This window comes from Drosophila grimshawi, unplaced genomic scaffold, assembly GCF_018153295.1.
Source record: "Drosophila grimshawi isolate 15287-2541.00 unplaced genomic scaffold, ASM1815329v1 contig_848, whole genome shotgun sequence".
In the NCBI taxonomy this organism is placed as follows: domain Eukaryota; kingdom Metazoa; phylum Arthropoda; class Insecta; order Diptera; family Drosophilidae; genus Drosophila; species Drosophila grimshawi.
Window position 1 is genome coordinate 8,868,297 of NW_025063692.1, and position 64,204 is coordinate 8,932,500.

The window sequence follows — 64,204 nt, forward strand, 5'->3', positions numbered from 1 at the left end:
TGTCTGCCAAAAAAAAAAAAAAAACATATATGTTTAAAATCGGACAACTCTATCATATATAGCTGTCATCGGAAGATCTGTGAAATTTATTTCCTAACTGCAAGGGTATTTTCATCTTCGGCGTGCGAAAGCCAACGCTTTTGACTCCTTTTACGTATTTGTTTTTTTTTTTATTATTTTATATATATTTTTAAAAATTTTTTATTTGTCTGTTTGTTTGTCATTTAGCGTGAAAATTCTTTTGTTGATTGAATTTTCTGCTTGAATATTTCTCGCTTCTTTTGTACACCATTAAATTAGTTATTTACACAAACAAATAAACCAAAAAAAAATAATAAAATAAAATAAAAAAATGAAAGAGAAAATGTTACACAGAGTAAAATCGCAAAAAAAATTAATAAAATAATTAAACATAATTATAATTAATAAAAAAAAAGTGTCAACTAAATATAATTGCTGTTGCCTTAAGCTAATTTGTTCCTAGAATTTATATAAAAAAAAAAAAATAGGGTCGATAAGCTAAATGTAATTTTAAAATGTAACTAAAACTAATTAAAGTTAAATTTAAGCTTTTCTTTATATAATTATGACAATTACTTATGTCTATGTATGTGTGAGTGTGTGTGTGTGTGTGTGTGTGTGTGTGTATTTGTGGGAAGGTTGCTGATATGTTTTTGGAAGTATTTGCTTGCGCTCAAATTAAATAATTAATTATATCAAAAATTAAATGTAACAATTAAAGCAGATGCAAATAAAAAAAAAAATACAAAAAAAATGTTGATTTTAGACTTGATATTTATATATATATATTTGATAAACTTACAAGGCCAAGGACCAGGCCCAAGGCCACGCCCCCCATTCCTTGCTAGGTGGGTTTGATTGTGGTTGTTGCTGTTTGCTGCTGCTGCTGCTGCTGCTGTGCACGCCAGCAACTGTTGCCGCTGCTGTTGCTGTGTTGCTGCTTAGGCGAGCAGCGTTATGGGCGCTGCCCTTGGGCTATTGCTGGGCGTGCTTGCTGCCGTTGCGCCAGCAACATTTGCCGTTGTGCCCGCTGCAGCAGCAGCAGCAGCTGAGGTTAGACGTGCCAGCGCCTCCTGATCCAGCCAGCGCTGCAGCAGCTGTTGTTGCTGTTGCGCCTGTTGCTGCTGCTGTTGCTGCTGCTGCTGCTGCTGTTGCTGCTGCTGTTGCATCAAATTGTCGTTGTAGGCGGCGGCATGCAGCTGCAGATTGAGACTGTAGCCGTGTGTGGAGCTGGAGCTGGCGCTGATGCTGGCGCTGTCGCTGTACGTGGAGGAGCTGCTCTCGTAGCCGGACACAGGCGATCCTTTGGGGCAGCAGAAGCCGATGGGCGATAGCGCCGGCGCCGAGAATGGGCTGAGCACGTTAATTGTGGGCGTGGCTGGTTTGCTGCTGCTGCTGCTGTTGCTGCTACAACTGTTGCTGCAACTGTTGCTGTTGCTGGCGCCATTTTGAAACTGTTGCTGAGGACTCCCGGCGGGAAACGGCGGCAGCGTTGCATACGACATCAGCAGCGGCGGCGGCGGCGATTGAAAGCAATTGTTGCTGTTGCTGCTGCTGCTGTTGCTGCCGCAGTTGCTGCCGCTCGCAAATGGATGATTGCTCCAGATGATGGACTCTCGTTGTTGCTTCAGCGACACGCGCTTCTTCTTCTTGCTGCTGCTGCTGCTGCTGGTGCTGGCACCATTCAGCGTTGCATGCTCCTCATCATCCGCATCGGCAGCCCGCTCGTCCTCCACCCGCAGTTCCAGCTGCAATTGCTCCTCATCCTCCAGTTGCTCATGCTCCTGCTCCTGTTGCTCCTGTTGCTGCTGCTGCTGTTGCTGCTGCTGCTGTTGCTCCTCCTCCGGCTGCTTGGCTGCCTCGTCCAGCAGATAGGGTTTGAAGAGTTTCACCTGTTTGGCGGGCAGTTTGCGATCAGCAACAGTTGCTGCCTCCGCTTCCGCTTCCGCTTCGGCCTCCACATCGATGTCCACATCGTCCTCCAGCTCATTGTCGCTCGGCTCGCATTTGATGGCCTCCAGCTTGCTCAGTTTATCCGCTGGCGGCATGCCCACCACCCACAAATCATGGGCGGCACGCTTGCGACAGCCAAGCTGCAATTGTTGCTGCTGCTGCTGCTGCTGCTGTTCCAACTGCAAATGTTGCTGCTGCAACTGTTGTTGCTGTTGCTGCTGCTGTTGCTGCTCGCGCTGGCGTCGCGCTGCGCTGCTGAGCGATAGATCCATGGGTGTGGCGGGCAGATAGGCGGCGGGCAGCTGATATGCATAGGCCAGCGGCAACTGTTGCTGCGGTGCCGATGACGGAATGTGCTGGCTGTTGTTGCTGTTGCTGTGGCTGCAACTGCTGCTGATGGTCGAGGAGCAACAGTTGCTGCTGGGCATGGGCACTGCATTTGGCACTTGTGTTGTGTTTGAACAATATGGCAACGCTGTGTGGCTGTTGTTGCTGCTGCAATTCTTGCTGCAATGGTTGCTGCTGCTGTTGCTGCCGTTGTTGTTGTTGTTGTTGTTGTTGCTGGCAATGGCTGCAACGACGGCCGCAATTTTGGCTGCCGATAGCGTGTTGTTGTTGTTGGTGCTGCTGCTGCTGCTGGCCGTGGCAACTGTTGCCGTTGCAGTTGAGGCTGCGGTAGCAACTGCAACTGTTGTCGCTGCATTCCCATTGCTATGGGGCAATGGCAATGGTTGCTGCTGCTGCTGCGGTGGTGCTATTGGTGGTGGCTGTGGTCCCGCTGTTGCTGTTGCCGTTGCTGTTGCAGCTGCAAAATGATGATGTGGATGTGGATGCGGCGCAAAGCCGTTTGCCAGCAAATGATGCCGCGCTGCGGCAGCAACAGCTGCTGCCATCGAGGCGGCAGCAGCAGCATTATGATGATGATGATGATGATGCACATGATGAGCCAAAGGATGTGGCAACTGATGAAACTGATGCGGCTTCTGTTGTGGCACAATTAACGTTGCTTGCTGTTGCGCCAGCAACTGTTGCTGCTGTTGCTGCTGATGCTGATGTTGCTGCTGATGTTGCTGCTGATGTTGCTGCTGCTGCTGCTGCTGCTGTTGCTGCTGATGCTGATTGTTGGCAACGGAGGAACGCAAATTTGGCTCGCATTGCAGCCACTTTTGTATCTGGCGGCGATGAATATTATATTTGCGGGCTGTGGCACGCTGATTGCCCTTGCAATCATTGTCGTTGCGATACGACTCCAGCACCTGCAACTTAAATTGCGGCGTAAAAATGCGACGTGATCCCATTTTGGGGCTGCAAGCGCTGCTGCTGTTGTTGTTGTTGTTGGTGGTGTTGCTGCTGTTGTTGTTGCCGCTGCTGTTGCTGTTGTTGTTGCCGTTACGCTCGGCAACAGTTGCTGTTGCAGCGGGCAGCTTGTGCTGCTCCTGATTAAAGCTGCTGCTGTTGCTGTTGTTGTTGTTAATTGAACTTTGTTCGTTGTTATCCATTTTGAGTTTTAAGTTTTTTATGTATAACGTTTTTGTTTTTTTATATTTATGTTTTTGTTTTTTTGTTTTTTTGTTTTTGTTTTTGTTGTATATATGTATATCAAAAATATCGTATTTATAATATATACATAAATATTTGATTTACTTGTACATGAGCATTAGTTGCTGTTGCTGTTGCTCTTGTTGCTGCTGCTGCTGCTGTTGCTGCTGGTGTTGTTGTTGCTGCTTGCGTGCGTCGCTGGCGACGCTTGCGCTTTCATAACTCGCGATCTGGCAGCGCTGGCACTGGAAACAAGTGAGCAGCGCAACAACAACAACAAAAAACACGTTCGTTGTATATAAAAAAAAAAAATGTTTCTTTTTCGTCGCTGTTGTTGCTGCTGTTGTTGATTTGTTGTTGATTTTCTGTTTTCTGTTTTCTGTTGTGTTATTCAGCCTTAGTTGCTCAGTTGTAAAAGTTTAAATGAAACACCGGAGAACACAACACAAAAAAAATATATAAATATATAAATATATATTGCAATTTTGTTTTTTGTTTTATTTTTTTTTTAGTTGTAGTTTGAATTCATTTGCACACAAAAAACGCACAGAGAGAAAAAATATCTTTCTTTTTTTTCTTTTTATTTCTGTTGCTGACTACGCGACGCGTTCCGCAACCGTACGGTAAGGAATCCAAAACACAATTGTTCTGCCTGCTGCGTTCTACGTTCTAGACTGGCTGGGTCGTCGTTGACTGTCGTCGCTGCAGCCGCAGCCGTCGCTGTCGCTCACACACACACACACACACGCACACACTTACAGGCATAAGCGAGATCGAAATGATGAACAACAACACCACCACCCCCCACACCAGCACCAACAACAACAACAACAACAACAACAACAACAACAGTATAACTCGCGCGCGCCTCTCAGTCTGAGAGTGTGAGTGCAGTCGACGCTCTGTCTGCTTGCTTGTGGGTATCTGTGTGTGCGTTCTAATAGCTCATCAGCAGCAGCGCAGCAAGTGTGCGTGCATCTGTGTGTGAGTGTGAACGAGTCAGACACTTGGCGGGCCCCAGAGCCGTCGCCAGACTAAACCAGTTGTTGTTGTTGTTGCTGTTGTTGTTGTTGTTGTTGTTATTATTATTGTTGCAGCAGCAGCAACAGCGCTGAGCACTGCAGACAAACTGACGACAATCGTCGGCGAGGTGTCTGCGCTCCTGTATTATGCATGCATGTAGCCTATATCTGTGTGTGTGTGTGTGTGTGTGCGAGAGTACTTCTTGTGGTATAATGTATGTGTGTGTGTGTGTGTGTGTGTGTATGTATGTACATGCATATGTATATATATATTAATATAAATATAAATATATTATTCCATCATGGTTGTTGTGCTTGTTGCGACCGCGGCGCTTTTGTGCGCTGGTGTAGAGTTGATTTTCAGCTACGACCGACGGCCGACGACCGACAACCGACGCCGTCGGACGTATTGGACAGAAGGGGACGGAATTGTCGAACGACGATTGCTGGCTCTGCCCCCGGGCACGGCCCAGGCCCGATACCGATTTCGAGTTCGAGTCCGATCCGCCTGCCTTACAGGCTGACTAACTGACAAACTCTCTCGAACTCCGCATAAATTGAAAGTATATATAAATAAACAGTACATATATTATTTAAAAAATTCAATATTTTTTAATTTTTTCAATTAAATTATAATATATATTACAACTGACACATAAATATAATAATATATCAATGTAAATATAATTCAAAAATTATTAAAATACTTTTAAGAAGAAACATCTATATCCGATATTAACAAGCAAAAAGTCTAATTTGATGTTTTAAAATTAAAACAGAAAAAACAAGAAATCAAAAAAAAATACTCTGTTAAACAATAATTTTATATTTATTTGTTGAAGCTTTTAAAGAAAATAAAAAGTTCTTAGTAAAATTATTTTGATTTCATGAGCATAACTAATATGACTGCCCCACTGTAGCGACAGCGACTGCGAACCACGTTGCGGCCTCTGCCAACATGCGCTACAATTTCGCTAGCTCTGCCAGTTTAAAACGATACACACACAGACACACACTCATGCATGGCGCAGAGTGCATACACAGTGCAAGTGTGTGTGTGTGTGTGTGTGTGTGTGCTGTGTGTGTGAGTCGTGGCTGCCAGACATTCTGGCACTAGGGCTCGGCCCGGCCGACATGTTGTTTGGTGCTTTTGCTTTTGCTTTTGCTCTGTCGTCTCGACGCTGCGACGTCTGCGTCAAATCGTCACTTGAACTTGTTGAGCGCTAACCGTGTTTATGTGTGTGTGTGTATGTGTATGTAAGGGGGGAACACGAAAAGGAGAAAATGCACGCCATGCCTGTCATTGCCTCTCTGATTCTCGCGCTCTTCGCTTATGCTGCTAACCGCATGCATGCATGTGTGTGTGTGCATTTTGTGCATGTGTGCATTACGTACACAATCGAGAATCAACTGTTGAATGTGTAATGTGCTGTGCTGGCTCATGATGGAATAACATGTTATTCCATCATGTGCCGCTGCTGCTGCTGCTGCTGGCTGAGCGAAAGAGCAATGCATTTTTTGTACGTATAGGTGTATGTGAGTATATGTATGTATGCATATTCTGTGGTTGCTGCTGATATGTATGCATGAATGTATGTGTGTGCGTGTGTGTGTGTGTGTGTGTGTATGTTTGTATGCAGTTGTTTGTGGGCTGTGGGTGCATTTTACACATTCGTCGCTGCTGCTATCGCTGACGATACCACCTGACTAAGCTCAAAGACAAAAGGGCATAGAACACACACAGCATTCATAGAAACGACAACAACAACAACAACAGTGGGCCGCACTTGTTGCAAATGACAAACGAAAATTGTATAAACGATAAACGCACAGAGACAAAAAAAAAAAATCTGCGCGACTGCTGCTTCGGCTGCTGTTTCTGCTGCTGCTGCTTCGGCTGCTGTTTCTGCTGCTGCTGCTTCGGCTGCTGTTTCTGCTGCTGCTGCTTCTGCTTCTGTCGCTGTGATCGTCGTCGCTGTTGTCGTCGTCAACTGGAATTCATGAATGAAACAAATATGCATGTGTGTGTGTGTGTGTGAGTGCGAGTGTGTGTGTGTGTCGTTGGTGCTGCGGCTTTTTATTGTTGCTGTTGTTGTGGATGGACTGCGTGTGTATGCAAATTCATAAATAAAAAATGTGTTTTGTGTCTATGGAAAGTTGTTGTTGTTGCTATTGTTGTTGTCATTTGCGCGTGCGATATTCAACAGTAGATGAAGCGAGGGCGCAAGAGCAAAAAATGTAAAAAAAAAAGCAAAGCCGAAGAAGAAGAAGAAAGAAAGAAAGAGCAGAAAGACGCACGTCAAAGGCAGCATCGGCAGCAGCAGCAGCAGCAGCAGCAGCAGCAGCAACAATTCAGATAAAAAAGCATTGAGTCACCTAGTCAAAGCAGAAGGCGACGACGACGACGACGACGACGACGAAGGCGACGGCGACGGCGACTCTGATGATGCCCGATGATAGATCTCTGCTACTCTGCCATGTTCAGGCTAAGGCGAGAACGAGCGAGCAATAATGAGCGCTCTTAGTGTGTGTGTGTGTGTGTGCGAGAGGGAGACGGCAGCTAAGAGAGGCTTCCAGGCAAAAGAGAGGACTGAAGACTGAGGACAGTGGACAATGGACGGCATGCATAGATTCCCACGTCGTTCCTTAGACTTTTGTTGTTGTTGCTGTTGCTGGCATCCCAACACGCCCCAAAAAAAGAAGCAACGACGAGTTGTCTGGCGACGTCGAGCGCCCAAAACGCCGTTGCCTGCAACATGAAAATGTTTTTGAATTGCATTTCCAAGTAACAAATAACAAAAAAAAAACAATATGCGCACAACGAGTAACAGCAACAACAACAACAACCAAAGTTGAAAAAGAACGAAAACTTCGAAAAAAAAAATGAAATAAAATAAAACAACAAAAGCAACAAATACACAGGCAGCGCTGCATGTTTGTGTTTAAAATAAAATCAAAAGAATTCCACTTTTGTGGCCCCGTCGGCTTCTAAATCGATTTATCAAAAAGAAGAAAACGAAAAAAAAAACACAACAACAACAACAACAACAATAAAAAACACATTCAAGTAAAAAGCGGAAAAGACGCAGGCAAAGAGATAAAAATTGAATGTAAAAAGGTAAAGGTAACGTAAAAATCGAAAACCTATACACACAATAGATCCACACACACACACACACACGCACACGCAGAGACAGAGACAGAGACAGACACATGAATTGATTAAAAAGTTGAAAAATACAACAACAAAAAAATAAAAAAAAAAAACTTAAAATCATTTGTGTGTCGCTGGACAAGGGGTAAACGGGAGGTGTGTCTGTGTGTGTGTCTGTGTGTGTGTGTGTGTAGTCGTCTTTGGAGCACAAAGGGCGCGGTGCGATCGCGCTGTCGTGGATTGTGTGGGCAGCCAAAGGGGAGCGCACCAAGCGAAAGGAGGCGGCGAGCAGACGCAGGGGGGGGGAACCGGTGAGGAAGGCGGAGGGGGTTGGCTGGAGGGGAGTGGAGTTGGGACAGCGCCGACGCCGTGCTGTCTGCCTTTGAATGCGGAGCATAAGCCGAAGCCCACACAGACAAACACAGGCGCAAACATCAAAACTATGTATATATATATATATATATATATATGTATATAGATATATATACAGATACAGACTATATACAAATACAAACATATAAGACGAGAGTCGGCTCTGCACATGTCGAGTGCCGAGCAGGAACGGTGGACAGGGGCACGGGTCACGGGGCAGGAGCAACACCCGGAGACAGCAATTGGGAGTTGCGCACGCGCAATCCAAACTAAATTCAACTAAAACTAAGTCAATGCAAAGCGAAGCGATTAAAATCGTTAAGTCGATATCGATTACTATAATTATAGGCATCTGTATAATTGCAGTAATCGATATATATATACTAACTTATATTATCCAACAAAAAAAAAGCGCATCTTTTGTGTTCCACTTATTTATTTGATGTGCCAAATTATATTATATAATTTCAATTCCTTGGACTTCATATTAAGCGGCAGCCAATACTAATAATTAATAGCTTTGATTAGGCATTCAACATTTTGCAGAGTTGATGAATAGCAAATTTGAGGCTTTTGTAATGCAAAGTAAGTACTCAAAATGAAAGGAAGTTGATCAATTTAAAATATGCGAAAATAGCAAAATAGCTTTGAAGTTTTATACTTGAACAACAAAATAAATTCAGATGAACTAAAAGTTATATTCTTGCATTCATCCATTCAAGTGTTGTTGACCAAGCAAATTAAACAAAAACTTTAAAAAAATATAACTTCCAGTTCAATTAAAATTCCAGGAACTCGGTCAAAAGATTATGCAATTGACATAAGTGAAATATACATAAATATTTAGATATATATTTATATATATTTATATATATTTATTTATTTATTGAGTCAGTCGGAAATATTTATTTAAATTACGAATAAAATTTCAAATTAAAATTAAATAAAAAGGTAAGAAATATTTATAAGATATTTATTATTTTTATATATATGTATGTGTTTGGGGACTTGTGCTTTAATTGAATTACCAAATAGCCAAATCGCATATTGGCATAACTAATGTGACAAAGGTGTGGTCTGGTAATACATACATATTATAGATATATATATAATAATATATATATATATATATATATGTATATATTGTAAAAGTGTAGTAGTAGCGGCAGTGTACATTTAGAACAAAACTTGGATCAACTTTCGATGGGTATTTGGGGGCGCTTATCAGGCGATAACATCAAACAAAGAGAGTGCTAAATGGCATGCGATCAACACTATTATTAAATTCTAAAGTACAACGATATTTCACCAGAGATTGTCATCAAAATATATGCATATATATACATATATTTATATATACATAACTAAGGCAAACTCACTCGTATCTTTATCTTGTCAACTTGGAATACATATACATATATATATATATATATATATATTTATATGTGTTCACATTCCTTTTGGCTGATCCATTTTCAGTATGTATGTGTGTGTGTGTGTAGGTGTAGATTTTGTACAGTGGTTACACAATCATTTAAACACTTCCGGTTGGAAGGTGTTGCCAATTTGCAATTTAAATGTTCTTTCAACTTCTTTTATTTATATTGGGCACATGGATCTATCGACCTAAAAGAAATGTCTGATGATAATATATAATATTGGATTTCTATATTAACTATTCTGTTTATAGAGATGAAACATAATTTAATTTATTGATTATTTTACATTTGAATTGCATACACAATATTTGAAGATTAATTTCAGCTTACTCCAAAAGGTTGTTCAAAATTAATGACTTATATACAGACATATATATTGTATATATATATACATATATAGTTATCGTGGCTTGGTAATCAGTTGGAAGCATGTAACATGGCTATAACAAACTATATTATGAAGCCCACTTGGCCATTGAATGCGTATCTGGTTTTGTTGGCGTTTCTTTGCCTCCCCCGAGGCCTGCACGTGGCTTAATCACGTTTTCAGCTTACGATCACACAACACACAAAGAATCATATATATATATATATATATATATATACATATACCACATATGTACACCATATATACCACATGTATATATAATACTTGTTGGCATTGTAATTGTTATTGTTTTATCCAAATTGACTCACACAAAACTCAAATAAGAACAGCAATTTTAGGCCGGTCGAAGATATAAAATTTCAATCAAATTAAAATAGAAAAAAACCGAGCGATGATTCCGATATGAACTATATGGTATATGCTAGTTTGAGCAACATAATCTTTTTCTCAAATGTTATGATAAAACATTTAACTGATGAGTTTAGTTGGAATAACACATTAAACAAAATCATTTGTCAGACAATAACTCCTCTGTCGACTGATCGTTCCTATCACAGCTATATAGTAGCAATATAATAGCAATACAACAGTTATGTAATATAATCCTTTATCGATGATTTGTTGTTCGATCAACAGAAGCAAATAATACGCATAACTTATGGGTTTGGTTACGATAACTGGGTAGACCAAAGAGTTGTTCCTCTGTCGACCGATTGTTCCTATGCTATATATATATGATATAGTAATCCGATCTTATTTATATGTTAAAAGTATAACACGCATGATTATTGAGTTTGTTTTGGTTAACTTATTAGACAAGACAAGTTGTTCAAAGAAGAACTCATCTTTCGATGGATTGTTCCTATGACAACTATATGATATAGTAATCTGATCATGCCGGACTACGATGTACACACAAGATATTAAATAGAAATAGACAGACGCACAGACGAACGCGGCTAGTGATGCTAATCAATAATATATATATATATATATATATATATATATATAATATATCACAATCTTCAAGACACATTTACACAGAACAAAGAAAAGCTAGTTAGTTGAATGTGGAGACAAAACCCTTCCACAGCCACCCCCCGCTCCGCCTCAGTCATCTTTTGAGATAACGCTGAGCTCCAATTGAAATCGGTGGCTTTGTTTCCGAGGGTTCCAGCGTAAAGTGTGCGATGATCAACAATCGATCGATCGATCGGCCAATCAGCAGTCGAAGGTGTTATCATCGACTGACTCCCAACTGATCGCATCGTATTCGAGCAAACATTTACAGGGATTCAACAGATTCAACAGATTCGTCAGATTCAACAGATTCGTCAGATTCAACAGATTCAACAGATTCGTCAGATTCACAATGAAAATGTTAGACTCCCACTTTAATTGCTACTCGAAGTTGAAGTTGTTTTTTTTTTTGTTGGTTTGTTCTTCTTTCAATTTCTTCTGGTTACATAATTATTCAAACGAAAGGTGAAAGCACATTAGTCAATTAACTATTCTTTGGCTAATCGATGGAATCGATTAGTCGCCTTTGGATACCTTTGATCTTCGCCTCCACCTCCAAATGAATCACATATTTAGCTGTTGCTGCTTTGGCTTTCGATTCATCAGTTTTTGAAACTGATAAGGCAAGTGTCAAAGATTGCAAAAAACACATCACATCTCAACTGATTCAGTTTCATTCTCAAATCTAAAATGTATATATATATAATTATATAGACAACAGTTGAATGCAATCAGCCATGCAGATGAAAGTCCTATTTGATTGAATGTGAACAGAAATATATATGTATTGAATGTTGAATGATTTCTGCGGAAGGGTTGCAACAAAAAATGGAGAAGATATGTTTTCAAAAATGACGTTCCAATTTATGGAGCTTGAAACAGAAACAAAAACAACAAAACAACAACAACAACAGCAACAACAAAGATCGTTACCTTCAATGCCTGGAAATTTCCGCAACATAATTATTTTTGAAAACCGAGCTGCCCCAAAACTGAAGGCAAGCCTCAAAGACGCCAAAGCCACAGCCGCAGCCACAGCCACAGCCACAGCCGAAGCCGCAGCCACAGCCACAGCCACAATGTGGAGAGACCAGAGTCCAGAGCATAGTTGAGAGCCAAAAGGATCATTTGGCGATCGTTTCATTTACAGCACGATCTTGGCGAATTCCAGGTAAGACTGGAACTGCGGTCTTGGGCCCTCTGCTGCTGCGACTGCTGCTGATGCTGGTGCTGCTGCTGATGGCTGATGTTCGCTTGGCGATCTCAGGCGCCTAATGGATAGTTCTTCTTGGAAAAGAAAGCGGCCTGCCTTAAAGAAGGAACGTGGTCAGTCTTGAGACGATGTGCAAAGGGGGAACCGGAGTGCAGCAAGGGCAGGAGCATAGGGGCCAACAGAGACAGAGGCAGACATTCGGCCGCCGAAGCTGCAGGCGCATAAAAATGCTGTTGCCCATACAAAAACATATACATATATATATATATCTATATATGTATATATATATGTGTGTGTGTGTGTGTGGGCAACAGGGTATTTCTGCGCGCGCAGCGACGCGGGGGGTGAGTGTGCCTATGTGTGTGTGTGCTCGATGCGCTTGTGCCTGGTGGCGCGCTGCGGTTTCCCTTCGCCTCAGCGGATAGATAAATGGCGCGGCTGCTGCTCATGCGAAGCTTCAGCTTTCAGTCTCTCAGTTCCCAGTTCCCAGTTCCCCATATGCAGGTACCCACAATACACACACACACACACACACTCATCGAGTGAGCTTCAGGTGTTGTTCGGTTTCGATCTGCCACCGCTTTGCTAGTTAGCAAACGCCGCCGTCTCTTTCGCAGTCGTTGTCTGCGTCTGCGTCTGCGTCGCAGTCCCAGCATTCTTTAGCTGGCTGCATAAGAGGGGAGGGAAGGGGTGATATACACGGCGTTGCCACCGTTGCCATCGTCGTCAATTTAAGTCAATTTCTGAAACGAAATGAATCGAACGAAACTGAACGAAACGCGCATAAATAACGTAAAACAAAAGCAACAACAACTGTCGGTTTAGAAGCTGCCAACCCGGGAACGGGGCCCTCCAACGCCAACACACACACACACACACACACACACACACACACAGACACACGCACACATTGAGACCAGACCAGCGGACGCCTACGTGCAAGCAAACGGGTAAACTGCAATGGCGCTGCTGCTGCTGCTGCTGTTGCTGCTGCTGCTGCTTTTGCTGCGGTTTACACAGTCAGCACAGCGGGGCGGCGACGGGCATGGCAAGTGGATTGGAAAAGGGGGGGAATCGGGAAGAGGGGCGAGCGACAACGACTGGCGCACTGGCAGACACACTGGCAGCCTACAATTGCTGCTGCTTCTGCTGCTGCTGCTGCTGCTAAAGCGCCACACAGTTTTCTGCTGTGAGAGAGTTCAAAATTACTCTCTCGAATTTGCTCTCGCTCGCGCTCTCTTGCGCTGCTGCTGCTGCTTCTGCTGCTGCTCGCTTTGTGTGCGTGCGTGTGTCTTTGTGTGTGTGTGTGTGTGTGTGTGTGTGTGAGGCGCATGTATTTTTAGTACAAGATTGTTGTTTAAACAAACAGGTTTTTTTTACACCGCGGCAAATAACTCGTCTGTCTGCCCCCGCTGCCGTCGCCAGCTGCCCCTCAGCGCCACACAGTAAATATCGATGTGTGTGTGTGTGTATGTGTGTGTGTGTGTGTGTGTGCCGGTTCTGTTGCTAATGCTTTTGCTGCCGCCTCCGCCTGCAACGCTGCGCGCTGTTGTCGATTTTCAATTGGGGAGACGACGGCAGACAGTGCGGCAGCCAGTTCAGCCAGAGCTGAAGCTTAACTAATTTTCCATAGCAGCCCTGGCGCCAACAACAACAACAACAACGACAACAGCAATACAGAGAAGAAGAAGAAGAAAAACCAGTCGGTCGCAGTATCGCACATGGCGGCGCACATGCAACCCTGGCAATGTCCATGCGCTGACCGATCTACAACAGGTTGTGTGGGGCTATGCGCCGCACACAGGAAACTCTGTGCTTTCAGTGCAACCCCCTGCCCCTGCCCCCTCCCCTCTACCTAACAATCTGGCTTGCGCAATTTGCTGCCTGCCCCACGCCACAATAGTTTTTTTACACACACACACACACACACATACATGCCTATTTGAATGTATGCATTTACAGTGGTCACTCGAACAGTGCAACCTATATAGAAATAAAAAATATAATACAAATAAATATTCTAATTTACATTTAATATTTAGACAATTTCTGATTTCTATATATACATAAGCGTTTATTGAACCCTATTTTATTTGCGTTTCAATTAGCGGATAACCACTGTATATTGTTTTGTTTTGTTTTTTTTTTTTTGTGTTTTTCATTTTGTTGGTTCTTTCTTCTTTTGGGTCCCCTGATGATGCTATGCGCATTTCGCGTTAAAATAAGCGAACACCTCTGGTGTGAAATTCCGTTGTAAATAGCTGCTGCGCGCACGGTAAGCAGCGGAGCGGGCTTTTGCTGGGTTGTGTGCAGATGATGGGGAGGGGGAGGTGTGCTGCGTTCGTAATGAAATGAATCGTGCGCCGTTGCCTTGGAAAGCTTTCAATGTTGAGCTTTTTTTTGATGATAATCATCCTCGATGTATATGTATATGATGATCCTCCTATTAGAAGTGAGCTTTTGAAGGGCAAGCTTTTGCCACGTTCAATATGTGGGCAAGAGCTTTTGAATGGCTGATACTATCGGCGCCTCAACGTCTACGTTGGCCGCGACGCCGGCGCAGGGAGCTGCTGTCCCGCATACAGTGGCGATCCGGCAAGGTGTACCTCAAGCTAATGTTATTTAATTTATTTTTGTATTCACACGTTTCGTATCTGCCTCTTTGGTGTGGGGCAGCACACATTACACACACGCACACCTACATAAATATTATGTATACATACAAACAAACACAAATACATACAGATGCTTATGGGAGCGGGCGCAGAACAAGTGACAAACGTTGAGGTGAGCGAGTGGGACAGAGTCAGGCAACAACAGCAGCAGCAACAGCAACAGCAATAGCGACAGCGAACGTGGGCAGCGACGACAACATGAACAAGCGCCAAAAGTAGTTGCCTACCACGTCTGTGTGTGTGTGTGTAAGTGTGTGTGCATATGCGTGTAGGTGTTGGTATGTGTGAGAATGAACACAGAATGAATTCTTCGCTCACTGGCGCTGCTCGCGAGCCAAGCATTCATTCCAAATTCATTTATCGTCGTCGCTCTGTCTGCGCTCGCTTGCTGAGTGTGCGTGTGTGTGTGTGTGTGTGTGTATTGGAGTGTGGGTCTTTCGTTCATTCATTCGCTCAAAGAGAGAGAGATAGCGACACAGGTACTGCTGGCATACACACATACACACACGGACACACAGACACAGCCATACATATATATGCATGGTTGTAGTTGTGCTCATGCTCATAGCGCTCACAGCATAGCGTGCTGAGTGCTCTGCTGCGATGAAGTGCGGCAACAGCGCACTCGATCGGCACAGACAGAATGTCGCCAGTTCATGCTACGCCAGACATACTGTCGTCGCTGGTTGTCGCCGCTGCCGCTGTCGCAGTCGTTGCTGTTGCTGTTGCCGTTGCCATCGTCGTCGTCGGCGCAGTCGTCAAATCACATTTCACACGCTGCGCCCCCCCGCCGACGCTGACATTAACATCGCCCTAACCCATTGCCTACCAACGCTCGTTCGCCTCAGCCTCAGCCTCAGTCTCAGCCTCAGCCTCAGCTGCTGTCGCTGTTTGCAGCTGACCTGCCGCCCCGTCTCTGCCTGGACTGCACTTTTTAAATGAGTTTTTCTCTTTTTGCTTGTTGCTTTTTTTCCCCTCATTTTTCTTTTTATTTTATTTATTTTTATTATTCTTTTTTTTTTGCAGTTTACGCAGAAGCCGCCTTTGCGCACTGCTTTGCCCCCCTCCCTGCTCAGACCCTCTGATCCGTTCCTGAGTCGCTAGCTCCAAAATGCCCCAACCAACAATTGGTTATATGCGCCACACACACGCACACACACACATATATATATATATATATATATACTATATGCTATCTGTGTGTGTTTTAGTGCGATCTGTGACAGCAAAGAATATTTTATTATCTTTTTTGCCATATACACAAATTGTTCATATTTATCTATATGCAGGCAGATATATAGCATTATAGTTTGTTCTTTCTATTCTAAATTTGTAATTTTATAAAATCTTTAATATCATTTCAAAGAGATTCCAAATAGAATATCAAATAATGCATTTAGAATGAGGAGTATTAAATACAAACTCAAAAAATAGATCAATTTTTAGGGTTTTTCAAAAACTCTATTTTAGAAATGAAACAAAATCAGAAGTAATTTGTTATTATTTCAAGCCAGTAATAATTGCTGAATGTCAAATTGGAGTTGTTCGAAAAGGCAGCAAGTTATTTTGAGGAACAGAAAATCGAAAATAATATTTGAGAATTTCATAAATTTCATTTTATTTGAGTAAATGATATCATCGGTGCAAATGTAGATCGATTAACCAAAGTGTTTGCCCGTGTTGAAACTATTTAAATTTAATCATTAATTTCCATAATCAGCGATTTTCAATTTCGAATCTGATCTGTTTCTAGTTTTCAGAGCAGATGATGATGTCATTATTCAGACTGATAATCCAAAGTATAATAATGTGACCTTTAAGTTCTAAGCACAATTATAGAATATACATATATATATATATATATATATATGTCTGTGCACATATATGTTTAATCGATTTTACAGATAATACTGTCATTCATTCAAAACCCTAATCTAACGAATTTCTCCGTGTTTAATGATCCAATTTTGTGTTTTGAATTCAGTTCAATTTCCCATTTGATTCAAACTAATTTATGAAAATTTGAAAATTGAATATTTAATCTTTTAAATACATGATTATAGATTATGAACTTGATTCGTGTTTTGGACTATCAGCCAAGCTGATATTTAAATGTTTGAACTTTGACATTTTCAATATCAATGATTAAACATAATGGTTTTTATAAATTAAAAGAAATTTGCTAAATATGCTTAATTTTAATTTAAATATTATTTTATAATTAGCGTATATATATTTTTTTAAAATTTATTGTTAGTTTTGATTTAAATATTATTTTATAATGGAATATTTTTGGGGAGATTGTTTGGCTTAAGCACCTCCAAAACTGTTATTTAGATTGCATTCTTATATAAATGCACTATATATATGTATATGTGACTGTTTTCTCCAACTTTAACATAATTATATATATATATATATATATGTCTCTGATCAGTCTCCCAATATAATATTTTATTGCTGTTGCTCTCAATGCGTTTTTAGTTTTATGTCAGCAAACATCCGCAATAACTGCAATTCTGTCCAGTCAACATAAATTGCCACATTGTAAATACACTACACATATATATACTATATATATTTATATTTATATATATATATATATATATATACGCCCCCAAGTCGGCATTTTTGATTACATTTTGAGCGCATGGCGTTGTAACTAAGCATTTTGGGCCACTTTGGCATTGGTCAGCAATAAATGAAAACTGCCGAAAAATGTGTTTTATTCAAGTTTGTAATTCATTTTCAGACCCATGAGTGGGTGGCCAAAAATGCATATGCAATGCTACTTAAATTGTTATTCATATTTTGACGCATTATCATATTTTGTATTTACTCGACTTTTTTCCATTTATTTTTTCATTTTTGCAACGTTGACCCCAAAAACAAATCAGCCAACATTTCATTGGAAATGGAAATTCGCGTGATGCGAATTATTTTCTATATATATATATATATATACATATACATATACATATATATAAATATTTTATATTTGAGTAACAATTACGAAACTGATTTCATTCGAACGATATTTAAAAGTAGCGCTGTAAGCCAAAAAATAATCCGCTTAACAATAATAAAGCAACAAAATTTCGCTTTCTTTTTTAAGATTGAAGAAGACTTGAATATTTAATTTTGTTTATATATTTTTAATCATTACAAATTGATATTGAAATCTTTTCGAGCTCATATTTTTAAATCAAAACAGTTTAAATCGAGTCAAATCGTCGACAAATTGATAATCGCTGAGAAAAACACATTCAAATCGAGATAAGCTGTTCATGTTGGTTGGCCCTGGTGTAAATTGCATTTCTCACAACTATTTAGCAGTTTAATTATTAACTGGGATTGGTTTTTGGGCAGGCCAAGGATTCTGGTGAAGTTGCTCAACCTGTGCCATATACAAATGGCCCGACAAATGGCCACAACATGTGTCTTTGGTGCCTGGTGCCCGGTGCCTGGTGCATGGTGCCTCTGTTCACTGGCCAGCTTTAAAATGGGGCTTTCCCGCGTGGCCAGGAACACATGTGCTGTGCTCTCATCCCTGAAGACCAAAGACCGCAATCCGCATTGTGCCTCTCTGCCTTCCAATTTTGGCTTAGGTGCCCGAAAATCAGGCACGAATCGTTGCTCAAACAAGGCGACCTGGGCTCGAGCCAGGAGTCCGAGTCAGTTCAATAACACTACACCTACACACACACACACACAGAGAGAGAGAGAGAGACAGATCCGACACCATCCGGCGGCATTTGTTTTGGATTTCCCGTCGGATTAAGCAACTTAGTGCACAATCCGTCGGAGCATTTGCTTGTTTGGTCTGCCGTTGTTTGGTTTCAGTTCCTTCAGTTCCGCACTTCGCGCGGGGCGCGGACCAAGAGGCGGGTTGCCAGGCTGAGGAGGAGGAGGAGGAGTAGGTGAAGGTGAAGGTAGATTGGTGAATCGGTTGCTTGGTTGCCTGGTTGCCTGCCTGGCTGCCTGCCTGCCTCGCTGCCTGCCCGTACCACTAATTGCAATCGTGGGAAAAACCAATCAGACATGCAACACTCGCCGCATTTCTTTTTATTATTATTTTTATTACGGCTCAATATTAGCGTAATCCACATTTTGACGGTTTCATAAAACTGTAGCTGTAAAGAACTTGGCTTGCATTTACAATCCGCCCATAAAGTTGGCCTGCAAGTGCTGCCTGCCACTACCTGTCCACCATCGGTAGTCCTCTCGGTGCCTCGTTGGTCCCTCCCCCCAAACAATACACTAACCGATCTGACGATCCGATCGACACTTGCATTTTAATTAATGTTATCAACATTTCGATTCGTTTCGATCAGTTGCGATCCGTTTACATCGAACTCCCTCTCTCAGTGCTTGTGTGCGGTCCCAAGTCGGAGTCGGAGTTGGACGTGGACGTGGACGTGGGCGAGTGGGAGACTTGTATACCAAACAATTGAAAGACATCCATTTATCATATGTCTCATCCGCCCACCCCTCTTCTATATGCTTGCCTGTTGAAATGCTCAGTTGCGGAAAGGGTCTGCAGGACCTTGGTACGGCCTGCCGCCAAACGGAAGGATCATCTAATGATCGCCTAACCGAATTCTTTGGAATTTGTCTTGGCCAGAAAGCAGATCAAGTGATTATAACTGATTGTTGCAGCAGTTGATGAAATTCAAGATCAAACTATTGCAACAAATCTTTAAGCATTAAAAACCTTTCCAAAATTAAATACGTCAAATTTAATAAGTAATCCAAATCAATAAATATAGAAAAATGCTCAATTAAAGTACATTATTAGATTGGACAGGCTTCAAGAACATTAAAGATTGTATGGGATAGTAATAAAGCAATTTCGTTATTAATTATATTAATCTATATATGAAATCAAGATGAAGTAAAGAGTAAACGAAATTTATTTTGATTGGTCTCAGACAAGATTGACAAGGTCTCAAACACGCCAAAATATAGGAGATAATCGATATAAGTAAGTAATTAATTTATGTAGAGAAAGGCACTTGAAAAACTCATCTTGCTCCAGACAGTAGATCATAGACTAAAATAGATCTAATAGATCCCATCGCAGCTACCCCAATTATAATAATAAACTAGGCAGAATCTGAGTAGGAATCCTCAAAACCAATACTTGATTGAATCATCACAAGATTTGCATATTTTATAGATATATTTGTATCTACTAATTAATCAAAATGATCAATAACAAAGAGATTTGCGTGTAGAAATAAACTTGAGCTGATTTATTCAGCCCGGCACAATCAGCTTAGTATATTTAATAATATATAATCTGTAGACAGACATCAGCCAGAATTACTTTAATTATCACATCAATTGTTTATTGTTTTTATTGCTTGACAGCGTTGCGTTAGTTAAATTAACTAAATTTTTACATAGCATACCTTTGGGGCTAATAAAAAGAGCTTATGGAAAAAGACAAAAAAATACCTTAAAAAAAGAAAGACAAGTGGAAAGATTCCCGATTCCCGATTCCCGATTGAATGTGAATTGAGGCAGTTGCACGTAGTGTGTCCCTTGTCAAGGGTAAGGTGAAAACCCGACGACAGTCGTATATGATGGATGGTTCCATATCCGGTATGCGGTACGGGAAAATGTAAAGAATCCGAGACAAGTGAGTACGTGGGTAAATCGATGAATGCATCGATTGAATGAATGAATGAATATTTAAATATACTCATACATGGCTAAATGGGCAGACAGGCGTTGACTACTGACTACTGAATATATCAGTGAACAGGTGTCCATAATTTTTGTTCAAGTTTCAAAGTAAAATCCAAGTGTGCCCCATTAGGTACACCTGCCATGTTCCATGCCCCGCCAAACGCGTGTGGCATATACAAAACACAACTCAAAACACTCAACACAAATGCAACGAACATTGAATACCCTTTGATTAATATCAATCAAATTATGAGAACTGCTAACAAACTAAATTAACTTTCAGTTTAATTGTTGTTAGTTAATATGCCAAGCATTCTTAAAGTGTACTCATATTTTGATTTATAGTAATCAGATCCGTTCAACACTGGTATATTGATTTCGATTCGAATAGTTTAGAAACTTAACTTTGGCTATTGATGTTGGTCAAGGAAAAACATTTACTTTGTGGCATCTCTGATTGCGTCACATAATGCATGACAATGGTGATATGCCCAGCTGTGAAGTGTACAACAAAAATATGATAAAATCAAAATTTGTCTAAGGTTTTTCTGATTTGTTTTTTTTATTTTGGAATTTGTATAGGCTGTGGAATCGTATCGTATGCGATCGCAAACAGTAGCCAATAGACGCAGCTGTCCATAAATCGCTCAGCGAGAGACAGAGACAGACAGAGAGAGAGAGAGAGAGGGAGAATGAGTGTGTGTGTGTGTGTGTGAGAGAGAGAGAGAGAGAGGGAGAATAGTGTCAAAGGCAACGCACCCGAAATACTAATTAGTGGCATGCAGCATAAATCGAAGCGAGTCGAGTGCGCCTCCAATGCAATAACGATTGCCATAAATCAGAGACTGGGTTCCGCTCAAAGGCGTTATATCGCATCCATATCGGCTCATGACCAACGACAACAACAACAACAACAACAACTGCGACAACAACTGCGACAACAACTGCGACAACAACTGCGACATCGATTGCCAAAGAAGTGCCAAAGATTAGCGATAAGCATCTGACATTTGATGCGTTCCCTTCTTGAATACAAAATCGTTGGGCTCCTCGTCCCGCCGCCAACAACTGACACTCAGTTGTCGCATCGCTTTAGTTGGATATTAGATATTGGATATCGGATATTGTATATTGTATATTGGATATGACAGTCGAAAACACACATTCAATGATAACTCGCTTTCTTCAGCGTACAAATTCAGACTGTGGCCCCCTTTGAAGGGACAGCCACATTCAAAATCAAGCAGAACTCCAAGAACTACATATATTACTTTGATCTGGGCTTATCCACTAGTCTGGATACTATATATTTAAAACTGATTCAGAACTCTATTGATTTATTTTGATCTGATTTTATCTTTTATTTCGAATATTGAATATAATTTAAACTCATTCAAAAAGAGTCATTCAGAACTGTATTGATTTATAGCAACTCCATTTCTTTGATCTGGGCTTAGTTCGAACATTAAATATTTAAAACTCATTCGACATTTACCCAAACTCAGTCAATAATAGAAGCAGTTTTTCATTGGTCTGCTCTGGTTTTATCCTCTACTTTGAATATTATAAATTTAAGACGCATTTAACAGACCCCAATCGATTTGTAGAATGTGTATTATCTTGATCTGGGATTATTCTCTAGTTTGGATACTGCATATTAAAAACTCATTCAAATTCGATTTATCAGATTAATCTCTTATAGATTTCAACGATTTTTTCTAGAATTAATCGACTTGATTAAAATTAAATTAATATGCCCCAATAAATGATCAAAACTCAACCAACCAACTCATAATGAAACTCAACTTAGATTCGCGTTGTTTTAACAGTTTTTTGTGATCTATTTATAAATATTATATTTTTGAATAAAATGTGGATTTTTTTTCTTTTGCTTAAGGTACAAACTTTATATTATATTTACTTAATAGACATAGTTAAGCAAGCAGAGCAGATCTAATTTAATAAACAACTTCAGGACTAATTCTCTGTTGTATCTTCAACCGTTTAAATAAAATGTTGACTTCTTGATTCCAAGCAGGAATATATTATATTAAGAAATATACAATTTTAAAAATGATCAATTTAAATTTTAATAAATTTGCAAAAAAAAGAATAGAGAAATATATATTTACCTATATACTATAGTAATATCATTTTACAAGCATTAAGAAATCAGTTTAGATGGGCAAAATTGGAAAAATCCAATTGTAAATTACATACATGATGTATGCGTGTTTACATACATGTATATGTGTATATATATATATATGTACGTATGTACATATTTGTGCATATTATGTATGCATACATAAACATTTTGTATTTATGCCATGTTTGCAGTTGGCTTGTACTCCATGGATTGGAAGTGCATACAAATAGACCTGGACTTGGACAGCCAGCCAGAGATAGACAGACAGATTGACATTTGTATGTACACAAGATGTATGTATGTAAGCATATATATATATATGTATATATGTATGTGTATGTGTGTGAAGCATTTTGGCTTCGACTTGGAAGTTTCGCTGCAGCTTTGGGCATTTCATTCAAAGTAAATATTTACATGTGAGTGTGTATGTGTGAGTGTGTGTCTGTGTGTGTGTGTGTGTATGCCTTGCAGTCGCTGCTTATGCATTGTAAGTATGTATGTGTGTACTCACATGTATGTGGCGTCGTTGGGATACCTAAAATGCACAGAGAATCCATATCAGCACGCCACAACAACAACAACAATAACAAGAATAACATTTGTGCCCTGGCAAACGTATGAAAGTTCATGCACACACACACACACACACAGAGGGAGACATATGCACACACACACACATGCACACATGCACAGAGTTGCCATATAAAGGCAAACACAAACGTGCGGCGAGACCAGGCCAGGCCAGGCCGGGCCAGGCCAGGCCAGTCAGCCCAGGCCGAGGCGGCAGCGTCGAGCCAGACAGTCTGTCGCCACAAAAATCGACACACAGCAACAACAACAACAACAACAGCAGCAGCAACAGCGACAAGAGCACAAGCCGAAAAACAAGGGCATCGCTGCGGGTCGGTGCGGTGCAGGGGGAGAGACAGAAAGAGAGAAAGAGCGAGAGAGAGAGAGACTGTGCACAGATGGAGAGTGCGGGTGCGAATGCGAGTGCGAGAGGTAATGGGCAATGGCGTTGGCGATGGCGATGACGATGACGTTGACGTTGGCGTTGTATTTCCAAGTCGTTTGCGTCGCTGTTCGCGTCGCAGTTGGCAGAGTGCGCTGCGCTTCTCGTCGTATATCTTGTTGAGAAATCGCTTTCAAGCAGAAGCCGGAGCAGAATCAGAAGCAAAAGCAAAGCGCGAGGCCAAAGCAAAAGCCAAAGCAAAAGCCAAAAGAAAAGCCAAAGCAAAAACAAAAGCAAAAGCAAAGCAAAGCAAAAGCGAAGCAGAATTCCATTTAGATTATATTCTTTACTTTGTTGTTGTTGTTGCTGTTGTTGTTGTTGTTGTTGGCGCTGGCAACGTGTTGTGCGGCAGCTTGGTAGGTGTTACAATACATAATGAATACACACACATCACACACACACACACTCACACACACATCACACACACACACAGACACACACACTGGCATACATATATATGCATACTCAGGCACACATGTGGATGCGGGACAGTGCTGCGGACACCGACAACAACAGCAACAGCAACAACAACAACAACGACAGCGACTTGCATTGCCAGACCATTCGGCGCGCACAGCCGTCACATAACGTCATCGCCAGCCAGGAATGGGGGAGTGGGGGGCTAGGTAGCAGCAACAACAGTGGCGTACCCAATGGGGGGCAGTGCGATCTATATACACACCCACACACACACACACACACACACACACACATTGCTGTTGTATTCAAATGCATTCAAATCACGAGTGCAACGCAACAAAACATTTCTAAATGAATTGCTTCACCCAGGTTTTGCCTCAAATCATGTTTGCTGCTCCTATTTTGCCCCATCTTATTTTGAAAACCCAGCAACAATCTCCGATCCCATCCATAAAGCACATGCTATACTCTTGATCGGCAATCAGATAAGCTTTCTTTTATTTGATCGATAATATCGATATAAATCGATAACAATAAAAGCACAAATTTAATGCCATATGTTGCCTTCAAACTGGCATAAGTTGAGTTATGGCTAAAAATGTATTCTCCCATTGAATGCTCTGGCATATGGGATTGCCAAATTTGATAATATTACAATTAGTGTTTTAAACGATTTTAAATGCATATGTAACAGCTGGGTGCAGGGTATCTGCTAGTCGAGTTGTGTTGAAATACCTCAACCATTGTCAAAAACTGACACAAATTTATTAAGCTCAAAGTGTCGAAGACGAAGACTTGATTGATACGATGACTAACGAGTTTATTAAACATATTTTTCAACAAAATCAAATTAAATAAATCAAAAATCGCTTTCGAAACCTTGGCGAACAAATTGTGATTTGATTAAAATTTAATTTTTGATTGTTTTATGCTGTATTCAAATGCAATGGCTAATTTGAACTTCCGCGAAAGCGCAAACAATATGTAACAGCGACAAAGCCCCCCTTTTCGGGACGCCCTTGGCAAAAACTGGGCCTGCTTGTTTTGGGTTGACGACGCGCTGCGACTCGAGTACGAATTTTATCGCCCACGATTTGTGTTGTTGTTGTTTGTTTGTTTGTTTGTTTGTTTCTGATACCCTACCCTGGCCACTAATACACAAACAGCAACTGGCATTCGCACACACACACACGCACACACACACATGCATATATGCATATGTATTGCACATGGGCCACTTGAGTGCAGGAACAGCAACTGGAGGGGTAGCTGTGAGGGAGTTGGGTGGGAGGGGGCTGTGAGGTAGGAGGTGGGAGGTAGGAGGGGGTTCCCATGCTGTCGCCATTGCCATAGTTCACTTTCAAATAGCTAGCTAACTAACGTTCCAGATGCGTGGCTGTTTGCTCACACACACACACACACACACACACATTTGAGTGTCACCTCCCCACTCCTCCTCCCTACACTGCCCACCACCTCCAGACAGACAGTGTTGTGTCCAAGTTTTAAATCGAATCCCTAGCCACATGCATTCTTTCAACTGCCTATTGATGTGGCACATACATATATAAACTAGCAGATACGATTTACTATATACTATTTACTATATACGATTACTATTTTTATATTTTATTTATTTATCTTTTCAGCATAGACAAAAGGCCAGCAAAGCGCCTAATCAACGCTGGAGGCAAATCTGATGGACAGCTTAAATCAAAGCTATATTGAACCCAACCAAGTACTATTTGTGAGAATTTTGTTTTGCTTTCTTCTTCCTTGTCATCAACTAAACTAAATTTAATAATAAATACATTCAATTTGGACAAAGGTCAACAGAAGCCTGAAACCTTAAAAAGTGAAATAAACTAAATATAATCGTTGACAGAATTGGGAATATATATATATAAATCATAAACATTATATTTCTTATTTAATTTATATATTGATCGGAGATATTTTGATGCAGTTGCATATTTAGAATTCTTTTTCTTATTTTATCGAATTGTTTTGGCGAAGAAATTGGTTGTTTTTCCAGCATGCAGATCAGAATCTCATCCTTTGCCAAGTGTAATCGGCAATGGCATAAGCGGTCCTCCTTCACAATGCACACCGCCTCCAGGCCGAGAGCCTCCTCCCACGCTGACCAACACTGCATCAGACTGGAGCTGCTCCGTCCTCCATTGTTGAATGTGAGTTTCTGCTTGGTCAGCCTGGTCTTGGAGACGTCGTTGTCAATGCCAACGCCAATGACCAACTGCATCGATCCAGTTGCCTGGAAATGGGGCAATCCTCCGCGCCGGGCGCATTGAGCAAGCAGCGCGCATTGCAGAATTGCTCCCAGATGTCCCCGTTCTGTGTAATTTGGACTGCATCGTTTTCCAATTGGCAAAAGATCCAATAAAACAGAGCAAACTGCAGTTGATGGCATATATATTAATTTACTTAATAAATTATAATGCATATTTCTTATATATTAAACTGAACAATTCTATATAGGAAATAATCTATGATTCACATGCAACATGTGCAACAGCAGGCAGTTAATTTTAATTGTGCTCTAAACGAATTTTCAATCATTTTCATCTGTGTTTGCAAACAATGTTTATGATTTACTATATTTGCAGTCAAAGGCGAGCATGTATTTTATATTTATTATATTATTAGAGGTAATTTCAAGTAAAATGTTTCAGGGTACTTCCCCAGACAACAACTAACTACTTTGTTTAATCTATAATCATCTGTTTTACAGAATGATTGAATGAACTTCTTCTCGAACTTGCCCAAATACTTTGTATTTAACTAACACGTAACTCTATACTTTAGCCAAGATATATGACAATTTGGATTTGAAATTTAGCTTCAGTTCCGCCCCCATTTGTAGTGATGAAATCGTAAAGGGCTGAAAACCCCCAAAACAAAATGGAATCATTCTGCGAAGTATTTGGTATTTTTTTGTATTTCCCCAAATACTTTGCTTTGACGAATATCTTACTATAATATATCTACATTTTGAAACTATATTCGTAACTGAAAAGTTACAATTTATCGAAGTAAATATATTTCTGGTACTTAAACCTCAGTTCCACATTGTATGCATATCATTTATTGTGAGTTATTTTTTTGTGTATATCATTTGTACAGGATTTTATAATTATCTATTGGCTATTATCTATTGTCGTGAAACAGTCTAAATATAAAGTATATTTGTTAGGCGTAGAATATCACCAAGTTTTACAACACTGTCTTTTCAAAGTGAGCAATTACTGAATTGAAATTACAATGTATTTTTGAAGTTTGTATTTAGGTGTTTCCTGCTTTGAAGAAGCCCCGACCTGAGAGCCAGTAAAGCCGCAAGGAACTGGCCGTCACAGCTCTGATTAAAATGCGGTTAACCCTTTCAGGATAGCGTATACGACAAACGATGAAAAAAAGTCGAGTCGAGTCGGTTCGAGTCGAGTCGGTTCGAGTCGAGTCGAGTCGAGTCGCTCGGAATTGGAATCGGAATCGGGTCGCCCTCTCGGACAGCAGTCACAGTCAACTGTACTAAAGATAGAAGTGAGCATGAACACGTTCTCACTTACACACACACACACACACACACACACAGCAGGCGAGCAAACATACAGGAAACGTGGACGCCAAAAAAACAAAAAAAAAAGAAACTGAAAAGAAGAAAAAAAAAACACAAGAGAGAAAGAAAAGGGACGGGCGTGCGGCAAAGGAGCGGGGCGGAGGACGCGGCATAAGTGCATCATGATGTGGTCTGAAACCCAATACTGTTGCCTTGCTGCGAATATTAAAATACCCACTTAAGACCAACAGCAACAACAACAACAACAACAGCAGCAGCAGCAGCAGCAACAATGGTAAGTAGTACCCTTAAAAAACATACACACACGCAACACACACAACACACACCACACACACACACATGCACACACAGCACTTGCAGCTCGATGGGCAGCAGACCAATCGGATTGATCAACTGCAGCCAGGAGGCATCAAGGCATTGGCGCCCTTAGCCAGTGTTGCCACCTTTCGGTTGGTAAGACAAAGCCAGTTTTACGCCACAAATAAGCTTAACAGGCAAGAAGAAGATTTCATGTCCTCGAATTGTAAACTGCCAAGTTTCACTACAGATTCGAAAAAACCAACACGCATAACAGTTAAGTTTGGTTCGGTTATTTAGTTATACTAAAAAGTAGTCCATACAAGAACTCTCGAACTCTCGATCGATTTTTCCTATGGGTGCTATATAGTTCAGTAGTTCGTATATATATCTACTTTATGGCTTATTTAACTTGAAAACAACATCATAATACCCTCTGCAAGCATATAATTAGTAATTTATATTGCACTTTCCCCTTTTGTTTAAATGTTTTGTTTTACATTTATTCAACCAGTTTAAGTATTATTTGTCTTACGTACTTCTACGATACGCTAATACTGATATATGGACGTAATATTACTTATCAAACTGTTCAGGGTTATTAAATTATATAGTTATAGTTGTGTGTATAAGATAAAAGCTAGCAACAAATTCGACAATTTCAAATCTCGCGCCAGTGTGTACACACCAGCACATACGCAGGGCCAAATGAGTAAGCTTGAACGCAAAATTGAGCAAGAAAGCGCAGCCACATGTTATATCGATAACAATCGTCTGCATGTTTTCTATTTAGTATCGATAAGTTGCCAATTTTCCACACAGTGTCGTCGATGTTAGTGTGTGCGTGTGTGTGTGTGAACGAGTTGATTTACTTTGAAATACTCAACCAAACACAAAATGTCAACAATATAAATTATTTTTTGTTGCATTTTGCCATAGACAGGTGCTAAACGAGTGCAGTAGGCAGCAGCAGCAATAATAACAACCAACAGTAATAACAATAACAATAGCAGGGCAGCTGCTGCTAGAAGGAATTATACAAAACAACAACAAAGGCAACAACACGCACAACACACACACACACACACATTTGCAGAAGACAGGCGGAAAAACAAATACAAACAAAGGCAGCTTTTCCAGAAATTGGGTCGCGTTCGTTTTTTTTTTGGTGGATTTCTTGTTATGACAACTTTGAATAAATGTTTCGGTTAGTTGCGAGTCAAATTAATGCAAATTGAATTGATATTAATATTTATGAAATTAATTTACATTTTACACAACTTATATTTGCAGCCTGAGACGCAGGTGGACACAGTAGACACCTTTTCCCCCTCCCACCCCGCAGCAGAACGGCAGCAATGAGCGTCGTTGGCAAGCAATTGAATCCGGTGCAATCGTCCTCAGCCACCTCCAGCGCCTCCTCATCCACAACCGTATCTGGTGCAGCGGGCAGCAGCAGTAGCGAATCGAGCAATGCAGTTGCAGCTGGGGCAAGTGTCGCCGCCGGCGGCGATGGGAAGCGTGGCAAGGAGGAATCGAATGTGACGCCGGAGGATGTGCTGCATCTGACGAAGATAACCGATGATTATCTCTGCTCGGCGAACGCCAATGTGTTCGAAATTGACTTTACACGGTTCAAGATACGCGACCTGGAGAGCGGTGCCGTCCTCTTTGAGATTGCCAAGCCGCCCAGCGAGCAGTATCCCGATGGGCTATCCATCGAGGAGACCATGCTGGCCGCTGCCGAGGATCTGTCGCTCGATGACACTGCCGATCCCAATGCCGGACGCTATGTCCGCTATCAGTTCACCCCAGCGTTTCTCAATCTCAAGACAGTGGGCGCCACGTAAGCTGATTCGCAAATTAACACATAACACACAGCACTCTCTCGCTAAATAGTCTTGTCCATCAATCAGAATCATTAATTTCCCAAATTCTTATTTTTGAGATTTTTGTTTTGCAGTTGTACAATTTTGTTAAAAATCAAATCAAATCAAAATTCTTTTATTTTTTTTAGATAAACTTTAGTCTTATTTTCTCTGTTTATATCAATGTTTTTTTCATTTTTAAGTATTCAATTTTCACAAACGAAATTCAACAACAAAGCCTGACAAATTTCGAGAGTCCTCGCTGTACTATAATATGATCTGTACTATTGTTTATCAAACTAATCCCTGTCCTTTATCTGCTGTCGCCAACAGGGTGGAGTTCACTGTGGGCAGCCAGCCAGTGAACAATTTTCGCATGATTGAGCGTCACTTTTTCCGCGATCGCTTGCTAAAAACATTCGATTTTGAGTTCGGATATTGCATTCCATATTCCAAGAATACGTGCGAGCACATTTACGAGTTTCCTAATCTTCCACCAGACCTGGGTAAGTGTCCAAACAAACCCCCATCACAAAGAAAAGAAAATGGCAAGATTTGCAGTTGCCAATTGCAGGTCAAGGACATTGAGCAAATGCAAATTTAGGCAGACACTTGCATAAGTGCGTACAGTGTGCACTCTAGTTGATGAACCGCCATTTGATAATTGTGTTGAATAAGTTTATATAGTTTATATATGATGTATGTCAATAGTTGTGCTGTAAACAGAAGTTTTTAATAACTTTATTTTTGGATAGCATTTGAATATATATACATATATATATATATATATATATATATATATATAAATATTTCAAATAGTATTAAAAACTATGATAGAATTGTGGATGAGGTTTAATAGATTTTAAAAATGTTGAAAATGGTGAATTTCTTGAAACAAATTAAACAAAAAACGATTCAAAATAAAGTTCGAGCAAAACAGAGAGAGAGAGAGAGTTAAATAAAAGGGTACATCATAAAGAATACACACTGTACTAAACTAGGTCACAGCTTATTAATTTCGTTTGTTTCATCCTCGCCTTGCAGTTGCTGAAATGATATCGAGTCCCTTTGAGACGCGCTCGGACAGCTTTTACTTTGTGGAAAATCGACTCGTCATGCACAATAAGGCGGACTACGCCTACGACGGCGGGATAATTGTCTAATCGTCTAACGGAGATGAGAGCTAAAGAATTGATGCAGCTGTTAACTAAATCTAAAACCTAGAACAAACAACTAAACTAACAAAACTACATTGCTGACTCACTCATACACACACACACACACACACAACACGAAAACCAAAGCAAGCCACAAATTTATGAAAACTAAAAGAAAACAAAAACAAAAACAAAAATGAAAATGAAGGAAAAAAACCATTTTAGCCTTAGCACAATGTTTTACCCACCATTCCTGTTTAATGTATTTATTATAATAAACACACATACACCTCCATAAGCATACACACACACACACACACACACGCACGCAAACTGTGTTCATTTATAAGAAGTGTTAAACAAAAACAAAACAAAAATGGAATATTTTATTTGAAAAATCTATTTAATTTGTAAGTTCAATGTGATTTCCCCTTCTGCATCCCAAATACTCCCCCCAAAACCTTATTTGTATTTTATTTATTATGTTGTACTTTAAGCCAGCCACATACATATTATACACATATATATACATACATATATATATATATATATACGATCATGCAGCGTTTTTGTATGCCGCATGCTGAATTTATTTAAGTAACGTTTTTTATGTATTACCTTTTTATTGTTTGTTTGTTAGTTTCGTCTTTTTGTGTATGTATGTGTTAAGATATTTTAAAAGCCGTCTTTACTATATAAATTCCAAACATGAGAACGAGAATTAAATTTACATTTGAAATGTATTTGACTTTATTATTTGGTATTGCAATTTGTTCAACTGATTTATTTACACACATAATTAATATGCCATCTCGCTCTGATTTGTGAACGCATGAGAATTGTGGCTATTAAAACAAGATTGGCTGGCGAAGCGTTTTAGGGCTTATTTAAAAACTCCGCCACGATCTGTATAAACTTATGCGGCTCCTCCAGATGCACCAAGTGACCCGTCTCCAGCCAATGCTGCGTGGCATTCGGAAAGAATTTCAGTATCTGAGGCCAATCGTTGGGACTAAAAAAAAAGAGGAGAATGAGACATGTACTATTGTTAAACATTTGTTAAACTAAAGATAACTACTCCATAAAGGTTGATTGGGTGCCACAAATGAAGGTTGTGGGACCCGTGAATGGCGGCAGGCTGGCTATATGCGATCCGTAGTCCGAAAAACCGTGCAGGCTTTTGAGCAGCACCTCCACATTGCAGGCCCAATAGAATCTGGAAGAGATGGCAAACTATTAATGCTTGGGTTTCATATGATGCGCCAGCGGCGGTTCAACATACTCGCCAGTGTCTGGTTTCTTTCGCAGATTGAGTAGGATGAAATCGACAGTGTCCCTGTCTACGGTTTTCAATAGCGCCTCTTTGGCAATCTGACGGCCCTTGGACTGGGCTACATTTGCGGGCAGGGAAATGTCCAGCATGGCATTAAATATGCCACTCATTTCATTGACGGTTCTGGGAATGGCTACGGGCGATACGTCCACAACAATCAAGCGTTCGCAGATTTCCGGCTGCAAGTGAAAGTAAACGTTAAATCATATTTATAGATGTTTAGGGGCACGTCAGGTTTAATACATGACTCAAGGCAAAGTGCATGGCGGCTCGTCCGCCCATACTGTGGCCCATCAGGCTCGTCTTGGACAGCGACTTGGCCTGCGTAAACGCCAACAGATCCGCCGTCATGCCAAACGAGTTGTGTGTGGTGGTGTGAGGACTGTCGCCATGATTGCGCAAATCCACCGTATAAACCTAAAATACCATACATGTTCAATGGTTAAGTGGTTCCCGCATATGCACATCTGTTTTATAGGGGATTAACAGTTGCTTACGCGTCGATTGGTCTGTTTGGCTAGCGCTTTGCTTACGCTGCGCCAGTTCTGCTTGGACCCAAACAGGCCGTGCATTGTGATAAGGGGCTGACGTGTTGCGTCTGGTGTCGGGCCATCAAATTGCTCGTGGGCCATGGCAATAGCTGGGACATGTTCGGCATAGTGGCGTCGCTGCTGCAAGGCCACGCATCCAAGGCATTGGGTAGCAGGATGTGTGCTGACCAGGCATTTGGTGGCATTGAGTTTGGCAGCGTGAACCGCTTGAAGACAACGTAACGCTCCGTTCAACAGCTGCATTTTGCTAGAGTTGCACAAACACTTATCGATGGTGAGAGCCGTTAGATTTTGTAAGGTGCATAACCAAAACGGGCCGATAGTGGTGGTATTCGAAAAATAAAATATTATTTAATTTTCGTTGACATAACTTTTAATAAGGAAAATCATGTTGTGACAAGCGTTTGTATATATGTTCAATTTCTGTTAGCTAATATAACCATTAAGTAATCAATCGATAGATTGCTGCTGCATGTAGTGCTGCCAATTATCGACTGCAAAAATCGATCAGAAAAAAGGCAAAAAAAAAAAAAAAAAACGCAGGTGGAATTGATAAAAAACGAGCTAAATTTTAAAATAAAGTTCTGGCTGTTTGGGATGGCAATATATACTATATTAATAATTTTATTATCAAAAATATAAAGTCCATCATACTCTGTTATTTAAGTCATATGACATTGTTGCTTAATTAATTTGCATGCATGTTTGTATTGGACCTGGAATAGACTGTATTGACCATCGTCAAGTACAGTACCCAAATTTACAATGAAATACAATGTACTGCCAAAAATTTCTAATTTTTCGAGCAGTAAAACTATATAAATTTGCTCATTTTTTTCGGCTTAATCAAATTAAAAGATAACCGATCTGTCCGATAAAATGTGAAAACGGCCACACTGGCTGAGTCAAGCATGCGAAAGAGCAATTGTGTTATCGATATCAGTGTCAGGCAAGAACGCTCATCGCTAATATTTTCTGTAGTTCGGGTGGCTTCATTGGTGACAAAAGATTTTCAACTAAGAAAGCCCATTAAATTAAATTAAAATACAATAAGGAACAGGTAAAAGCATCAAAAAAGCGGCAGGAACATTGTAAATACAAGCTGCGGACTCAACGGCGATAGCAAACCAACACAAAACCCGTGGGCCACGCAGGGAAAGCAACTTAATTTGACGAACGCAATTCGTTTGACGGCGGCACTCACAAACACACATTCACAAACACAAACACACACACTCAAACACACACACACTCAACCTCACACATACAACTTTAACACGAAGCCGGAGCCTGCTGATAAAATTTGTGTGTGGCCTGGTGAGGGAGTGAGAGAGACAGAGAGGGAGAGGAACTGGACGTTGACTGACGCCTGCAGCTGCAGCGGCAACTGGCTTTTAGGTGAGCAACAACAATAAACTGTGCAAATTGCATTACTATAACCAACAATTGATATATATATATTTTCAAGTATTCTATTTTTCCCCTCCAACACTACGTAAGTGAAAAAGTGTTTTACACACATCAAAAAGTAATAAAAATAAATCAAATCAATAACAATAATCAAAAATCGAAAGACCAACAACAAAAAGTATAAAGCTTTAAATCGTATTTGACTCTGTGATAAAAAAAAAGTTGAAAGTTGTGCTTGAAAGTCGAAAAGCTCCGTTTCTCACGTCTGTCTTGCGTTAAGAGTACAAAAAATTGCGATTCAGTTAAGTTCAGTTCATTTGCAATTGTTTAAAAAGTTTAAACAACAATTTTATCGGTCGCGAAAAGTGCGAAAAAAAAGTAACAAAAAAAAATACCTACAACACTTAAATCGTATATGAAATGTCGAATGTCGCTATCATATACAAGTAACCTGTGTGTGTTTGTGTGTGTGTGTGTGCGTATTATATATATGTATGAATATATATATATATATATATATATATGCACATATACATGCGCTTGTGTGCGAGTGTGTGTGTGTGTTTGTGTCTTGCATTCATTTGTAACCTCGAGACATGAGCAAACATAGTAAAATTCTTGTAAAATTCAAATATGTAATTGTTATTCATTGAAATTGCTCTCTCTCTCTCTCTCTCTTTCTCGCTATCTCTCTCTCACTGTTGTCTTTCGTTCGCGTAAAGTCGAAAAATCGAAAAAGTCGAAAAATCGAAAAAGTCGAGTTTTAAAGTAAACAGTCAATTAATAGTTTTCGACAAAAACACACACATAATAACTATATAATAAAAAAAAAGCCTAAACAATTAAAAGTACAATGATGAAGGTAAGAATTCAACAAAGTGAACAGAAAACTTTACGTGAAAGAAATTTTCTTTCCAAAAAAAAAAAACCAAAAAATATATCTAAAAAGAAATTAAAAAAAAACAAAAACAATTAAAAGAAACATTCACAGTCGACTGTCGTAAACCCACAAAAAAATATATAGAAATAAGTAAAAACAAAAGAAAAGAAAATGAAAGAAAATAGAACATTTTATTTATGTATAAGTGCCTTGCCCCTGAATTGGTTTAATTCTCAATTGAATTTCGTTTTGCCTACATTTCACAAGTTATTGAGAGAGTCTTGAATCACACATTCTGTATTGGCCATTTGACAATTCAATTCATTTCTGCCATGTTCCAATTGATCTTAACTTGTCTCTTTAATTTGTTGGATTAGTTTAATTGCTTTTATTTACTAAAATTATTTATTTTATTTTTATAAAAGGAGTCAATCTTTCGCCGTTCCTTCTGAATTTTATTTACTTTTATATTTATTAAATCACCAAACTCGATAAACCCTTGTAAAGATCTATGTCTGTTGCCAGTCTTCTTTTCATTCTCTTTCTATCTCTATCGCTATCTCCCTCGCTCTCTCCCTCTCTCTCTCTCTGTCTCTGTCTCTGTCAGCGCTACCCAACTGTGTTTACAAGAGATTCAAAACAAACCCAGAAATTCGGTGCGCCGAAGATGAGTTTCCCTAGGCTGCATAAATAGCATAAAAAACGAAGAAACGAGCGATAAAAAAAGGACAAATCTATGTTCTATATATGATTTGAACTGCATTTGAATTGATTCACCGACTCCGAAGCTAATCTTTGGCGTCTCCCGCAGAAAATCGAGGCGAGAACGAGCAGCACGAGCTTGAGGGGCATACATAGCGCATGGGCGTCAGCATGGAGTTGGAGGATTCACGCAGCACGTTCCGATCGACGTCTGAATCGCCGTCAAATTCGTGTGCAACAACGCCCATCAAGGAAACGGCCGGCGATGATGATGAAACGATGAAAAGTGCACAAGCCTCCGGCGGACGCAACTCAGCGGCCAGCTCACGTTCCAGTCACAGCGATCGCTCCAAGACAAAAAAGAAAAGCTCCAGCAGCAGTGACAGCAGCAGCAGCGGCGGCGGTTCCAGTAGCAGCAGCAGCAGCAGCAGCGGCTCAGATAGCAGCAGCTCAAGCGAAGATGACGATGATGACGATTCAAGAAAACCACCATCTTCAGCTGCAATGGCCGCTGCGGCAGCGGCAGCGGCAGCTGCTGCTGTTGCTGCTGGCAACGTTGCCGTTAAAGTTGATGCCGATGGTGATGGCAGTGGCAATGGCGATGGCGATGTTGATGCTGATGCCAATGTCGATGCCGATGTGGATGCCGCCGCCACGACGGAAACCGTGTCTTCCAAGAAATCACAGTCGAGCTCGGTGCGGAGTCGAAGCAACAGTCGAGAGCCGATATACAATCAGGCGGCAGTTGATCTAAACATCAGCCACGAGGATCTCAGTGATGTGAGCGACATTGATATGGAGAGGCAGGCCCAGTCGAAAAACTCCAACTCCAACAGCGCCAAAGCAAATCAGGATGAGGAGGAGGAGGGCGCCATTTCCGATGACTCGCTGCCGGCTGTGCGCGATTCGCCGACACTCAACGGCAAATCACGCATTGAGAAGCAATCAACAGAAAATTCAAAGGACTCCAAGGTGAAAAATCTATATAAATATATATGTTATATGTTACAGATAAATATGGAAACAGGGCGACAAAGTTTATATTATATTTGATTACTATTTCATATATTAATTGTTCGATTCCACTGTACGATTGCAGGACTCGGATGGCACAAATGGCTTGGATGATTTGGTTAAGCCACCGCATGATGACGACGCGCTTGACTTTGAGGCAGAGGAGGGTGAATGTCCAGAGCTCGCCGGCAAGTCGGAGGCGGATGCGGAGACGGATGCGGGCGCCAATTCATCGGCCACAGCAGCGAATGGTGGCAATGAACTAAACAAAAATGCTGCCAGCCAGTCACAGTCATCGCCGGCAAAAGCTAATGACCATGATGATGTTGTCGTGGTGGTCGACGACGATGGCGATGGCGCGGTTGCCGGCGGTGCGGAGTGTGCCAAAAAGAAGAAAAAGGACGAGGAACTGGAGGAGGGCGAGGTGTCCGACGAGGATGAGAAGCGACCCGAGGAGACAGAACCGAAGCCCGTCTGCCGCTTCTATACGCGCGGCCAGTGTACCTGGGGCATGAGCTGTCGATTCCTGCACCCGGGCGTCACCGACAAGGGCAACTACACAATGTTCGAGAGCCTGGTGCGCTCGGTGCCAATGCAAAGCGGTAGCGCCGGCGGCGTCGGCGGTGCCAGCAGCTCATCGCGTGCCCCCAGCAGCAGTGCCTACAACAGTCACATGGCCGGCGTGACGGCGGCCGGCGGTGACTATCATGACTATCGTACCGAGCGGCCAGCAGCGTTGCATCATCGAGCTGCCGGTGGACTGCATCATGCCGGTGGCATCTATGCGGGGGTCGGTGGCGCCACCGGGCATCATGATGCGCGCAGCGGTCTGCTAATGTCCGAGGTGCCGGTGGTAGTGGAGAATGCGTGGGAACGTGGCCTGCGCACCGCCAAGGAGATGATGCGCAAGGCGAACAAGCGCAAGGAGCAGGACATGGACTTTGAGGATAAGAAAATGAATCTGACCCTCTCGCCCGATGAGCTCGAAAAGGATCCATATTATCTCAAGGAGCGCGGCAATTCGCCGAGCGTTGCCCGCGAATTGCCGCCCAACAATCCCATCAGCCATGGCAATCCGCGCGCCCTCCTGCCCCCCGTCTACTCGATGTATGGCCAGCCGCCCGATCGCTATCGTGCCCCATATATGCCGCCCGTGCCGTACGAGGTTGTCGACGTCTACGGGCGGATGGCGCGATATCGCGAATTGCCGCCACATCGGATGCCACAATACGAGGACGATCGTCGGCTGCGACCCGCACGCGAGGTAATCGTGCAGCGCGTCGAGGCAGTTGCACGCGGCGATGAGTGGAGCGATCCATGGATGCGTTCCAAATCGATTGGACGCGGTCCCTCATACGATCGGGATGATCGACGGCGCCCACGTCGCCGCAGCTACAGCAGCAACTCATCCTATTCCAGCTCGAACAGCTCACAGAGCGATTCCAGCTCCGATTCGTCGCGCTCCAGCAGCGCATCGGAACAGAAGCGTCGCTACTCGCACAAGCTCATGTCCGGAGCAGCATCGCGACGCCATGCGGCCGGACGTGCTCGCTCGCCCAGCCAAATACCTCGACGTCCCAGACGTTCGTCAAGTAAGTCAATTGTCGATTAATGTCCAGTCTTAAGTCACCAATCTGCAGAGGGTATTCTGTGACAACGAGGAAGAGTCCTCAAAGCACATCCTAGCAGTTTGTGTCGCCTGAACGAGGGAACTATGTAGCATGTTCTAAGCTCAGAAGACAACCCAACAAAGATTCTTGCATTCGTGCAGGAGCTGGGGTTGTTCATAGCTTTAGGCTAAGAGGGGGGACTCGGTGCATATATCCCAGCAATAATAATAAATAGAAATAGCTGTTCCTTTTTACCTTGTCACGATTAACAATTAACGCATTCTCCATTTTGCAGAGGGCAGCGCATCGTCTGCGTATAAGCGTTCCGCACTGGAGAAGCGCCTCGCAGTCGGTGGCACACACAGTCCTGCGTCGAAGCGCAAGAAACTCTCGCCGGCACCGAAAAAGTTTGACAAGATACGTCGTCGTGGCAGCTCCAGCTCATCGGATTCAGGTACTATTTCATATACTACTCCATCCTCTACTGCAACTGATCTCTCTCTATCTCTATCTTGCCACTCATTAGCTGATTCGTCAGGCACATCATATTCGGACTCGGATTCGGGCTCATCGTCGTCGGATAGTTCGTCGGGTTCGCGCGACACGCCACAGAAACGTGTGCGTGCCACAGACAAAGCTCTCAACGAGCGCAAACTAATCAAAAAACGTAAGTGCAAATTGCTACAGCTATCTAAGTAGATCCTCCAATTTATTCGTTTCTTTTCAGCTTCTGAACAATCGGCCAAGAAGCGATCACCCATTTCCATCGAGATTAAGAAACCGTCAAATATGGTGGGCGTATCGGCGCTAGCATCTCCGCCGGCCCATTCGCCCGCTTCCGATAAGGAGAAGGACAGTGCCAAGGATAAGGAGAAGGATAAGGATAAGGACAAGGATGGCAAGAAATCGAGACGGGAGGATCTGCTCAAGCAGCTGCGCGCCGTTGAGGATGCGATCGCAAAGAAACGCTCCAAATTAACCTGATAACATACGATCCACCCGAGTCCACCCACCATCCTCAATCGCAGCAACCGCACCGCTCCCGCTTCCCACTGGCAATGCCGAGCGCATCTCTCCAAAATGCCTATATGTTACTGTTGACCTGCCTGGCCTGGCGCACAGCAAAGTGTGACCGGGGCGCGTGCAACTGCAACTGCAACAGCAACAGCCGCAAGTGCAACAGCAACAGCAACTGCAACTGCAACTGCAACTGTAACTGCAACTGCAACAGCAACTGCATTAGCATTAGCTTAACATTAAGTATAAAGCATATATCATTCATATACGAATATCTTTGAGGTCTTGGTCTGACCGCGCACATTCTTCGCATTGCGTATCGATTTTGTGACGATTTTCCTTTAACTTAAACAAATAAATCAAACAATTCAAAGCATTTAGTTTTAACAAGTTCTTCATCCACACACATACACACACACACACACACACTTACATTTACTACAATTTACTTTTTTTTTTGCGTCTGGCTCCAGCAACCTCCTCCGCCATTGATTCTACAATGACTACCTTTAACAATTGTATAAATAAAAAACTCGCTTGATTGCTGAAACAGTTGATTTTCAATTTTTGTAAATTATTTTTTGGATTTTCAGCGAAATACAGTTAGCTAAGCTTTGGTTCCACAAGTATATTATATATTTATCAGTAATTACAATTTCTGCACATCCTATTTAACCATCAACAATTGTAATATACTATTTTTTAATTATTATGATTTCTACTTACAAATTTCAGAGGGCTATCGAAACATCCACATTCGAAAAGAAAATATAATAAAAAAGAAAAACTGTTATCAACAAATGAAAAACAATTGAAAATTCTTATTAATCGTTGATCGAATTCGCTCTTAACAAAGTGCAAAAGGTTTCCAATTAGAAGATATTTTATGTGCATTTCTTGTGAGCATTGTTTCTTCTGCTGTTGACAGCCATCTAGCGGAGACCGCTGCAAGCCCATTGTCCAAGGGGATTAGCAGCGCCATCTGTAGCTCAAATGAAACCCAACAAGATTCTGATACGGATGCTAATTTTTAATAACTTGTACTGGAAATCACACTCGTAACGAACTCAAAAAATTAATAAATGAATAATTAAATAAATAAATGTAATATACAAATATTTCAATAAAAGAGTTAGAAAATATTTCTCAATATTTTCATTTATTTTGCAAGTCTTTTGTGTTTAAAAGTAATTTTTTGAGCTTCTGTTTTTGTCTTGGTTTTTTTCTACCAATTTCATGCGACAGCTGCCTGAAATTACAAAAGGCTGTGCCACAAAGTGTTATTACAGTGTGTGTCTGTGTGTGCGTGTGTGTGCGTGTGTGTGCGTGTGTGTGTGTGTGTGTGCTAGTATGCAATGTATGAAAGTGTGTGCATGTAATACGTTGTAATTTTACACCGATGCGTGGGTGTGTGTGCGTGTGTGTGTGTGTGAGTGTGTGTGTGAATAAAACCTATTTAGATGACGAATCACAGAAATTTGGGCTCATCAATGTTTGTTCTCGAATCACAACTCTACTTTGCCGTGCTGCGACCTATAGCCCCAATTCGCATCACCATCAAGCCATTCCCCAATACCGCACATCACCACCCAACCACCCCCCACCCCAGTTGCGTCAGCATCGCCAAACGTCGCGACGTCAACTCCGACGCCATCGACACGTTCACAGCGCAACTGACTCCGACTCCGACTCCAACTCAGACTCAGACTGTGACTTTGACTTTGACTATATTACTTTACACAATTTGTATTTTTGTTCTTCTCTGCATAGCCTTTGCTGGGCATATCAGCTTTTTGTAGCAAAATGTTCAATAAGTGGCCTGATTTTTATATATACTTTTTATTATGATTATTTTCAATTGACTTGCCATAAGAATTCTTAGAAAAAAGATTAGATTTGGTGAATGAGTCAGCGATATTTGTAGATCGCCTGACATTTGTGCAAACAGTAATCAACACGGAATAATATATATTGTTTTTAATTGAATTGAATTTGATTTATTTATTGCTCTCAAGGGGCAAATCGATCAAAAGCTGATTTAGTTGGCCAAAATATAGAAATCTATCGTTATGGTCAGATGGTCAGTAGACAAGCTGGCAAAGGGTATTTGTAATTCGACGCTAGTTGCAATTGTTTTTAGTTAAACGTATATACATCTACATGTGGCTAAGTGTGTGTGTTTTGCGGGTGAGTAGAAAAAATTTGCAATTTATTGTTCCTTACTCGTCATCGTCTCTCATTTTTTGCAATCACAGCCGCAAAGCTGTCAGAACACATTGTCATCATCAGGCAGCCAGCGAGCGAACCAGTCAAGCAGCCAAACAGCCACCAATCCACCAGCATACCCACACACCCGGCACACCCGGCACCATCCAGCCACCCACCTGGTCACAGGCAACTGAAATTTGTATATGCCATGGCAGCATACATGTGTCCGTAATCGTTGCCCGTGCTCGAGCCTAGCCGGGGAAATAGTGTAATAAAGGACAGCTGAACTGTGCAACCCCCTTCCCCCTTCCCCTGCCCCCTTTCCCAATTCACACAACCTCTGAACCCCATCCCATCTCCACACTCCACAGCAATAGCAGGCAGGCATCTTGGCTGGATTAGCGAATTCCGTTGGCATTTTTTTTACGCACTCCAGCAGCAGGCAGGGGGAAAAAAATAAAAAGAAGAAGAAGAAAAAAGAACAGTGGTGGACACCTTGTCGCAGACGGGAGAAGGGTTTTTGGGGGTGTTGTGCCCAACATGTGCGACAGCAAAAACAATCACGAACAGATTTATCGCATTCATATTCAGCTTGATGCGATATGTGACCCGAAATTGGAGGCTGGGAGTAGCTTGGCAATGGCGCTGCGAACGGTCGAGTTACTTGGGCCAGCCCATTTTCCGGGCGCTGGTAAAGGCAAAAAGAAAAAAAAAAACAAAATGTGAAGAAAAAAAATTTTTAAAGAATCGTTTGCGTATGTGTGTCAAGACCGCAAAATGGGATTACATTACTCAAAGAAATGTATTTTGACAGAACTAATATTTTTGCACAGATCAGGGGCTGCCGCTGATGTCTACTCCTGCTCCTGTTCCAGCTACAGCTACAGCTACAGCTTGCGCTGGTTGCTGCTACTGGTCCTGTTCGTGGTCCAAATGCTGTGCACTGTTGCGGCATTTTTGGGTCGGGAGATTGCGGTTTCGGCCCTCAACGCATTCGCTGGAATGGGCCATATTTTGAGGGGTTGCGTTTGCGTTACAAGACTTTGACTAACTATGCTGCCTTAATCCTGGTGATGTTGGTTAAATTGGGTGGCAACCCTAAAGGGTTTCTTTTTTACCTCTTTTGTTAAGAAATCGAGCTGGTTGGCAAACACGCTATTGTATCACAGAAAATAGTTCGAACTAATAGTAGAGATCTTTAGTTAACAGTTCTTTTGCCTTTCATTGTGTTCATTTTGCAATAATATCTTTAAGCGTATGTTTTTATCATCTATATGTATTCATTACATTATTTTTACTACATTTTTCAGATGCTGATTTAATGAAAGCTCATCCAACATTTTGATATAAGATAGGAACGAGGAATTTAAAATAAATTTCTAAATCTTTACTATACTTATCTATTTTCAAGACAAAACTATGGCAATAAATTCGAAAATGAGCGCATGAAAAATATATTTTTATTAGTTGTCAGAGCTACGATATTTTCCAGTAAATCTCTAAGCATATTAGCATCTATAATCTAATTTAATTATTATTTTATTTGGAAACGTCGAAGATTGTCGACCGATATCAAATTTTCTAAGTTTTATTATGAATTTAATAATCCAATCAAAGCTATATGATGCAGTTGTCTAATCTTTATCATTTAGAAGCACAATAACAGGCATAATTGATAAGTTAGATAAGAAAGTTATGGCAGCTATATGATTTAATATTCTACCATCAATGATTTTTAGTGCAGATGTGAGAGGCATATTTAAGGGCATATTGAGTAAGTTTGGCTTAGATATTTTGATAAACAAAAAAGTTGCTTATACAAGAACTATATATACGATACTACATATGTGATATAGTGATTTGATGCGGCCCGTGTCGACTTGTGCATTACTTGCAGCAAAAAGAATTTCCTAAGCATGCTTCATCAGGCAGCTTTTGAATGTATGCCATGGCGTACGAAAGCTGCTCGGCATGGAACACACTGGTTAAAGTTGTTAGCCAGATTTGAAATAATCACTACCAACTATATATTGCAGTTAGCTCGTTGCTATGTGACCAAAGCTCTGACCAAAGCTATCAGTTATGCTTATGCCACGTTATCCTTTGCTGTGTGTGTGTGTGTGTGTCTCCGTGTCTCTCTCTCTGGGTGTGTGTGTGCAAGGCAGATCGAAATGGCAGCCAATTTCCGCGTCTTAACTTGATAAACGCGGTTTGCGAAAGGGTTTGGCGGGGATTTGTGGAATTGGGCGCTAGCTGTGGCGCCAGCACGTGGGGGATTGACTTTTGCATTGGCAGTATATAGATAGATAGATATACATATACATATGTATGTATGTGTGTGTGTGTGAATATACATATACATTTGGGCTTGGTATCTTGTGCGTCGCATAGCCAAGGAAACGATTTTGTCAGTCCACATTTTTTTATTTTTTCGTTTTTTTTTTGTGTATTTTATTATTTGCATTGCGACTGCGTATGGTCGGTCCAATGTCCTTGTGTCGTTGTGCAGGACTTTTGTGTTTCATTTTTGCCCAGCAGAAGGAAAGTTTGCTTTGATGCAATGTGTACAAAACGACATGAAGAGCAATAACAACGGCCAAGCAAAAGGACCAAAGCAAAAGAATGTCCTCGCTCGCGGCTCGACCCTCACGTACGAACTTTTGCCATAACAACAACTGTGGCCATTACGTTGCCAGAGCATGTGAAATACACACAGACACACACACACACATACACGTCTACATGTGTACATATGTTTGAATGAGGTGCCTGTTGGTCCTTTTGGTCCTTTTGGTCCATAGCTACCTTGCGAGACCAAACACGCAGCCAGCAAGCGCAAGAACTTCAACCCGAGCATGGTTGTAAGCCAAGCACACCCCACCAAAAAGAACACCAACGAACACCACCACTTTAAGCAACAACACCACCACCATCACCACCACCACGGCCACCATCACCAACGCCACCATTTGCCATCAAATGGCTTTCAATGGCAGACGCAGACTTTCCAACAACTTGGTCGCAACGACCGTCGACGACACTGACAAAGCGTCCAACGGTCCAATGGTCCAATCGTCCCATGTCCTTCCCTGGACTCGCAGTCCAGGGGACTCGTGGCCCCTGTCCGTCACCAGTACGGACAGCAATGGCGTTGTTCGTATTTGCTTTTGGTTCGCTTTTACGTTTGCGTGCTGCTTGCCCACCCACTTCGTCCACCTCCTTTTTTGTTTGGGCGTTTGGCTTGTGCACGGGGTGGATTTTTCGCCATTATTGTAACAATTTTGATCAATGGCCCTATTTGGTCCGGTGTCCGCTGTCCGCTGTCCGCGGGCCCAATATGTATTAGAGCCCAATACCCAATACCCAATACCGTGGCCAATGCCAATCCCAAACACTGCCTCTGGTCGCTCTCATATTCATTCGCATGTTTTGGCCTTTCATTTTTTTGCGCTCCGTTTTCATTTTTTGTATCGTCCTTTGTCCTTTTTTTCTTAGATCTCTTAGCCTATACCCTAGCTGAGCTGATGACAAAAGTTTGCCAGACATTTGGAAAAATCATATTTATATATAATTATTGATAAGGAAAACAAACTAAGAATGGTAAAATATATATTTTATATGCAAGATATCATTTGACCTGAATGCGACAAACTATAATATTTCTGCATATTTTTTTATAGATATATATAATTTTAGATATATATTAGATTTTAGATTTTGTTATTATTTAGATATTTAAATTAATTTGCTCAGTAATCCATATTTTTGTCTAGCATCTGAAAGAAATAAGTTCTCATCTCAGTTGTTAACTGAAATGTGTCTAAATATGGACTTGGTTAATAGTATTATGAGTATACATATAGGCCAGATATGAGGGGTAACACTTAGTCGTGCATGCTTCACTGTCAAAATCTTATTTGTTTTCTTTATTTTTTTTTCCATGTTTATTTTATTATTTATTTTTGCCGCGTTTGCTGCTTTTGCTCGACGCGTGACTGTTATTATTTGTGCTTTGGCCTTATGACCACACACACACACACACATACAATCCCCTTCCCCCTTCCCTCAGCACCCCACCACCCCCCCCTGGGTTTTGGGCATCACCCGCATCACATATGTGCGACCACAGGGCATGACAACATTTCGGGCTAATCGAAGTTAACCCTTGGCTGGCTTTGCCAATTTTTTATGCATGGATCCCATTTGCCATTCAATTCGATTCGATTCCTTTCTCGATTTCTGCTGTTCGTGTTGTTGTTGTTGCTGTTGTTGCTGTTCCCGTTGGTGTTGTCCATTAAATTTACGACACAAAACGCAGTCGGGCAAACACACAAATAAACAAACAAACAAATCGACGCATAGACAAACAAACAAACAAACAGAAGGGCAAACATTTTTATAAAGTCGCCGACGACGACGACGAGGATGAGGATGAGAACGAAGACGACGCCAATGAGGCAGGCGCCCCAAAGATTGGATGAGCTCTCTCTCTCTCTCTCTCTCTCTGTATCTCTCTCTCTTTCTCTTCCCGCATTCAATGGCCACTGATGTGAAGAAGTTAGGGTTAGATGGAGGTGCCCAGACTGGGTACCGGGACACATGTTTGCGGACATTTATGCAAAGTTCTCAATGTGGCTTTGCCGCCTTTGAAATGCGATTGCGAATACGAATTCGCTATGGGAATGGCAATGGCATTGGCAAAGGGAAAGGGAATGCGATTGCGAATACGAATACGAATTTCGAATTGGAATTGGAATTTGTATGAGTTTGAGGTTGAGGCTGAGGCTGAGTTTGAGTCCGGTTTGTGCTCTGGACCTTCCACATGTGTGCTTGCCACATATAAATGTCTTTTGGATGTGTGTATATCAATGATATTTGTATAGCTGCTTTGTGGTTTTCATTTGATTTGCGTGTGTGTCTGGAATCTTGGAATGCGTCGGATAACAAGTGGTCAGAATTAAGTAAGTGAAAGTAATGCAACTCGAGGGAAGTTAATTGTTTGTTTAGTGTTGCAGAAGAGTTTGCAGCCGATTGGTTAAAATTATTGGGAACTGTATGCTAGGCTTAGGGTATTCTATTCCATAGATCTAGAACAAAAAAAAAGTAATTTAATTATCTTTGTCTAAACAGCCAATGGACTAATTTTGGATATAAGCACAAATTCAATTTATTTCAAAGACTTTTCGAACACATTTTCTTGAACTTTCAGATAGATATTTACTACTTACCTGTAAATACTTACAGTACTTGATTTGAAGCCAGCGAAAAAACATATTTAAATGCTGAAAAGAGGATAGAAAACATACATGTGATGATTATGTATTCCATTAATAAAAAAACAAATCAAATAATGGCAGCTTTCAGCAAGAGTATTCATATCTCAAATGTTTTGTGTGTGGTGCACAAATGGAATGCCACATGATAGTTTCTCACCTAGATGCATGCTTTTGGCGAACTGCTTACTCGATTGCAGCTTATGCAACCAGCATAACAACTGCCAGGAGCAGCAGCAGCAGCAGCAGCAGCAGCAGCAGCAGCAGCAGAAGCAGATGTTCTCATGTTGCTTACCAGCATAATGCGTAGAGGTACACAGAGGTATCTGTATATCTGTATGAACATATATAATATTACCGAACTGGCGAACAAGGTGCAAATTAAATGAATTCAAATGCCAAACTGTGGTCGAGTTATGTACATTAAGAGAGAGAGAGAGGGAGAGAGAGGGAGAGAGAGAGGGAGAGAGAGAGAGCAAGCGAGAGGTGTAACTGCGGAGAGGGAGGGCACTCACTGGAGGTTTGCATATTGGATAGGGAAAATACGCAGATGTCCTTAAAAGCGACTCTTTTTTTTTATCAACTCACACACACAGACACACACACTGACACACACACAGACACACACAGTGGGCTATAGGCCGTGGAGAGTCCTGTTCTCTGCTATCTGTGTGTCGACGTTTTATTTTCGAATTATATGAACAAATTTGTAAGCGTTCGCGATCTCATATGACGAAACGGGACATGCAAACTACAAAGGACCAACAACAACAACAAAAGCTACGTGTGTGTGTGTGTCTGTGTGTGCCACCAGATTGCCGCAAGGTACAGAGAGAAAAAAAAGTGCACACCAAATCAACGCTACACCGTTGTATCTTTCACTCTCTCACTCTCTCTCTCTCTCTCTCTCTCTCTCTCTGTGTGTGTGCTGGCGTGTGTCCTGTGTGCGTCCTGTGCGTATTGCTGCTGCTTCCTTCTACTCTTCTACTCTATTATTTTTTTCATTTTTTTTTTTGTATTTTTGCATATCAAATGCCAGCACGGCAAAGGGGTAACAGCGGTGCGGCGAGGGGGTTGAATCATCATTTGAATAATTCGACATTTGCGGCCTGCCAGCGAGGCTCGCTGGCTGCCTGGCCACGTTCCCAGTCCCAGTCCCAGTCCCGTTCCCGTTCCCGTCATCCTTATTCACATCCTACCGTTGCCTCGTCCAACCTTTGCCACCTTTCCACTTATTTAATTTTTTTTTCTTGTGTGCAGCTTTCCACGCGCCAGCCGCGCATCGAATGACGAAAATTTCGTAATAAATAAATAATCCCTTTCCATGTAAAAAAAAACTATGCCAAAAACACACATGAGTGTGTGTGTGTGTGTGTGTGTGCTGTTGAGCGGGAAAATTTGCTCGCAATTTGAAATTATGCTATGCAAAGAGAAAACGAGGCCATGCAAATGCAAACCCCTCATGTGTGTGTGTGTGTGTGTGTGTGTGTGAGTGTGTGTGTGTGCCTGGGAGGGAGGTAGGTGGGCAGGGGTGTAAGCTGTAGCGGATTTTGCAACATCAAAGCAACACCTGGCCAACATTGAACCGACTGAAATCGAATCGCAGTCGAAATCGATTGGATTCATATACACATCGACACAACGACTTTAAACGGCTCGAAATTTGAATATTCAAACGAAACACAAGACGAATCGCAGCCTCTCTGCCAAGTGATTATTGTTGTTGTTGCCAACTTGCGTTGGTAACTTCTTCTTCTTCTTCTTCAAAAAAGAATTAAAATTAAATTGAATACAAAAATTGGCACAGATTTTCGTGAGTTGCTAACACTTTTATTTTATTCTTATTTGCTGTGAGAGTTTCACACTTCGAAGCATTAGCCAAAACTGGCTTCAGTATTTTCATTAGTTTCGAAAGATATTTTCAATATCTTAGACGACTTTCAAAATTTGGCTTATATTTAAATTTGCTAACGGAAGACTACGAAAAATATGAAAAATCAAATACAATCCCCAGATTTTATACATATAATAAACATTTTTACTTAATGCAGTAAGTAATCTCCATCGACATATTTCAAATTTACATAAGTTATTATGTTTTTAGATTCACAAGTTAAAGATATAGACTTATTTATATATAAGTAATCTATATCAAGTCTTTCTCTTCTATCTATCTTTATTATCTAAAATAAGTAGTCTATATCAAGTCTTTATCTTCTGGCAACAAATTGATAATGAAAACTGCTTCATAAAAATGCAAATCGAATTTTGGTAGTCTTTTTATATTTGCATTGATTATTACATTTTTCGGATTCAGTTTGTTTTCGCTGAGTGTAATGAGCATTTAGACATTGACATTGCCATCATTCAATACAATTTCATAATAATTTTCAATAACTCCTGCAGTTTAGGGAATTTATTTTGTTGGTTTTCTGTGAGCAACCCCCTCTGCAACCCGGCTGCACTCTAGATGGAAAAGTAATTTGCCTGTTGGACAGAATTCGCGAACATTTTTTAACTGCAGCAGCCGCAAATTCTACCCCCTAAGCCCCTTAACCCTTTTTTTTGTATTATTTTGTTTTGTTGCTGTACTTTGTGCAGTTGCAGCACATTTTTTTTTTGTTTTTTTTTTTTTTTTTTTGCGAATGCACAATCTATAAATCCATGGACCAAAAAATGGGAAAGGATTTCCTTATATACAGTTTTTACGATTATCCTGGCAGGCACTCAACTGTGTGCTGTGTGATGTGGCCTTAGCCTTATCCGATTCGATTTCGACTCAACCCATTAACCACTTGACTAATTGCCCCGGCAACATGCTATGAGGCAAAAACTGGCACCTTTTGACCCAAAAAGAGTTGGAAAAAAAGTAGCAACAACAGCAACAAGAACAACGCTCGGGTTGACAGCTCAACAATGAGAGATCATGTGGATAATTGTGAATCTGTGCTATTTGGCGCCTTATCGCATTACACGGGACTCAAGGGACTCACAGTAATTGTCCGAGCAGCATCCTTTTGTGCCCTAAATCGACGGCTTCACACCTTAACAACAGCAACAACAACACCGCAAAACTTTTGCCAGCATCCGCAACAACAACTGCAACAACTGGAACAACAGGAACTACAACAAACATCCTCATTTTCACACGCACTTTGAACCTTTGCTGGGCATTCGCTCAGCTTCCGTTTCTCTGACGTTCACCAAATTCGCAGCATCCCCTAAACAGCAACAAAAAAGAAAAAACGAACCCAAAATATCTAACCTAAGCATGATCTAATGCGTTTTTTGTTTTGGTGTAAAAAACTCGATTTTCGACAGGAAAGTGCAAACATGATGCCATATAATACCATATAATATCATTTAATATAATACACATAATTGCTTTGAGCCGGCAGCATCACTCAATTGCCTCATTGCCGGCGCAAAAGTCAAGGACCCTTGAAATGATCTGAACAACAACAATCCCTCGTTCACATTGTGGTTGTTGTTGTTGCTTTTTGTTTTCATTTATTATTTCTCCCATTTTCCACGTTTTTTTGTCCTTTTTTTTTTGGGTGTTTTGTTGCTTATAAATTGCCGCTAAATGGCTTGTTGCCGGGTGGAGGATGCGAGGAGGGTAGGAGGTGAAGGAGGACCCTGTCATTGGTTTGTTTAGGTTTTGATGTGTCAATATTTGACAGATCAAATTGATATTTATACTCTAATGCCACAATGTGCGTGTGTGTGTGCGTCTCTCTCAATGAGCGTGTGTTGTGTCAGTTGACTAATTGCCTGATTAATGAATGGATGTATCGATGTAGCTGACCATAGATCATAAAGGCGGTCATTTGATCTGTGTTTTTGTGTGGGCGGCGGATCATTCAGGGGTCACCGAACAGAGCCGCGAAGGGTCAGCGTTCATTTGTATATATTATTGATTCCAAGTTATTCAATTGGACATATTTCAGCGGACTACAACAATGTTGAATTACTACTACAATTAATGTTGACGCTTGGATTGTATTATACTTTAGGATTTTAAACTCTCGGAACTCTACTGAACTAAACTTTCTGATTATTTGTTTGTTTTGCAATTTACATATCAATCAACTATAAGAATTAATTTCTATAGATGTTATAAGCTTATATTCAATTGATAGCTAAACTTTCTCTGTCAGATCACTATGTCATAGCACTATATATAGATATGCATAGATCATCACCAGAAACGTAGTTCTCTGAAATCTATCGATCAACTGCAAAAACTATTTGCCTAATAACATAATCCTCAGGTATGATGGACGTAATGCATTCTAAGCATTTTCCTTGGCATGTACCCTAGATTAACATCTGTGGGTCGCTGGTATGAGGCACCCTGAGACCGATTGTCGTATGTGCCCCTCGCTGAGGGGATGACGCCTCGGTATCGCGGTTCCTTGCCCGTCACCCTCTTCTTGTTCTTTTTGCTGCGGCACAAGGAGGCGCCCTGCAACTGTTTCCTTTTCCGATTCTCGGCATCCTGGCATTGTGCAACTCAACGGTACCTAATCATTATAAATTATGTGGCAATGGGCCAGCGTCACTGCTCAGCCACAGTCTTGGGTCTTAGTCTCATCCTCATAGCTCGCGGCAAAACCTATGAAGGGGTTAAACTTTCTCACGATCTATAAAAATAGAAAAATGGAAATCCATAAAAATACAATTTTTATGAAAAGGGAAAACGCAAAAGTCTTTTGCAATAATTCATTTCTGTTACCTTCCTTTCAATCTTCATTTTGGATTGTAACGGGTTTTATATTTTTTTTGGAACGATCGACGGTTCGACAGATCGACAGGGAAAAGTGTTTTCTTAGGCGCGTCAGTTGGATAACTGATTAAGTTTAATTGTTTGTCGTGACAGGAGACAGCAAGGGTAAGGGTATTGGTAAGGGTAAGGATATGCCTTGATGGGTACGCTGCTTGAGAGTTTCATAATATTTGCAAGAAGGGTTACCAACTGGGCTGATCTTCTTCGTCTTGTTGTGCATCCTGTGAGAATGCTCGAGACTGGATGCTGCTGCTAAAACAGCTGTGTAAATGTTACACATTCATGTTGTTGGTGCTGCTGCTGCTGCTGCTGATGTAACGTCCAGTTGCAAGACCTTGAGATGTGGCTAAAGCGAAGCACATTAAATCGAAATTACATACAACAAAGGACACTGCTACTGTGACTGGCAGCAGAAGTAGCAAAGACAAAATATTGTCGGTTTGATTTGGATTTGTTTGTTATTTTATTCTGTTTATTCATCGTATTTATTTACTTTATTATTCTTATTGTTGTTGTTGTCATGCGTGTTGTCTTTTGTGTAGATGTTTGTGCGTGTGTGTCTGTGTGTGTGTGTGTGTGCAGAAGGAGCAGCATCTAAAAAGTGTATAATTTCATTTGTGCTCGTCCGCCCCACGCCCCCCGCCCCCTGCCTGCCAAATTTTAGTCTACAATGTAACAAAAATTGCAAAAAAAAAAATAAAATGTTGAAGAAAAAAAAAGGAAAAAAAAGGAAAGTAAAATGAAAACAGCAGAAGAAATGAAGAAAGCGTTGCCCAATCGAAACAGCACCAGACCAGAGTCCATGTAAAGTGGATAACATTTCAGAGTAAAAGCAAAAACCAGCAACAGTAACAACCAAAACAACAACAAGAACAGCAACAACCAGAGCGGCAGCAGCAGCAACGTTGCTGGCAACAGCGGCAGGAGCTGGTGATGAAGTTGCTACGGAAATTCGTTATTGTGTTACCACAGGCGATGTGTCTGTGTCCCAATGTTATGTTGCCAGTGCCAGTGCCAGTGCCAGTGACGGTGACGGTGCGCCAACATCCTCAGCCACATCTTTAGCCACATTCGCAGTCAGCCAGCAGTCTGTCCAATAATAATAACAACAACAACAGTCGTGACAGCAACAGCAATGGCAACCAACAACTACGCACTGTGGACAAAAAAAGACAAGCTGAACTTTTTCCCACATCAACTGCAATATATACATACGTTTAAGAACGATATCGATTATCGATAGTACTTTACATAGCATTGTATATATTAGTTCGATAGATAATACCTAGAAATAATCCTTCAACCGACCAATTCGTTGTTGACAGATCTTCAATCCACAATATACATTGCTGCTTTATATATATATATATTTGGCTATATATATATCGATAAATTAATTCATTTATTTCATTTAATTTGTGAATACTGTAAATGCATTTGCACTCAAGCGAACATAGATAATTATCGACAAGATTATTGATCATTTTTGGAGTTTATATAGAATTTGAATTAGTGTAACAACAATCGATAATTTATTCGATTTTATATTTTGTTGTGAGTGTGTGGGTAAGCTGAAGTAAGTTCGTTCCACGGTGCAACATCCACGCAACGTTGACGTCAGGGAGAACAACAGCGTCGCACGGCGCCGGCCACCTTTTGCCTCAAATAAGAAGTTGCGACCTTTCGCATGCACGACGATATTTTAATATGCGAAATTTCAAATAGTCCTCGCACACACACACATACGTACAATATATATATATACGTTGATTCTTTTGGTCATGTGTAGGACGGACGACATTGGACGCTGAGCAGCAGGGAGAGTGTGTTGTGGATGGGTTGGGATGGTTGAGCGGGCGTCCGCCCGCTAGGTAGTCGATATGGCTGGGCGTGTGGGCGTATTTGGTCGCCAGAGTATCCAATTCAAAAATTTTGCAAACCAACCAAGCGGAATTGGCAAGGCAAGAGAGGCTGTAGCTTAAGAACCCGTCCAGCCGCTGAGAGCTGTGTATCTGAGGCGGGGCTCTCGTTCGCCTTTTTTCATTTCCTTTTCCGTTGGCAGGCGGCGGCGACCACCGAAGCGCATCAACAAGGCATACACAGACACACACACACACACAAACACATACAGGCATACAGGCATACTCACACCCGCACATATGCGGATCTAAGTCGCAGAACACAAGGGCGTACGCAAAACGACCCCGGGGGCCAGACCGGTCGCTCGAATCGAGTCGACTCGACCGACCGTTCGTCAGTCACTGCAGGTGGTACGACATCCGCTGGAACTGGAGCCGTAAAACTGGGTCCGGGCTCGACCGAATTGGGTTGTGGGTGGCTTGTTGTGGTGCTGGCATATTGAAATTATGTGTGCAGCCGTTTTTGGTTTTCCATTTGCATTAGGGCGACTTAGTTTTGCAAACGAACCCAAGCTCTTGAGACATTCTCTTGACCAGGGTCCTCCGCTGTCCTCTGTCCTCCATGCTCAATGCTCCAGCCAACATTCAATCGATCCATCCCATCCATACGTCGGAACAGTCAATCAGAGCATGCTACGCTGCTTGCCACATTTCCTGATTTACGCAGGTAACATCAACTTGACTCCGTTTGTGGCTATGTTTGTATTGTTGTGGGCAAGACAGCTAACATACACCCACACACACACAGGCAAACAAACACACACACACACACCCACAGAGATAGATACTTTTGTGGGGTTGTTGTGGATGGATGTCAGTGCATTAGATGGCCTAAACGAAATCCCCTTTCGATAATAATGTGTTTGACATTGGCAAAGGCAGTGCGTGCTTGGTCAACAGAAATGATTGGATAGACCGAATTTACCATGAAATAGAAATCGATTTGATTTTAGAGTATGGATAGTTCGAAACTGAAATGGGTAAAAAAAAATGATAATTGAAATGAGCTTGACTTGTTGAGTGCTTCTTGCAACAATTTAAATCAATATCTGTTTTTCTTATACTATTATTATTTTTATTTCAGAAAGAGATCAACTTAAATAAATCAAAGTATTATTTGTTTGACTTGACTAAATTGCTTTCTAGAAATTATAATTATGTACATCCTTATTTGAGTAGCAATTGCTGCATAGTTAAAAATATGAAAGTTTTCAAAAAACAGACATTAAGATAAGTTTATATAAACCCCCTTTTTTTTTGGTATTGTTCTCCATTTGAAAAGTTTTTGAACTTCAGACAGAGAAAAATCCATGGAAATTCAGCAGCTTAACGCTTCGCTGGCTATTCAAGTGTTTTCGGCTCTTTGATACCCCACTTGATATGCATTTAATTGGAGCTCACAACTGGCAAATCGATGAGCATTGTTCTTGCCACACAAGCCACCACCCCGCCACCCAGTCTCTCTGTCACCATCGTTAAGCAGAAGCAGATAAACCAGGTAAAGCGAACGTAATGGACTTCAATGTGGAGCTCGGGTTGTTTCTCTAAGAAGAACAACAAAGGAAATCGCCAACTTGCATTTATCGCCACATGAGTGGGGGCAGTGGCAGCAACACCAACACCAACACTAACAGCAACAGCAACAGCGAATGGTATGCTTACAAACTGGGTGGAGGAAGGCAGTTTGTTTACTGACTGACATGGCCAGACTTAGCTGCCAAGCGCTTGTCTTTTGGGCCCAGCTTGGCGCTGGCCGACTGACGCAGTCAAAAGCTACGAGGAGGGGGGGGGGAACAGGTGGGGGACAGGGGGAGTCTTTAGTCGACAGGCACAAAACAATATGCGATGATATGATGCGTACACGATGCCTCGCGTGTGTATGTTTGTTCTGTTTCTGGTTGTTTTTGGAGCGCGACCGTCGCGCTCTTGTTGGGACAATATGCGACCAGGCTCCCTTCCCCATTTCCCATTCCCCAGACACATACACACACACATAACAGCCCCTCCCACTTACTGCGCCTCGCCTGGCACCCCCTCCCGCACCCCTATACAACAAGGCAAACACAAAAGAAAATACAAGCGTCGCATATGTGTGGCATCAGTTTGGCGAAGGGTTGGGGTGTGGGAGTGCAAGGGAGGGCGGAGGGAGGAGTGGAAGGAGTGTAAGGGCAAGAATATTTAACAGGAAGAAACCAATAAAACCTAATGATATGAAAAAATGCAATTTTCTGAAACTCAACCAACACACACACACACACGCGAAACAACACAAGAAATACAGCGCTGGAAGAGTGCCTCAGGCTGAGTTTACACGAGCAACAGCACGTGAAACGGCAACAATAGTTGCTGAAATAGCTAGCCACAAGCAGCATCAAAATGAAAATCAGCTGAGCTGTTAGCAACATTATCAAGACTGCAATCAAAAGCAGCAGCAGCAGCAAGTTGAGTAATAGGAACTGCAGCAACATTTTTAGCGCAGCAGAAGCAACAACTGCATAAGCAAGCAGCGAATAGTACATAAAAACCCAACCAGTAACTAACCAACCAGCAGCAGCAACTAAAATAGCACCAAAAAAGCAGCAGCACCAATAAAAATAAGAGCAACAATTTAAATAAAAGCAGCAGTATCAAACAGAAGAAGAAAAAGAGCAACAGCAACAATCTAAACAGCAATCGTTGCAACAACAGCAACAGCAACAGGTAAAACTGTGACAACTGCAGCAGCAGCAACAACAAACTCTGCAACAGCAACAGCAGCAACAAGTGCTAGCGAAAAGCGCTTAAAACTAAAAATCGAATATGAATCGTGGATATAAAATACATAACATATAAAATCATGAACTGCTGCAGCAATCGTTGCTGTTTCACGGTGTAAACATTGCGTTGCGTTTGATTTTCCGCTTCAAAAAATCAGAAACATCAGAGCCGCCTTGGCCAAAGAAGATGATGATGATGATGATGTTGTTGATAGCCAAGTCTTTGCCGCTTCTTGTGTCTTGCGTCTGTGTTGACTGCCTGTCGCAGTGACATGTTGTCCTCTGTCTTCTGTGCTCAGTGCCGCATCTCCTGTCTCTCCTCTCTTCATTTGCTCCACCTATGCTTATTGTTGTTGTCCGCGCAAGTTGTCATATGTGAAGTTTTGCGCGTTGCTGAATTTTTATATTACGTGCACAACAACAACAACAACAGCAACAACAAAGCGTAAAGCAAATAAGTAGAATAAAAATTCACAAACTTGGCTTCGAAAAGAACCGACAAGGACAGCAAATAGCAAAGAGGGCGACACAGAGAGAGTGAGAGAGAGAGAGAGACAGGGAGTGTGGCATATAAAAAAAGAACGTAAGAAACGTAACGAAATGAAATGAAAGACAACAACAACAGCAACAACAACAACAATAACAATAACAACATAAACATGGCACCCAACACTTGTTTCATGTCCGTCGTCAGACGCTTGTCGTTTATTCTCCGCCTGGCAACGTCCACTAAGCATCTTGATGATTAAGGGGGAAGGGAAGGGAAGGATATTTGTGGGGCATTGGTTATGAGTTTGAAGATGAGGATGAGGATGAGAATGAGGATGACACGCCAGCCGCTGCATCATATGACAATGTATTACCACTAAACGGGGGGCGGACGTTGGTCTCTCTAGCAAAGCGAACCCAAACCCAAGCCCAAACTCAAACCCCGCCCCCGCCTCCCGCCACAGTCAGTTCACAGGACACAGGCGCAACGCATGTAAGCAATTTTGCAAAGTACTTAGTCAGCATCTTTTTAACCCTTACCCTTACCAAACAGCGAACACACCCCTTTTATCACCCGCCTGCCCGCCTGCCCACACCTCCCTCCCCCCCACACCCCACCTAAGTTGCCAGCCTTTGAAGGTGGCCGCGGGGTGACCGTCCGGGGTCCGTTCGTCAGCAGCGCCCACGCATGGCGCTGCGCAGATACCGAGGGTAATGTTATGTCCTGTCACTGGCTACAGTCAAACGATAAGCCAGGCGACAGACCTACTACTGCTGCCAGGACCAAGACCAAGACCAAGACCAATACCCACCCAACCCCCGCCCCTGCTTAGTGACTGTTTCTACTACAAGTCGCCACATTCGCCAGGCCGCACATTTTTTAACATTGCGTTTCGGTTGACTTCGGCAACGGGTTCTTCTCCTCTTCTTTTTTTTTCCTCATCTTTTTTCTTAACACATATTAAGCCGCAAAAATATTGCTGGATACGTCGTAGTAAGACGTGCGCTGCTGGTCGCCATGCCAAAAAAAGAAAAATAAAAGGAGTATATTGAGTAAATCAGGAAAAAGGGCTGAGTGCGTGTTGCTGACAATGAAATACCCTTCCGGATATACATTGGGCATTATTGTTTTACTTAAGTTTAAAAAATAGAAAAAACCACACGTAATTTACGATTTTGATTAAGATATCGTTCACCATCCAGAGAGATCCATCGATAGAAGATCTTTTTGAGGTGTCTCCTTGGAACAGTTGTTATATTCCACGGAGCAAGTGTAATACTCTCAGAGAGGGTACAAAAATAGAAATATATGTATATGTATCTGGCAGTAAAATTCGCAAAACATGCTCTTAAGCGTGGTGGGTGGCATGGGGGGTGGGGGGCTATGTAAGAGGGAAAGAAGAAAAAAAAATGGCACTGGCCTTCTAATTCACTCGATAGCCATTCATTGGAAATTCTTGATTGATGCTCTGCCCTTGTCTGCAGCGCGTTGATAAGCTGGCAAAGACTGTGCGGACCCCCTCCATCTCCGCTTAACCCCCTCCCAACCATCAACCATCCTATATCAACACAACAACCCAGCGCAGCAGATTTTTACAACTGCTGCGTTGTCAGTTAGTTTTTCAATTTTTCATTTTACATATTTCAGGGATTAGATGAGTACAACAACAACAACAGCAACAACAACAACAACAGCAACAGAAAGACTTCAATTCGTAGCTACCAGTTGCAGGTTGTGGGAACAGAGAAACAGACACAGGGGGTTGGGTGGGGTGTTGTTATCGAAAGTGCAATAAATATATTCATGTGACCCAGACTTCGTTCCAGACTGTGTCGGTTGTCCTTTTTGCTTGTGCTGTTCTCCTAAGTGAGTCCTGTGGAAGCGCATCTTGGATTGGATTACGTTTTCTTATCGTCTATAAAAATTTGCGAACATTTTGTTTTAATAGGATGAGCACACCCAGCAGATTGTATAGCTTTTGATTTAGCTAACTAATCTAAGCTAGAGCTCCCAATAAATGTCGGATGATTTATTGGATATAAATGAAAGTGAATTTTTCTACATTTTGACAATCTTTTATTTATCACTGGGCAAAATCTGGATAGATTACTGAATAACATCTGGAACTTACTCTTTACTACTCAATGTTTTCTCAATGTTTATATAGATATATAAAATATATTTAGATATATAAAGTATAATACAATGATAATTAATATTACATTTCAAATTAATAGAATTAGTATTAGAACGTTGGAACGATTGCATACCGTCGGCATCATCAATATATCTTGAAACTACTTAAACACTATGTTGAGAATCTTTCGCTTTTCCACCTCTGTTTTCGGTATATTTAATACTGCTGACTTTATTTTCTTCTGATCGGTTCTAATTCTTGGCCTTATCTTTTTAGTCCTTTAATGCGCATTGGCTGCCGTTCGTTTCACCTTTTCAAGCTAGAAGTGCATCCAAAATCGGACATCAGCAGCAGGCTTCGATCATTTTTAGAACTCCCCGTTGGCAATCCTGAATCTCTCTAGTTCGTCCAGTTCCTGCTAAGTAACTGACCCAACCGAATGGATTCAGATGGCCTACTCCACACAATTGTCGAAAAAAAACTAAATAAATAAAAAAATATATAATATAAAACGGAAGCTCGCTTTCCCTCTCTGCTGATTGCCTTTGACTCGAGGACTTCCTTACGGGCCCATTGTTTTGGTGACATGTGACAGGCCGTACTTCCCAATATTGGCACGCAACGCATTGTCCTCGGCCTGAGAGCCGGGGCAGGGCAAAAACAATGCCTTTCACGGCGTATGGTGGTACCCGATAGATGGAGAGGGATATGGAGAGGGAGTGGTGGAGGTTCTCTTCCAAAGCATGTCCGGTGACAACTAACAAAAGCTCTTGCAGCGAGTCACGTTTTGTGCGCTCAATTAATAAAAACAAGAAGCTAAAGCGAATCCCAGCACACCGCACTTTGTACACACTAACAGAAAGAGTATTTTGAATAGATTTATAGTCAGTATAGATATGCCAACTTGCTGTTGTCGAACAGAACTTAAGTAAATTTCCTATTTGGAGTTCTCATCATACCAACCACTAAATAATATAATCCAATTAATCAGCCAATTACTTAACTTAATGCAAAGGCAAAGATCTCGACATAGTTGTCATGTCCTTGGCACTGATTTAAAAGAATAAGTCATAAGTTGTTCCTTGGACTGACATGTTCACCTTGTTTTGGCCTCTACATCGTCTACCTTTGCTGCTGCTTTTGCGTTTACTACTGTTTCTGGCTGCGATTCTAATTCTGGTTGCCCTTTATGTGGAACTTGCATTTTCATTTCCATTTCCTATGCTCGGTGACATTTCGGGTTATTGTTCGCGATCTTTGGGTCGCCCCTGGTTCCGTCTTTTGATGACTTGTCACAGGCACTTCAGCAAACCGGCGGCAGCGATCTCAACACAAGACGGCAGCGAAACCTACTAAAGCGAAACCTCATCGACCCATGCTCAACCCCAAAGAACCCAAATGCGAAAAAAAAAATATAATAATGAAAAATGATAATTTCCATTGACGCAATTATTAACATTGTGTGTGTCTGTGTGTGTGTTGTTGTTGTTCTTGATTTACCTGGCAGGGGATAGGGGATTGGCATTGGGATCGGGATCGGGATCGGCATATGCATTGCGTTTTCGGGATTAACTCGATTTACGAAAGGGTTACGCATGCATCCAGCGGACGTCCCAATAACAAAATATGCCAAAGTGTTTAATGTGCATTACCCGTTCTATTCCCATTGCCAATTTTTAAGGGACAACCAGGTAGTCGTCTACTCTCTCTCTCTCTCTCTCGCTCTATTGCACTCTCCTTGCTCTGTCCTGGTTGGGTATATGTGAATAATACGCAATGAGAGTGCACAAAAGCCGAGCTCCTTTGCTTGCCTAATTCGCGACGTCGAGAGGCCCTGGCAAGAGGGTAGCGCCGAAGTGGTTACAAATTACGCTCAAAGTGAATTAACCCTTAGCGCGCGACTCATCCCAACCGTACGCAAATGTGCAGCGTCACGATCATCGAGAGAGAGAGAGAGAGGAAGAGAGGGAAAGAGAGAGGTAGAGAGAGCATAAGCCAAACTCATTGAGCACATGTGTCGCATAGATCGAACGCCTGTCGGGTTGTGCTTTCCACTCATTCAACACTCGGCACTCAGCACTCTTCAATTATCAGTGGCAGTCGCCGTCTTATCAATCGGTCCGATCGCCAGCAATGCGCTTTTTCAGTGCGAATACTCGGGAGCCGTTTCACGGTCGAACAGCTACGACAATCCGACAATCTTCCGATCGGACGCAATCCGATCAAGTCAAGTGGCCGCCACAAAGTGCCATCAATTAGCCAATTTCCATTGTTTGCTTGCGTTTTTTAAGACTGTGCTTTTGCTGCCGATCGGTTTTTAAGATATGCACTTAGAAAAGGTACAGAAATCACACAAAAAACGTGAAATAGAAATACACGATTCGACTAGCAAGTAAACTAAAGAAGATTTTTTCTCAAATATAATACAATATTATTGTGATTTGTATTCGTATTGAAAAGAGTTTCGCTAATTATTAACCACAAAATGTCAGCACTCGAAAGATTAATCATCTTCTTAGACCGTAACACTGCAGACATGAACCATATTGGCAGTTTTAAGGGATCCTTTGATAGATATTAAGCATTCATTTTATCTCCTGCTGAAAAATTATATCAGGTTTATATGCAATTAATGTTTAGTCTCTGTTAATTTTGAAGCAGGAGCAGCCAAGCAAATGTTCTTGTTTTATATAATCGAAATCAGCAAAGAATTCATTTAAATTTCGTCAGAGTTTTATAATTACATAAATAGTACAAGTTCTAAATAGACAATTTCATAAGATATTAAATATCGGTTATTGTTAGATTGTAAAATTATTTGACATGAAAAGAATTCAAAGATATGCTTGATTGTCTCGCACTGAAAAGAATTTCTTGTTTTCAAGCTTTTTCAAGATGACAACAACTTTAAAATCCTTCTTTTTTTTATGTATAGAAGCTGGGCAAAGGGCACAAGCAAGCTGATTATGGCCAATTTATGCAGTCCCCAATTGGTAGACTGGACAGAAATATTGGGGACTCTTTATGCTGGGAAAAGCTGATTGAGAAACGCAGCCATTAAAACTTGCTTTCAAAGGCCATTCGGGAAATTCAATTCAATTTCTTTGGTCTGGGTATTTGTTTAACAATATGGCGAATGTGTTTTGTCTGTCTGTTTTTGTGTGTTGTCTGTTGTCTGTTTGATAACAGAGCGCAACATTTATAAATGTAATTGTATAAATGGGCTGCTTATGCCAATAGTCGGGCCAGCCAAAAGGGGTTCTTGTCAAATTGTGCGGTGTGGGTTGCAATTGAGGTTGAGGCCGATACATGGTGCCCATAGGGTTGAAGTAATGGCCGCTGTCCGCTAGCCATTAGGGGTGGACTTCGGACTAAGTTACGGAATCGAATACAGATTCAATTCGAATCGCAATAATAAAAATATGGCCAGAGACTCGGGCATATTGCGGCTGTGTGTGGAAGCGAGACAACTGCGACAACAAGTTCAAATATGTATAATATGAAAAGCACTTCAACTGCTCGGTCCACTCCCACTGCCGATGTCACTCTGTGCACCACCGATACCACCACCACTACCACTACCACTACCACTCACCGTTATGTCGCGAGTCCAGCGGCAGCCACTTCAGGACCTTCAGTGCCGTCCATCACCAACACTAACGAGCTGCCAGGACTGAGGACTTTATGGCACAATCGAGTCGAGGGCAGCAACAGCAATAGCAACAGCAATAGCAACAGCAACAGCAGCAGCAGCAGAGTGTGAGGGTGGTTAGCTGCCCATTTGCCTTCGTTTCCCGGACCACCTTACCCCTTACCCCTTAGCCCTTTCCCCCTACCCCGTGGCCGTTGTGTGCCGCTCTTCTCTCCTGTTCTGCGCTGTCCTGTCCGATTCTCGCTCCAACAAAAGGGTCAATGCGTACAACAGAGCTTTGGTCGGTCCTCGTCTCAGCTCTGTTCTGTTCTGTTCTGTTCTGTTGTGTTGTGTTCTGGTTTCTGGCTGTACTTGTTCAACCCCTCGGACAGATTGACTTTTATGTTGATAGCTTTGCCTCTGTATGTGTCTGTGTGCTTGTGTGTGTGTGTATTAATGCTCCTGTGCCCACTGACGTCTTTTATCCGTTTCGGCTGGCAAACTCTGTGTTTGTTTGTATGTGTGTGTGTCTGTGTGTGTGTGTGTCCACTACGCAGTTACCGCTACCCACCCCTCAGGTGGCCATTTTGAATTTCGCGGGGAACACAAGTTACACCTTCCGACCGGCTCAACAATTGATTTTAATAACTGAGTCGCACGCATTTGACCAGGTTCAGCTGCCGTTGAATTATGGCTTAAAAGTTGAGAAACTTCGGCAGCTTTGGGGTTTTCTCTGAAATGTTTTCAAGAAGTGACAGTTACCTTAAATGCCTGTGCAGATACTTGCAGATACTTTCCTTTTTTGTCACAGTTCTCGACTAATTAAAATGGGAACATGTTGTGCAAACTTTTATAGTATATCTTTAACATCACACGCAAACTTTAATTTCAGCCTCAACTTGCATTGCTGCAGTGAAAATTGTACACGATTTGTAATATCAATATAAAATTGCTCAAAATGATGTTTGTAATCAATAAAAGATACTCAACTGGTAAGGTTGAAGAGTTAAGCTGAAGTGTAAATAAATAATGGAATATATATATTGGGGCTATATATTTTATAGCTGAAGCTGTTGTTGATTCTAATTGGATTATTTATTCAACTTTTTTACTGGTCACAAATTGTTCTAATTCATGATGTCAACAAGTAATGGGAAAACAAAGAATCCTACTTAAGGGATTCCCCCAAACGAGCCCATCTATCAATTGCGCATTAGAGCCAAATACTCATCCGGTCAATTCACTTTGACAACATTGACACAAACACACACACACATCTCAGTTATTGTCATCAAACCCGAAAATTAGCTGGCCATGGTGTAATGCCGGCTTTACCTGAACCCATTTTGCTCGACCACATACATGTGTAGCTCTAATAAGCCAAACAATAAGACGACTTAAGCCGGTGTCCAAGTGCCTGACTGTCTGTCGCCCAGCCAAATCCATTACACGCATCAAATGCTGCCTGCCAGCGTGTGTGGTGTTCCATATGGATACCT

The 64,204-nt window shown here is 41.5% G+C and overlaps 4 protein-coding genes across 4 annotated transcripts; 2 read left to right on the forward strand and 2 right to left on the reverse strand.

The window, feature by feature from the left end:
- Positions 1–782: 782 nt before the first annotated feature.
- On the reverse strand, positions 783–26,331 carry LOC6565675 (alpha-protein kinase 1). Its single transcript, XM_043216008.1, has 4 exons — positions 26,182–26,331; positions 23,606–23,781; positions 2,421–3,327; positions 783–2,135 (listed from the first exon to the last, which is right to left on the reverse strand). The coding sequence occupies exons 1-4, from the start codon at positions 26,329–26,331 to the stop codon at positions 963–965; spliced, it is 2,406 nt and encodes an 801-aa protein (XP_043071943.1). The 3' UTR covers positions 783–962.
- A 2,447-nt stretch (positions 26,332–28,778) lies between these two features.
- On the forward strand, positions 28,779–31,718 carry LOC6565685 (protein unc-119 homolog). Its single transcript, XM_001992307.2, has 4 exons — positions 28,779–29,167; positions 29,254–29,806; positions 30,162–30,334; positions 30,873–31,718. The coding sequence occupies exons 2-4, from the start codon at positions 29,319–29,321 to the stop codon at positions 30,989–30,991; spliced, it is 780 nt and encodes a 259-aa protein (XP_001992343.1). The 5' UTR covers positions 28,779–29,167; positions 29,254–29,318; the 3' UTR covers positions 30,992–31,718.
- LOC6565686 (protein ABHD11) lies at positions 31,707–33,183 on the reverse strand. The gene is made up of 5 exons (XM_001992308.3): positions 32,816–33,183; positions 32,562–32,735; positions 32,268–32,497; positions 32,064–32,201; positions 31,707–31,997 (listed from the first exon to the last, which is right to left on the reverse strand). The coding sequence occupies exons 1-5, from the start codon at positions 33,110–33,112 to the stop codon at positions 31,862–31,864; spliced, it is 975 nt and encodes a 324-aa protein (XP_001992344.1). The 5' UTR covers positions 33,113–33,183; the 3' UTR covers positions 31,707–31,861.
- Positions 33,184–33,810: 627 nt separating this feature from the next.
- LOC6565687 (zinc finger CCCH domain-containing protein 18) lies at positions 33,811–40,052 on the forward strand. Its single transcript, XM_032738848.2, has 6 exons — positions 33,811–34,267; positions 35,971–36,833; positions 36,961–38,467; positions 38,781–38,939; positions 39,012–39,152; positions 39,213–40,052. The coding sequence occupies exons 2-6, from the start codon at positions 36,021–36,023 to the stop codon at positions 39,467–39,469; spliced, it is 2,877 nt and encodes a 958-aa protein (XP_032594739.1). The 5' UTR covers positions 33,811–34,267; positions 35,971–36,020; the 3' UTR covers positions 39,470–40,052.
- Positions 40,053–64,204: the final 24,152 nt, after the last annotated feature.

Coding starts and splice junctions, on each gene's coding strand:
- LOC6565675 (XM_043216008.1), bottom strand. CDS start 26,331: ATGCAGTTGGTCATTGGCGTTGGCATTGACAACGACGTCTCCAAGACC. Junction 23,782..26,181: donor AGGCTCTCGGCCTGGAGGCG/GTGTGCATTGTG, acceptor TCTGCTTGAAAG/CGATTTCTCAACAAGATATA. Junction 3,328..23,605: donor CGCACCCGCACTCTCCATCT/GTGCACAGTCTC, acceptor CGGCAACAACAA/CAGCAGCAACACCACCAACA.
- LOC6565686 (XM_001992308.3), bottom strand. CDS start 33,112: ATGCAGCTGTTGAACGGAGCGTTACGTTGTCTTCAAGCGGTTCACGCT. Junction 32,202..32,267: donor AAGAAACCAGACACTGGCGA/GTATGTTGAACC, acceptor CATCTCTTCCAG/ATTCTATTGGGCCTGCAATG. Junction 31,998..32,063: donor ACCCAATCAACCTTTATGGA/GTAGTTATCTTT, acceptor CTTTTTTTTTAG/TCCCAACGATTGGCCTCAGA.
- LOC6565687 (XM_032738848.2), top strand. CDS start 36,021: ATGGGCGTCAGCATGGAGTTGGAGGATTCACGCAGCACGTTCCGATCG. Junction 38,468..38,780: donor ACGTCCCAGACGTTCGTCAA/GTAAGTCAATTG, acceptor TCCATTTTGCAG/AGGGCAGCGCATCGTCTGCG. Junction 39,153..39,212: donor GCGCAAACTAATCAAAAAAC/GTAAGTGCAAAT, acceptor GTTTCTTTTCAG/CTTCTGAACAATCGGCCAAG.
- LOC6565685 (XM_001992307.2), top strand. CDS start 29,319: ATGAGCGTCGTTGGCAAGCAATTGAATCCGGTGCAATCGTCCTCAGCC. Junction 29,807..30,161: donor CTCAAGACAGTGGGCGCCAC/GTAAGCTGATTC, acceptor TGTCGCCAACAG/GGTGGAGTTCACTGTGGGCA. Junction 30,335..30,872: donor TAATCTTCCACCAGACCTGG/GTAAGTGTCCAA, acceptor CTCGCCTTGCAG/TTGCTGAAATGATATCGAGT.